Consider the following 72,089-nt stretch of genomic DNA (forward strand, 5'->3'; position numbering starts at 1 on the left):
CCATATTATCAAGAGTGATCAATGAGAGGTTTATATTATGCCGGATGCTGTGCAATAAGGGGAATATTATGGAACCATACGGTATACTTCCAAACTGGATGAAGCCTACCAACCAGACCCTTAGAGCAGATCCTCAAAGCAGTCTTTAGGGCATACTGTACACTGCTCGTATTGTCAATTCTTATATAATGTAAGAATAGACAATACTATTTGCTACTGTGTTCGGCAAACAGAAACTCTTCTCTGCTAGTCTCCTGAGCGGCAGAGAGACATCCTGGGGAGCGGTTTAATTAAATCTGTGCCACACACTTCAGTCTCTCATTCTTCATCATCTGTCATGTTGGCCAGGGAGACTTAGTGGGCTTAGGCCATGTGTGCAAACATGACCCAGACCATCATTTGAAGAATACCCATGAAAACTTCTGACTTCCCACAATTTCTGAGCCTAATGGATTCTAAAACACAGAGAAATGCATTGTCATGTTAAGTTTAACTTAAATGTAATTAGAGCTTTTAGATGACACATGTAGTCATTTGTTAATTTATTGATTGATTTTTGAAGAGTAAGGATGTCAATGGGAGGTCATTCATGCTGTGCTGTTAAAAAGGCCTAACATGACTTGACAGACAACAAATCTTCAGTGCTTCAGTTAATAGAATCAATGAGCTCTTTCTAATGATGCTTTTGCTCTGCCGTCCACAATAGGACAGCTCCCATCAGTGCTAAAAGCACCTCAACAAAGGGATTGTACAAGCCTAAGATAGGCCTACATGATTGAAGAAAGTAAAAAGCAATCACAACTTATGAGATCATCATTTTATTTTATTTTCACAGCTGCCAAATATGCAATCACTCTACTTGCAAAATAGTATCAAATCTCCAGATTTACTTTCAGTGTTTTTATTTCAACAAGAACTGAGTTATACCATGACAGCTAATTTCTCTAAATACAACCGTGAATACTGAATTTCACATTTCATTTCTGTAAAGTCTTGTAAATATCTATGAAGGGCTCAAACATGCCCAGCCGTCAGTCATTCCCTAATGTGATATGTCAGCTGATGAGCTGTGCTGTTTGAGGTTGTCATTTTCCATTCTTATCATGTGAATCCTGCTAATTATTGTGTCTGTCTGGGTTTCAGAAACAGTCAGAACCAGATGCACCTGTGGTCACAGCATCTCAGGGCTGTTTAAGTAGGTCAGCTCTAGAAATATCTCTGTTCAGTGAGAGAAAGAGACATCACGGACCCCATCTCTGCCATCTCCCTCGCTCCCAGTCGGTGACAATGCAAGGCTAATGTTATCACAAAGATGCCTCAATCCTTTATTCATCTCCAGCAAGATAATGAGAGCTGAACTCATTAAGGACATTTCCCTCGATACTGCATGGCAGACTAACAGTACCAGTCAGGGCTTGTGTGGAGCTGTAGACCTGAACTACTTCCGAAAAGCTTTTAAATATGTTTTCTGTATTTGCTCCTTGAACTAATACACAAAGTTGCACTGGAATGTATGTTATTTTGTCATATTAAAACACTTTTCTTCCTTCTGACAGATTGACAACATCTCATATGTCACTGTCATCATGGGGTTGTCAGTGGCTGTCAGTGCGATTCTCATGTCATATCAACTCGTGACGTGGCTAGGTAGCAGTGAATGACACTAAGCCATTTGTATGCCAGGAGATCAGAGAGTGATTTTGTGCAAGTACATCACTGTCTAGAAGGTCTCTATTGGTCATCAGATATTATTGAAGATTTATGGTCAGGTTGGAAACAGCTGCACTCTTAGTATGTAGATAAGAAATGCAGGCAGACATAACTTTAAAATCAAGTGTGACCTTTCAGAACATTTAGCAGCTTTGAAACCATATAACATCCTGTGCAAATTGGATTGTGCACTCCAGACACAGTAGAGTATAACAAAAACGTTCTGGGGAAACTGGGAAAGTGATCGACTGCAAATAAAATATCGAACTCTTCTCCCTCCCTCATCCTTCGCTAAGTATGTCCTTCTGCTGCATTGGCCAACTATGGAGTTTTGACAGAGCTCAGGGACTTTTCTTTTACAAGACAGCAGTGCAACACATCCATGACTTGATCTTTAAGATCAAGTCACGGCTCAGTGCAGTCAAATACGTGATTTTCCTGTGTTTTATATACACTGAGTGTACAATACATTATGAACACCTGCTCTTTCCATGACATAGACTGACCAGGTGAATCCAGTTTCCACCTCCCCACTCAGACTCCCAGACAGTTCTGGGAAGCAACATTCTTGCTTGAGAAGTGTCTCTTTGCTAAGAAACTATTTCTTTTCACCATTTTAATTGAAAACAATCACAGTAAGGTACTTAATTGTTACCCATAAATAATTTGATATTGAGATAAAAACAGCTGCATTGGACCTTTAACAACCTTTTCTCCAGGCCAAGTCACAGCAAGAGAACTCTAGGGAGGCAGCAGATATTTGGGTGCAAAACCAATACTGGCACTCTTTGTGTTAGTTTATATTCTCAGAGAGCATACTTAGATTATTCATATACAAAATAAAGCTAAAAACAAACAAGCAAACAAAAAAAATGTTGGGCTATGAAGCAAATCCTTTGACGAAAGTAAAGAGACCAAGATGGGGAAGGAGTAATAACAGTCTCCTCTGTATCTCTTTGGCTGGATGGGGTAGATGCTGCCTTTGTCTGGTACAATAGTTCCAACAGTGACAAGTAGTTTCTATTAACTTTACAGAGCTCGTGTGTTTGGCTGTTGTACTGTATATAAACCTTGAATGAACACATTTGTTGCACAAAAAATAAGATTAAAAAAAGGCTTGATCATCTTTGGATATGTTCTATGCATGCTCTGTTTAAATTAATGGGATTACTTCAACATTGGCATTTGTGTGTAGTATTTTGTAGTAATGCTGACAGTAAATCTTATTCACCAGATTTTTCCACCTCATGCCATGTTCATTATCCCTTTTGCATAGCTGGCATATTATGCATGAAAGTAGGGTACAATCTTAAAAGATTACCAGACATTTATAATCTACTCTGTAGCACTTTGTTACTGCCACGGCTCACTTGAAAAATAATGTAAATCTCAATGTGACTACTCTGACTTCTCATTCCTTTTAAGGTTCTTCACACCTGTTGTATAATTAGGGCCCTGTGTTCTGTAGAATCATGTGACTTAACACAATTTTATCCTGTTTAAGCCTTACACAGAAACAAGAATTATACAAAACAGTTAAGCAATTGTCTGAGGATGGTGCTGGACCATCTGACATAAAATGAAAAGGGAACAGTTTGATGAAAAACTTTTAATAAAAAGGTTCAAATCCAGTCATGTCACATGATCACGCAAAACACCGGGCCCTAGGTATAATATGCTGTATCTCTGTAGCTCTTATTACATGTTCTCCAAGCATTAAAACATTATATCTGTCCTTACAACAATATGATAAGAAAGACATCAGAAAATACACCAATAATTTAGGTCACTCCCCTCTACAGTATCCCAAGTTAGGATCTCATGTTGGTGCATTGGTTGCTAGATCGAATCCCGAGCTGACAAGGTAAAAATCTGTCGTTCTGCACCTGAACAAGGCAGTTAACCCACTGTTCCTAGGCCGACATTGAAAATAAGAATTTGTTCTTAACTGACTTGCCTAGTTAAATAAAGGTTAAATAAAATAAAAAGAATTGGTGGTTGTGATGTGATAAAGTTCACAGTAAAGTATACTGTAGAGGCCTTTGAGTCTCCAACTAGTTGGTCAGTCAGACTGTAACCCTGCACCACCTTGTGGTCACATTGGTAGAGCTAAACCTTATTACACCAATAAAGCATAATATGACAGTTGTTCGACTGAAAAGCTCTTCTACAACTCCACAGAGGAAATGAGCCATTGGCCATTCACAGTTTTCCACTGGGCTTGCTGTCATCATGTATGCTCAGAATGTTATTTTTGATCATCATTTGAACATTATGAAGAAAATGGTTCCTCATTGTTACTAATGGTCTTGAACTTTATTGAATATGTGCACATGTTGATAGCATAATTATTTAGGTACATTGCAAATAACATCAGAATAACATCACATATACTTTTCTACATTTATTTGAATACTCCACGATGATTTACAATATATGTCATGTCATTTTGTCTATTTTAGATACATATAGATTTCTTGTTTTATACATCTGGCAGGCATCAATATTGACCATCAATTTCACAGAAATTCATAGTGCAGATAACAAAATAAAATATACTTACATCTGCATTTAGGAAAACTACTTAAGCAAAGAAAAAAGGCATACAAATTGTAAACATACATTCAAATCTATCCATCAAAAAGAATGTAAACTAAATAAACATTTCAACCCATGTCTATGAATATCAACACACAGGATTCATATAGATTGTTTCAATTATCATGACACTCCAATGTATAATCCCCCGGAGGACTATAACTCCAAACACAGCTAAGATGTTCTCTGATGGATGTTCTCTGTTACAGGCAGTAGCAGAGAGCTGAGTAAAACAATACAAATGTATAACAATCACGTGTTCATCCAGACAAGTCATTTTTTTGTAGCAGGTATCATTTGAGGCTTCTCTGACCCATTCTTTCAACGGTATACCCTGACAATTCTGTTTGCTGAGTTATGATTTCCATTGAGGCCCATGATAAGATGTGTAATACACATTTTCAAACATAGACATGTAATCCTGAATACAAGAGAAACTAAGATAAAAAAGCTTTTTCAAAAAGTAGAAATAATGCATAATTCATGATAGTGAATGCCAGTACAGAAAAAGGGCTTAAAAATGATATAAATGCCAAAAATCCAAAACCAAAATCCACAAGTATTCATTGCACAAAATATCAACAAGCACAGCCAGCAACAGGGGGGAAACGTGACAAATCTGCATCATTCATAGGTCACGATCTGTACAACACTTCTATTTGGTTTTACAAAACAACATTTACACGTTTATGCACCACTTATCACAAGGGTTCACTGTGGATACACCAAGGGTCGATGCGTAGAGGAAGCAGAGGGGTTCTGCAGGGAGATTGGGACTTTCCGAATTAGCTCCAAAAAACAGATTGCCTGGAACACACTCTTTTTGGAAGACATATTCAGTGCCCTAGAAACAGAAGGTTTCAGCTTTGGGCTCAGGGAATATCTAGGGATTGTTTTCTGACCAATGATCAAAGGGGTCATTAATGTTTTGGGGAGAAAGTATTACGTGTAGAGAATCAAACAGAAGTATACTGCAGTGGTACTGTATATCCCACAGGGGACATACCAGTACATTTATTTTACACTGCCTACATGACCCATGGTACATTCCTTGGCTGAGCATTTATTTGGACTAGGTCCCTTGCTCACAAGCTGTGACCCTGCTGGGAGCCAGGGGACAGACAGGACAGGCACCAAAACTCTCCACTCACAGAAACAGCAGCATCCCAGGCCCTTGTGATGGCTGGTAAAATAGAGCACTGAGCTGGCTGTGTCTCTACAATCTGACATTAAAATCTCAAAAATATCACTTGACTCATGTCTTCAAGTATGATTTTGTTATATTTCATGTGCAAATACATTTGAAAGAACAAATACATTCTACCTCAATAAACACACATGCTTTCATTTGCAGTAGCTCATCATCCTCATTTCAGTGCAACGTTTGGAAGACCTGACCCCTGACACCAGTGTGTCACTTACCAGGACATCCCTGAGACAATACTATCTGACTGAACTTTGTGCCTGTCTAAGGCATGTTTCCAAATTGAGAGCTATTGAGATTTTGTCTTAATCTAACAGAAGAAGGGAGAGGGAGGCAGCAACGGCATTCTCACAAAAACAACACATACTTTTGTTATGCTAATTACGCTAGCTAATTACATGTGACAACACAGTTACAAGCGGCGATGTGAGTGATTGAAATTGCAACCATATCTCCTTTATTGACATGCATCTAAAAAATCATACCTTAGAATGAATGAGCAACTCAAACAGCTGTAGTGTTGCTTTACTGTAACACTGAACTGACCTACTGTAGTGTGAACAACACTGTGCCGACAAGTTTAATTCAATTTAACTGGGAACACTATCATGACGATTACCAGTGTATCGTTTCCAGTATACTAGCATAAAAACAATTCCAAATGATCAAATCGTGACCAAGTAAATATCTCCCAATACATAAAAACTGTGGCAACATAGGCCACCTACTGAAATGTAATATATAACAACACCATTTAAAAAGGGACTGATGATTGATGGGGTAAGAATCTTCACCCTTACTTTTATCTGAAATTTAAACACACGTGCAACAACAAGAGAAGTGGATGTGTACTGTATGTGTGTGTGTTTGTAGGAATCATTTGGAATGTGAAGGTGATAGGGAATGTTTCAGACTGAGAGCAACAAACCTCCCACTGGGCACAGATGTCAGTTCAACATCTAGTTTTGATTTACATTTGGTCGAGTAAAAAAAAAAAAATGTAATTGGATTTAAGTTGAAAGTTGGGTGAAAAAAAACAAAATGCCCTTACATTGATGACTTTTTTGCAAATCCAATCAGTTTTCCACGTTGATTCAACGACATCTCGTAGATTTTTCTGGTTGAAATAAAGTGGAAACAACATGATTTTACCATGGGCTATCTGTATTATATTCTATGTGTGGTCTTCAAATGTACAGATGTAGGATCTTAATTTGATCACTCTTTTGTTGTGGAGATTTTTCCTGCACCACAGGAAATGCAGATGAGCTTTGTGATTTACATAAATGCACTGAAAACCCACACTAACACACGGTTTTAAATATTTTTTATTTATTTAACCTTTATTTAACTAGGCATGTCAGTTAAGAACAAATTCTTATTTACAATGACGGCCTACACCGGCCAAACCCGGATGACGCTGGGCCAATTGTGCGCCGCCCTATGGGACTCCCAATCATGGCCGGTTGTGATACAGCCTGGGTTATATTAACCTCTTGGCGTATTGTACTTTTCACATAGCCAAATTAAAATCCTTTTGCTGCAGGATTATTTTGCTGCGACAATACTGGTCAAATTAAGATCCTATGTCTGTATAGGCAGTGGATGTTTTATATGTGCATTTTCACATCAATGTACATCAATGTCCATGATAGGGAGGTGTTAGTCCTATTGGTCCATTGTGTGTTGGGGAGGGGAAGGGGGAGGGTCTGCCTTTCAGTCTGTCTGTCGGCGTAGGAGGGGGCTTACTCCATCTCTCAGTCTGAGAAGAGACTAGCAAAAGACTTGCGTAGGTTGCGTATGGTCTCAGCCTTCACCTCATCCTGGCTAAGGCTGGCCCGTGGCGTTGGGGTTTCTGGAATGTTGAAGGCATTGATAAGAGACTGGGATTTGCTATAAAGAGAGGAAATGGCAATAGAGGAGAGGAAGAGGCTATTAAAGTCATGCAGCAAACCCATGTAATGGTAAGAAGTGTAGGGTGTAATGGTAATAAGTGTAGAGCATGGCTGGAGAAAGAAAGAGAGAGACCATACATAGGGGATAGACAGAGTTCCTTCAGTATGTATGGACATTCCTTACATAACTGATTCAGTGCACTGATCAGCTCAACTTTATATGTATACTGAATGATTGATCTGGATGCAAAGGCATGCTTTTTTAATCATCCCCCATCCCCCCTCCCCTTGACCAGTGTTCCTAGTTCCATGTTCTGGACTCGACGCCACAAACATAAATTAATTGAAGAAATTGCTTGCAGTTGTCTTTCAGTCAGTCAACTTTGGTACAACATACTATGGGGAGTCGCACTCTCACGACTTCGGTTGGAGGAGCTACAATCACGCCTGACAAGGCCAATGAAATCCACGCCACACTAGAAGCCCTGTCTTCCACAGGTGATAAGTGTGAGGTTCGGATTCATTCCCTCAATTATTCCACTATTTACCTCGGTGTGAACAGGAACAATTCACGCTACTAAAACAAACAATTGGAAAACGAGACTGTCTTAAGTCACGTCAACTAAACTGTCTGTTAATAGTAGAGCGTGCTCACCCCCTGGACGTTGTGTGCTTGTCACACCCTGACCTTAGAGATCCTTTTTATGTCTCTTTTTGGTTTGGTCAGGGTGTGATTTGGGGTGGGCATTCTATGTTTTGTTTTTCTATGATTTTCTATTTCTATGTTTTGGCCGGGTATGGTTCTCAATCAGGAACAGCTGTCTATCGTTGTCTCTGATTGGGAACCATACTTAGGTAGCCCTTTTTCCCCAACTGGTTTTGTGGGAAGATGACTTTGTTTAGGGCACTTTGCTTTTGAGCTTCACGGTTTGTTTTTGTAGTGTTTATTGTTTTGTTTGGCGTCATTTTGATTAAAAAAAAGAAAATGTACGCTCACCACGCTGCACCTTGGTCCTCTCCTTTCAACAGCCGTGACAGTGCTGAAGTTTGTACTTTGTTCTCATAAGTTTCCTAATCACAAACAATGAATTATTCTTCAAATGGCTTGGCCTGGCTATAGCAATAACTAAGACAAAACTACTAACAAGCCGGATTCGCGACCATGCCCCAGTATATTAAAAGATAATGTTTGTTGTCTTGTATGTCTCGGCTCGGTGCATGCTCAGGATGCTCTCGCTCAAATCAGTTTGTGTGCGAGACTAAGAGACGGCTTGCACTGTTCCCCAACTAGTCCACGGCTCAGGTTCTCTTGACAATCATGTAGCATTTCCAATAGTGACTTCCTCTCCTGGGTACCCGTACCTTGGCTGAGTCGGAGTTGCGGAACGCAGAGATGGATCGGGTGCTTGGTCGACTAGAATGTCTACCGGCTCCTGTGCGCTCTGTCGACAGTTATGGGAGTCTACTCAAAGAGAGAGGGCAACCAGGTTATGTGAATATCCCCCTACCGCCTGTGTCTGCCTTGGTTAAGCACCGCTTGCCTCTCATCGCAGAAGGGTCTGGGTCCCACCTCTGTGATCCGGTTCTACGTAGACTTTTGAGACCAGGCCAGCTAACAAGCGCTGCATAGCGTGCTAGCCAGGTTAGCTAAATTGCAGAGGTGAGCTAGCTACTGCTAGCTATTCCGGCTTCCTAACGGTGGAATTGCTTGGGTAACTCTCTTGTTTAGTATACCTATCTACCATTAAGTCGCTTGGTTATTCTAAATGGGCGGTGCTACCGCAGCCATTGCCGGAGCCCCCTGTGTCTATAAGGGACTGGGCTTCATCCAAGACAATACAGTCACGGAATCACAACTACATTTGGAAGCTTGTCAATGTTTAAAGGGACATTTAAAAAAGGTTCTACTTCATATTCAGCATCTCCAGCACCACATGTGAAAATGGCACGTTTCTATGCTTTGTAGTAAACAAGAAAGAGGAAGATAAGTGTTTCCAATGACATCATCAACCAATTAGTAGACAATTAGTTAGCAATGCCTACGCATAATTGGTTAAAAAGCACACAATACACACCAATGATGTCATTGGAAACACGTATCTTCCTCTATCTTTTTTACTACATACATTACCGGTCAAAAGTTTTAGAACACCTACTCAATCAAGGGTTTTTCTTAATTTTTACTATTTTCATCAAAACTATGAAATAAGACATATGGAATCATGTAGTAACCAAAAAAGTGTTAAACAAATCAAAATACACTTTATATTTGAGATTCTTCAAATAGCCACCCTTTGGCAAACTACCTGCCCTCCAGGACATCTACACCACTCGATGTCACAGGAAGGCCAAAAAGATCATCAAGGACAACAACCACCCGAGCCATTGCCTGTTCACCCCGCTATCATCCAGAAGGCGAGGTCAGTACAGGTGCATCAAAGCTGGGACCGAGAGACTGAAAAACAGCTTCTACCGCAAGGCCATCAGACTGTTAAACAGCCATCACTAACATTGAGTGGCTGCTGCCAACATACTGACTTAAATCTCTAGCCACTTTAATAATTAAAAATTGGATGTAATAAATGTATCACTAGTCACTTTAAACAATGCCACTTTTTATAATGTTTACATACCCTACATTACTCATCTCATATGTATATACCGTACTCTATACGATCTACTGCATCTTTGCCTATGCCGTTCGGCCATCGCTCATCCATATATTTATATTTATATGTACATATTCTTATTCTTATTCATTCCTTTACACTTGTGTGTAAAAGGTAGTTGTGAAATTGTTAGATTACTTGTTAGATATTACTACATGGTCGGAACTAGAAGCACAAGCATTTCGCTACACTCACATTAACATCTGCTAACCAAGTGTATGTGACCAATAAAATTTGATTTGATTTGCCTTGATGACAGCTTTGCACACTCTTGGCATTCTCTCAACCAGCTTCATGAGGTAGTCACCTGGAATGCATTTCAATTAACAGGTGTGCCTTGTTAAAAGTTAATTTCTGGAATTTCTTTCCTTCTTAATGCGTTTGAGCCAATCAGTTGTGTTGTGACAAGGTAGGGGTGGTATACAGAAGATAGCCCTATTTGGTAAAAGACCATACTATGGCAAGAACAGCTCAAACAAGCAGAGAGAAATGACAGTCCATCATTACTTTAAGACTTGAAGGTCAGTCAATCCGTAAAATTTCAAGAACTCTGAAAGTTTCTTCAAGTGCAGTCGTAAAAACCATCAAGCACTATGATGAAACTGGCTGTCATGAGGACCACCACAGGAATGGAAGACCTAGAGTTACCAGCCTCAGAAATGCGCAGTGATGTCTATTGTTCTCGATGAGGGACCCGTGACCTGTTGGGAATGGACGCTCTGGCGCAACAGTGTCTTCGGACCCTCCTTTACACGTTCTGCCAGTGGTTCTGATTCAGCTCATGCTGGAGAGGGTGTGCCGGGAGGGCTTACTATTGGTTCTTGTGGCTCCTCGTTGGCCCAAGCAGTCTTTGTTCGTGGAGATCATTTGCCTTTTAGGCAGGGACCCGTGGCAACTCCCGTTGCGTAGCAACCTGTTGTCCCAGGCACACGGGCAGGTTTGGAATGCAAGGACGGAGATTTGATTCCTATGGGCCTGGCCCCTGAGAGGGCCAATCTGATGGCTAGAGGTTTACCTCTGAATGTTATTTCTACCATTCAGTCCGCAAGGGCGCCCTCCACAAGAGGGCTGTATGCGTATAAGTGGTTGAGCTCTGGTGCCAAGATAAAGGGCTGGTTCCTTTTCAGTCCGGGCATTCTCCACTTTAAACGTGTACATGGCTGCTATCACTGATTGTGCGGTTCCTGAAAAGTGCACTTTTATGGGGCTTGATGATGGTTTTGGAGGCAACCCCTTTGAGCCTCTGGAGTTGATGGATCTGAAGATCCTCTCCCACAAAACCTCCCTGCTCATGGCTTTGGCATCAGCTAAACATGTTGGGGACCTCCACGCGTTATCCGTACACCCTTCCTGTACTCAATTCGCCCCGGGCGACTCTACGGTGATGTTATGTCCAAATACGGCCTTCGCCCTGAAAGTCATGACTGTGTCCTACAGGTCCTTAGCTTTGAGCAATTTCCATTTTCGCCTCCTCCTTTTGCTTCTGAAGAGCAACAGTGTTACATGCCCTGTGTCCGGTGCAAGCTTTTCGCAAGTACATTGAACTGACCTGGGATATCCGGTTATGTGACCAGCTTTTTGTCTGTTTGCTAATCCAGCTTGCAGCAGGACGCTCTCTAAGCAGTGTCTCTTCCAATGGATTGCGGAGGCTATCACGCTGGCATATAGCAGAAAGTGGCAAGGGTTACCTACCAGGGGTGTGGCTGCATCTTGGCCGTTGTTTAAAGGGTTGACCGTAGGAGATATTTGTCCTGCGGCAAGTTGGGCATCACCACACACTTTTGTGAGGTTTTATCGCTTGGATGTCACTGCTCCCAATAAAGCCCATAGGGTGCTTACCGCTGGAACAGGGGAAAGTCACTATGCAGCTCGCCGTTTGCACAATACCCAGACTGCCGCATCTGGCGGGGTCAGGTCTGGGTGGTCTGCCATGGACCATTTAATTTAGTATCAATCAGGATCAACTTAGGGCGTGATTATATTTCCACATAGTATGTTGAACCGAAGTTGACTGATTGAAAGGGAACATAACGTTAGGATTATAACTAATGTTCCCTGAAGGAGGGAAACGAGGTACAACACCTGTTTGGCCCCGTGCCACCCGTTCCTGGGCTCAGTGAAGAGTAGTATTAAATTGAAGGAATTAATCCTTTGCCTCACGCTTATCACCTGTGGAGGCGGTGCTTCCAGCGAGGCGCGAATTTCATTGTCAGGCGTGATTGTAGATCCGCGAAAGTGCAACTCCCCATAGTATGTTGTACCTCGTTTCCTTCCTTCAGGGAACAGTAGTTAAATTCATAACATTACATTTTGACTGTTAATAGCTTGTTAAAGCCATATTTTCTATGCAATATACACTAGAAGCGTACATCATTTACTACATAATGAAACCTGCATAACCCTTTTCTTGACCCTTTCCACATTGCCCTCTATCACATGTTTTAAGGAACACTGCTTTAGTTGTAAATTATGTAGTGTTATTTAAACTCTCCTTTCCATGAGTCACTAGAGAATTACCAGGACATTAAACATGGTCAATGGTACTTAATAAAATGTCAACCAGCCTTTTGGTGGCCCTAAACGAAAAGTTGTTGGAAAATTGCACCTTGTGTATTCTACTATTCTGATGCTCATCAGTAAGTTGAGACCCTGACTGAGTTACAAAACTATATATTATAATTAGTATTTTTGGGTGGTTGGGACACCCTAGCAGCCGTGGGGCCCTAAGTGGTTGTTTATGTCGCATATGCCTAGGGTCGGCCCTGACCAACCTCTCATCCATAAAATTTAGCATTATCCAAAATAAGTCCTTGTAATTTCAAGTGCAACATGAAAATGAATAATGAGCAGGAAAAGTGTGAACATTCCATTGGAATCGTCTTGAAAAGACTTGTTCATGCACACTCAGTCCAAACATTTGGATCAAATAACAAATCGCACTGTAAACATCTGATAACATATCCCATGACAAACTATAGCTACATTGATTTGCAAACTCAATATCTAGCCTACAGTACAGATATAACACCATCATGCACATCAATCCCCTTGATGAGATAAAAATAAATGAAAGCTAAATCTAGAACACAGAATCCTCTCGTCAGTTAATTACTCATCCTTATCTAGAATGAGATAGACAGAGCATCCTGTGTGGCTCACAAAAACAGCCAAAAACAATAGGAGGATGTTACATCCAATATTGAGCTATTGAGTAATACAGTTGGGATACACTGAGCAAAAAGTATATTGGCATTGAATGTTTTGGAAAGCTTTATGAAAGTTTTGCTTACTTCAGTGGAGGGGTGGCTCCCATAGCAGGAGGGTCCTGGTTAGGCTTCTGTGGGGGATGAGGCTTCTGCTGCAGAGGAGGTTTCCCTCCCGGGTCTCCCTGGCCCTGGGCACTAAGGCGGGGCTGCTGAGTGGTGGGGGCCCCAGTGCGACCTTGCTGGGCTGGAGCCCTCTGCTGCTGGGGGCCCTGGGGGCCTCCTCCCTGGGACTGCTGCCTGGCAGGCTGGCCTGGCTTCTGCTGGGGCCTCTGCTGGGGCTGGCCCCCTGTGGACTTCTGGCCCATGCCTCCAAGGGGGGGGCTCTGCTGCAGCTGGGGACCTGACTGCTGTGGCCTCTGGTTTTGAGGGGAGCCCCCCAGGCTCATGGATCGCTGGGGGGATCCCTGACCAGGGGGCTGGGCTTTTGCAGGGGCCTGGCCTTGGGGAGAGGGGCGCTGCTGGGAGGGGGCTCCTTGGCGAGGGGTGGCAGTGCCGGTGGGTGTCTGTTGTGGGCCACCTGAAGGAGACAGAGCACTGTTTATCCTGTACCTATTAAGCAATCTTTTTTTTTTTTACAATTTAGCTATCATGTTACCAGCTAAAGAACAAAAGCAAGTGTCCATTGGAATTTTTGGGCCTTAATATTACAGAGCCATCTTCTTACCTTGTGGAGAAGGGCGTTGCTGAGCCTGTGGCACTTTGGGTTGTGAGATAGGCTGAGAGGATGCAGCTTTCTGCATGGCCAACATGTTACAATGAGACACAAAGTTAATGGGTTACACATACAAACCAAATATACTGTCCAATTAACAATAAAGACCACTCATCTAAACATACTCCTTTTGACAAATATTGACTCATTTTAAGTCTATTAGACTGAGTGGTGGTTAGCAATAGTGTAACCTGTGCAGGCTGTGCAGCTGTGGGACGGACAGGAGAGGGACTTGCAGTGCGTGGGACTGTCTGGTTCATTTTGGAGATGACCAGGTCTGCAATTTGAGCACGGTCTTCATCCTGCTGGTCTCCAATCAGAGGCATGGAGCAACCCACCACCTGAGAGAACGAGATGGGGAAACACAAATCAAATTGTATTAGTCACATGCGGCGATTACATCAGCTGTAGACCTTACAGTGAAATGCTTACTTACAAGCCCATAACCAACAATGCAGTTTAAAAAATACGAATAAGAAATAAAAGTAACAAGTAGTTAAAGAGCAGCAGTAAAATAACAATAGCGAGACTATATACAAGGGGTACCGGTACAGAGTCAATGTGCGGGGGCACTGATTAGTCGAGGTAACTGAGGTAATATGTACATGTAGGTAGAGTTATTAAAGGGACTATGCATAGATAATAAAAGTGTAGCAGCGGCGTAAAAGAGAGAGGGGGGGGGGCAATGCAAATAGTCTAGGTAGCCACAAGGTATTACAATGTTGTTACCAGTGTAATTACAGTGTTACTACACAGTTTAAGAATGCTTAAATTGCGAGCCTTTCCCAATAATGCAGTATTCAATATCAAAATAGTACGGAAGCCATGAAGCCCAAGGCAAAAAAATACAACTTAACCTCTTGGAATTATCTCATTTGAATGACTTAGTATCTTGTTTGAACAACTTAGTATCCCGTTTGAATTACTTCATTGTTATTTTGCCTAATTAGACCTCTTTTGTTATGCAGCTTGTTGCACCATGTAATGGTTGGTGCAGCCATTCATTCATGATTCTATTCATTGATATGATTATTCATTGACAGTTCTTTGATAGCCTAAAGCAGGGCTGCTTTTGAATGCAAGAGCATGTAAGTGGGCGTGTGTTGAGTGTGGAGCAGCGAGAAACAAATGGTGCCTTCTTCTCCCGCTCCAATTTTGCTCTGGTACTGCTCAGCCACAAGCTCTGGGCCTGCTCTGCTTAGCATTTTTTATTTCCTTTATCACTAGTCTTTTAATTATGCCTATTCGGTTATAATTATTTAGCCCCCCCCCCCATCCACACTAGCCTATATCTAGTTTATATTCTACTTTCTAACGTTAGGAAATGTAATTTCTATTTTGAAGGACTTCAAATGTATTCACGCATGTTTTTAGGTAGGCAATACATAGGCTACTGTGAAATCTATTTGAGATTTTCTTGGAATAGAATCAATTTAATTAAGCTAAAATATCTTAAATAAATCGTAAATAATAAAGGCCAGTATCAACTTCTTTTCATGAATAAAAGGGAAGAAATAAACTCAAGCAAACACCAATAAGCTTCACATGTGGATTGAAAGTGGGAAAGTCGCTCTACAAATGAAATATTATTATTATAAAGACAAACAAATACACATGTAAAAGCTTATTTACATAAAGGACTATTAGTGGGAATATAGCCATAATATAAACAAGAGAAAGGAGAATGGAATACATTTGAAAATCCTAAAATGTACAAATACAATGAGACAATGTGCTTTGTGCTATTTTTTTTAACTTTTTTTTGATTGGAGAAAGAAAATAAGCAGAACGCCAGTATGGTGCAATAAACTTTAGTGAACTATTTACAGAAAAGATATACAAAATAATACATAGGGGCAAATCAGCCTGAATAGCAGGACGCACAACAGCAATGCGTTTTGACTACTAATTCATATGCACATTGCATCTGAAACTGTTCTTTTTAGGGGTCCATCTAAGTTCATTCCACCTGGGCCTATTGACCCAGCTTTGGATATGTACTACAGACTGGTGCATAAAGACATATCCAAGCTACAGGTCTTAAATGTCCAGAATGCCCCCTCTATAGTCATCCGCCTAGTGGACAAGGGAGGCGCTGTTACTGTACAAGACTACACTGTCTAAAAGACTGAAGTACTCAGGCAACTGAATGATCAGACGTTCTATAAAAGATTCACTACAAAACCCCACAAAAAAGCTTCTGTCATTGAGGGCATGCACAATGGTCATATCACCAAAAGAGAACACAGATTGGTGTGTAAAAAACAGCTCCACGCTGTCAATCGGCAGTCCCTAAAATACTCTTTAATTATCTTAATCCCCAAAGGGACAGGACGAATCTTCTTTGCAATGTCAGACCAGATTTGGCAGCAGGCATGAAGATCTCTACTCAATGTCAAATTCCCTGATTGATAAATATGCCCCTATGTATTGTGACACTTTCATTTACCAAATACTCCACAATTAGACATTAGTTAAACTTCTTCCTGCTAATAAAAACACCAAATCCATCTATTACGCACAGATCTCCCTCTCAAGCGCTCCTTCTTAGGAGCTTTGCCTTATCACCAAATGAATAGGTTGTTGTCATCGGTGCTATTGAAAATTGGATAGCTTATTTATGTTTCAGTAAACCATTAGCCAACAATTCAAAGATTAAATTAATTGTCATCATGAAAGTTTATTATCGCTTCATTTTATTTTGGTGATAAAATGTATTTTTTTTTTGTTATTTTGAACTGTAGTCTATAAAAAGTTACCCCTTTCAATTGAAGCCCTATCAGAGGAGATTCTGATAGGCTAATAAAAGCATGTTGTTCGCAGCATATACCAGCCTATAATTTCTGAAGTTTATTCATTTATTGGTGATGGATACTTTAACTGTAAGTTTAGTAATTCTATTGATGGAAAACTTGTTTACCTCTTGTGTCGCACACATTTAGTTCAACATTTGATTATAGCTCACAATCAAGCATAGCCGCAGGAAATAGGGTGCTGAAGGTGCTGCATCACCCCCTGCAAAATCAGAATCAAAAATATTTATTAATAAAAATATACAGTTGAAGTTGGAAGTTTACATACACTTAGGTTGGAGTCATTAAAACTTGTTTTTCAACCACTCCACAAATGTATTGTTAACAAACAATACATTTGTGCATGACACAAGTCCTTTTCCCAACAATTATTTACAGACAGATTATTTAACTTATAATTCACTGTATCACAATTCCAGTGGGTCAGAAGTTTACATGCACTAAGTTGACTGTGCCTTTAAACAGCTTGGAAAATTCCAGAAAATGATGTCATGGCTTTAGAAGCTTCTGATAGGCTAATTGACATAAGTTGAGTCAATTGGAGGTGTACCTGTGGATACATTTCAAGGCCTACCTTCAAACTCAGTGCCTCTTTGCTTGACATCATGGGAAAATCAAAATAACTCAGCCAAGACCTCAGAAAAAATTGTAGACCTCCACAAGTCTGGTTCATCCTTGAGAGCAATTTCCAAACACCTGAAGGTACCACGTTCATCTGTACAAACAATAGTATGCAAGTATAAACACCATGGGACCACGCAGCCTTCATACTGCTCAGGAAGTAGACGCGTTCTGTCTCCTAGAGATTAACGTACTTTGGTGCAAAAAGTGGAAATCAATCCCAGAACAACAGCAAAGGACCTTGTGAAGATGCTGGAGGAAACGGGTACAAAAGTAACTATATCCACAGTAAAACGTGTCCTATATCGACATGACCGCTCAGCAAGGAAGAAGCCACTGCTCCAAAACCTTCATAAAAAAGCCAGACTACGGTTTGCAACTGCACACGGGGACAAAGATCGTACTTTTTGGAGAAATGTCCTCTGGTTTGATGAAACAAAAATGCATGAGGGCCTAGTGCACTTCACAAAATATATGGCATCATGAGGAAAGGAAATGATGTGGATATATTGAAGCAACATCTCAAGATATCGGTCAGGAAGTTAAAGCTTGGTCGCAAATGGGTCTTCCAAATGGACAATGACCCCAAACATACTTCCAAAGTTGTGGCAAAATGGCTTAAGGACAACAAAGTCAAGGTATTGGCGTGGCCATCAGAAAGCCCTGACCTCAACCCTATAGAAAATGTGTGGGCAGAACTGAAAAAGCGTGTGCGAGCAAGGAGGCCTACAAACCTGACTCAGTTACACCAGCTCCGTCAGGAGGAATGGGCCAAAATTCACCCAACTTATTGTGGGAAGCTTGTGGAAGGCTACTCGAAACGTTTGACCCAAGTTAAACAATTTAAAGGCAATGCTACCAAATACTAATTGAGTGTATGTAAACTTCTGACACACTGGGAATGTGATGAAGGAAATAAAAGCTGAAATGAATCGGTCTCTCTACTATTATTCTGACATTTCACATTATTAAAATAAAGTGGTGATCCTAACTGACCTAAGACAGGGAACTTTTACTCGGATTAAAATTCAGGAATTGTGAAAAACTGAGTTTAAATGTATTTTGCTAAGGTGTATGTAAACTTCCGACTTCAACTGTATATAAATATTTGACTACAAAATAAGTGCATTGGGCCTTTTACTATTATTAGTGGAGCAATATAGTAGATATAGTTGTTGCCTGTCCCTTTCCCTGCGATTGTCATTCTAATGGTATCCAGAAAGAATAAAACCCTTTCCTCAAACATTTACATCAAAAGGTGAAAAGTTATGGGCAATGCCACAAAATATCCAAATTAAATATTTTTCTTGATCAAATAACAGGGAAAACAACCACTTTTTGTGCAGTATTAATTGTTTTCTTTCTCCAGTCAAACCTAATTCTAACCTTTTAAAATATATTCCATTCTTCCTCTTGTTTATATTGTGGCTTTATTCCCACTAACATTTATTTATGTAATTAAGCTTTCACATGCATATTTTTCTGTCTTTATAATAATAATAATTCATTTGTAGAGTTTATTGGTGTTTGAGATTATTTAGCCCCTTTATTTAATGAAAATAAACTGATACTGGCCTTTATTATTTATTTTAGCTTAACTAAATGGATTTATATTGTGGTGTTTCTATTCCAAGAAAAATGTAAATACATTGTACAGTAGCCTATGTATTGCCCACCTAAAACATCTGTTAATACATTAGAAGTTCTTCAAAATAGAAACTACATATCCTAATGTTAGAAAGTAGAATATAAACTAGATATAGGCTACTCTGGGCGGGGTAGGCTAAATAATTACATCCAAATAGGCCTAATTAAAATAATACTGATAAAGGAAACAAAAATGCTAGACAGAGCACGCCCAGAGCTTGTGGCTGAGCAGTACCAGAGTGAAATTGGAGCGGGAGAGAAGCTGCTCAATTACTCTCTGCTCCTTGCTCCACACTCACCCACTTACATGCTCTGGCCTTCAGTCCTGCTTTAGGCTATCAAAAAACTGTCAATTCATAATCATATCAGTGGATGGAATCAGTGAATGAATGGCTGCAGCAACCATTACACGGTCTGACAAGCTGCATAACAAATTAGGCCTAATTAGACAAAGGAACAATGAAGTTGTTTCGAACGAGATACTAAGATGTTCAAATAAGATATTCTCCCATTCAAACGAGATAATTCCAAGAGTCTACGTATTATTATTTTTGGGGGTCTTGGGCTTCAGGGCTTCCGTAAAATACTATAAATATTTTTTTTAAATAAAAAAACATGCGAAATAAGAAAGACAACTGGAGAGTGTAAGCTATATAATAAGTATAAGAGCAAAATTGTTAACAATACTTTTAATCCTTTTACCTCTATAATGTAATCCTTGCCATCTTTTCCATGCAGAGCCTCCACAGCGCACATATCCAAACCGCCAAACACCTCAGAGCAGGAGTCCACCCACATCCGATACCTACGATGTTGGAGAACACTGCTAGTAACTACTAAACGCACTGCTGTCTGTCAGATGCACAAAAGCCCAGTCTGTGTTAACACTCACCTGTCTGACATGGCTATCTGTTCCAGCATAGCTGAACCAGTGTTTGTTTTCCAGTTCCCTGAAATTGATGTCCGCCTGATAAACAGACAAGATCTACCGTTTAGCATGTTCTCTGTTGATCATATTATTCACATCAATGTTGGGATATGCAGAATACATTATCTGTAGCCTGTGCTGAATAGCTTGGGGATTTGTAGAATGGATTGACCTCAGTCACTACAACAAGGAGCTTATTTTTTTCACTCACATGTAGGCCTTGTAATTGTCTCCGATCTTCTGGATGCGGACATCGTACTTTGCGTCGATGAAAGGTTCAGATGTGGCATAGGTCTTGGTCAGGGCAACAACACTGGCAATATCTTGGAAGTCATATTGATTGTCCACTTTCACCTGCAGGGTAGAGTCATGGTTGAATAAGATTATGTCAATAGTATTGATTTGTGAAGCATAAACACTAATCCAGGCCTACTTTGTATCATTTAAAATCAGAAACAAGAGCAGTCCAGTCCTACCTTCCCTATCCCTGAGTGGGCGTGGCCCATTTTCACCACCACAGGGAAACCAGGAGTGGTAATCTGCAGCAAAAGACAACACAACATCCCCATTGGAAAACATCATACTACACAGGCTCCAGACATGCAGGTAGGTTTGTGGCCAGGTAGGTTTGTTTGACTAAAGAGAATGTATAGCACAGCATTTATTAGTAAATTGCTAATTGAGTAAACTGTAAACTCAAATTGAGCTGCTGTTATTTGTTAAATGTGCCAGGATGCAGTTAAATAACAAAGTATCATCACGTTTTAATGTGCATTCGGAAAGCATTAAGATCCCTTCCCTTTTTTCCACATTGTGTTACGTTACACCCTTATTCTAAAAAGGATTAAATTACTTATTTTTCTCATCAATCTACACACAACACCCAATAATCACAAAATGAAAGCAGTTTTTCGCAAAATGTTGCAAATTATTACAAATAAAAAACAGAAATACCGTATTTACATAAGTATTCAGACCCTTTGCTATGAGACTCGAAATTGAGCTCAGTTGCATCCTGTTTCCATTGATCATCCTTGAGATGTTTCTAAAACTTGATTGGAGTCCACCTGTGGTAAATTCAATTGATTGGGCATGATTTGGAAAGGCACACACCTGTCTATATAAGGTCAAACAGTTGACAGTGCATGTAAGAGCAAGAACCAAGCCATGAGGTCGTAGGAATTGTTCGTAGAGCTCTGAGACAGGATTTTGTCGATGCACAGATCTGGGGAAGGGTACCAAAAAAATGTTTGCAGTAAAATGTTTGCAGTTCCCATTCTTAAATGGAAGAAGTTAAGAACCACCAAGACTCTTCCTAGAGCTGGCCACCAGGACAAACTGAGCAAACGGGGGAGAAGGGCTTTGGTCAGGGAGGTGACTAAGAACCTGATTGTGACTCTAACAGAGCTCCAGAGTTCCTCTGTGGCAGGAGAACCGTCCAGAAGGACAACCATCTCTGCAGCACTCCACCAATCAGGCCTTTATGGTAGAGTGCCCAGACTGAAGCCACTCCTCAGTAAAAGGCACATGACAGCCCGCTTGGAGTACTCTCAGATCATGAGAAACATGAGAAACAAAATTCTCTGGTCTGATGAAACCAAGATTGAACTCTTTGGCCCTGAATGCCAAGTGTCACGTCTGGAGGAAACCTGGCACCATCCCTAGGGTGAAGCATGGTGGTGGCAACATCATGCTGTGGGGATGTTTTTCAGCTACAGGGACTAGGAGACTAGTCAGGATCGAGGGAAAGATGAACGGAGCAAAGTACAGCGAGATCCTTGATGAAAACCTGCTCCAGAGCACTCAGGACCTCAGACTGGGGGTAAGCATTCACCTTCCAACAGGACAACAACCTTAAGCACACAGCCAAGACAACACAGGAGTGGCTTCGGGACTAGTCTCTGAATGTTCTTGAGTGGCCCAGCCAGAGCCCGGACATGAACCCGATCGAACTTCTCTGGAGAGACCAGAAAATCGCTGTGCAGCGATGCTCCCCATCCAACCTGACAGTGCTTAAGAGGATCTTTAGAGAATGGGATAAACTCCCCAAATACAGGTGTGCCAGGCTTGTAGCATCATACCCGAGGCTGTAATCGCTGCAAAAGGTGCTTCAACAAAGTACTGCGTAAAGGGTATGAATACCTATGTAAATGTTAGAATATGTGTGAATATGCTGAGGGCATCATGAGCCCAAACAGCAGCAGTAAAACTTTCAGAGTTATGGAGCGATTCATGTTGATCATTGAGGCGAGCTGCGCCGAGAGCAGACCAGCGACTGCGGGTGTGGAGGGGGGCAACACTGCGGCAGCACAGACACTGATCTCATTGCAGTGCTACTGAGGGGATCCATAGGGCGCAGGAATAATCAAACCCACTCTGGCTCTACTGCGACCTGTACACATGAACCCTCAGTCTAATCAGAGACAATATTAAGATTGATTGTTGTGATAGATCTGAGATGGATTACTGATGTGTGCTAGCTTTGTCCTTTTCTTACTGGACACAGAAATGTGTTATTCTAACAGAAGGGCCACCTAATAGTCTTTGCTTAGGTCTGTTTAGTGTGAAGACATGGCCATGTCGTGGTGGGGGGAGGAGTAGAGGGAAGCAGATGGCAAAACACCCACCATTTCTCTGTGGTTGGGATAGTAAACCTGCTCGATCAGTGGGAATTCCTCTGGTCCCAGTTGCTTGTACAATCTCACCATATTAGCAAACTGAAACGAGACGCGATAATACACAAGAGGTGACTTTTTCAGTTAAATCAAAAGTCATGATCTGTCTAGCAGTCATGGCTGTTTACTTGAATTAGATTAGGCTCAGAAAGCAAACAACAAACAATTGAATCTGCTTTAAATTGCCACGCTTACCACCCATGGTTTGTCACAGAAGTTGTAGACAGAGTGTAGAGAGTTTACACCCGTGAGACCAGCATACTGTAACCCAATCACTATGTGTCGGTGGTCTCCATTCTTGGCCATACTGAAGGCATGCTGCCTAACCAGCACAAAGTCTGGCCTGAAACACCTTGGAAAATTTAAAAATCACCCATTACCAATACATTATATTCAAACAGACATGTCAACATTTTATTCTGCCTTTTGCACTTGAAAATAACAAGAAACCATGCATATCTTGTAACATAAGCAATCAGGACACACTTATAATATTGTCGCGCCCTGATCTGTTTCACCTGTTCCTGTGATTGTCTCCACCCCCTCCAGGTGTCGCTTATTTTCCCCAGTGTATTTATCCCTGTGTTTCCTGTCTCTCTGTGCCAGTTCGTCTTGTATGTTAGTCAAGTCAACCAGTGTTTTTTTCCCATTCTCCTTTTGCTATTCTCTATTTGATAGTCTTCCCGGTTTTGACCCCTGCCGGACTCTGGACTACTTTCCCACCTGCTTGATCATCCTGCCTGCCCTGACCTTGATTCTGCCTGCCCTCTGGTACCTGCCTGCCCTCTGGTACTCTGAACTGGTTTTGACCCATTTGCCTGTCCACGACCATTCTCTTGCCTTACCCTTTTGGATTAATAAATATTGTAAGACTCCAACAATCTGCCTCCTGTGTCTGATCTGGGTCTCGCCTTGTGTCATGATACATATTTGTGTCTGATTATCTTAAACATCATGTAGAACACTGTATTCAAAGGATGTACAGTAGACTTACTTGGTCACCATGGTTCCATTCCGGATTGCTTCGATATCAACACTATAGCCCCCTGTAGCATGCGCTATTAGGTTGATTTCAGAGAAGTCAGCCTGAGTGGACAACATCCGTGTTAATCCAAGTCAAACCTCAATGTGATCATAACAGGGACATGTTACGGTTATAGTTCACTGCAAAAATCAACGTTTTCCAGGCGTGATGAAATTAGATTTTTTTCCATTTCTTTGGAGTTGAGACAGGTGGCTCTACAAAATAGATGGTGTGGAACATTGATTCATCTTCACATTAGCCCACTTAAGAGATCAGAATTGTCTGACAGACTTTGATTTTGGAGTGAACTACTGTATTACTTCAATGGCTTTGTCCCCAAAAACTGAGGCAGAAGGTAGCCATTATCACCTCCACAGATAATGAGACATGCTGAGACTCATGGGGTGCATAGTGGAAACACTCTAATGCAACATAAAAGGAGCAGACAGAAATAGGAGACATTGAAAATGCCGGTAGAGAAAATAATCATTAAGTGTCATTAATCATTAATCATTAATAATCATAAGCATTTTCAAGTCTTCATTTACAAAGCACAGAGGGTAGCATTAACTTCATTGTTCTATAAAGCCACCACCGGGTATAAATGTTTTGGGGTCCATGAGATCATTTTATTTTCCATGGATATTGTTAGCAGATTCAGAGTGACCTATTTCCTTAATATATTTGACAAATATGACAACATTATTATCACACTTGATAATTATCCAACTGTCAGTCCGCTTAACATAGTTCAACTATACAGTATGTGCATGTCTTGGGATTTCTTTGATTCATTGTTTATTGCATACAGTAAGTGCAGGTCTGCAGCACCCATGTACACTCCTAGAAAAAACGGTTTCAAAAGAGTTCTTCAGCTGTTCCCTTTGAAAAACCCTTTTTGGTTCCGGGTATAACTATTTTGGGTTCCATGTAAAACCCTCTGTGTAAAGGGTTTTTACATGGAACCCAAAAGGGTTCTACCTGGAACCAAAAATGATTTTTAAAAGGGTTCCCCTATGGCGACAGCTGAAGAAGCATTTTAGGTTCTAGATAGTACTTTTTTTTCTAAGAGTGTAGATGCAGGGGTTGTCTATCTGTGTGCTTCAAGCCCTGTACTCAATAACACCCATCATGAGGTGACCTGTGAGTTTCATTGGCTGTTCTATAACCTCAAATCTCCTCTCTCCATCTCTGATATAAAATAGACAATTAAAATAACAAAGGTGAACAAGCAACCCACCTGTTCCACCTTAATGTCAAATTCACCATGAATCTTTTTACCTTTGAAGACCTTTACCCTAGAGAAGAAAGGCAAGAGAAAATATTTGAATTGCATAAAAACTAGGACTACTTTGGAGAGTAGTTTTGTAATGCTATCTCACAAGCATAGTTGATGTACAGTGCCTTCAGAAAGTATTCACACCCCTTGACCTTTTTTCACATTTTGTTGTGTTACAGCCTGTTTACAAATTAATACAAAAATGACAAGCTGAAATGTCTTGAGTCAATAAGTATTCAACCCAATTTTTATGGCAAGCCTAAATAAATTCTGGAGTAAAAATGTGCTTATCAAGTCACATAATAAGTTGCATGGACTCACTCTGTATGCAATAATAAAGTTTGACATGATTTTTTAATGACTACCTCTTCTCTGTACCCTACACATACAATTACAGTACGTTCGGAAAGTATTCAGACCCCTTGACTTTTTCCACATTTTGTTACGTTACTGCCTTATTCTAAAATAGATAAAATAAAAGATTTTCCTCATCAATCCACACACATTATCCCACAATGACAAAGCGAAAACAGGTTTTTAGAAATGTTTGCAAATGTATTTACATTTTTGAAAAACAGTGGCCTCCACCCTGACCAAGGCCCTTCTCCTCCAATTGCTCAGTTTGGCCGGGCGACCAGCTCTAGGAAGAGTCTTGGTGGTTTGAAACTTCTTCCATTTAAGAATCCTGTGAATCAAAGAACTGTCTTCTTTGGGACCTTCAACGCTGCAGACATTTTTTGGTACCCTTCCCCAGATCTGTGACTCGACACAATCCTGTCTCGGAGCTCTACGGACAAGTCCTTCTAACTCATGCTTTGGTTTTTGCTCTGACATGCACTGCCAACTGTTGGAACTTATATAGACAGGTGTGCATCTTTTCAAATCATGTCCAATCAATTGAATTTACCACAGGTGGACTCCAATCAAGTTGTATAAACATCTCAAGGATGATACATTTGAACAGAATTCACCTGAGCTCAATTTCGAGTCTCATCGCAAAGGGTCTGAATAATTATATACATAAGGTATTTTTACATTTTTAATTTCTAAATTTCTAAAAACCTGTTTTCGCTTTGTCATTATGAATGTTGTGTATAGATTGATGAGGAAAAAACAATTTAATACATTTTAGAATAAGGCTGTAATGTAACAAAATGTGGATAAAGTTAAGGGGTCTGAATAGTTTCCGACGGCACTGATACTGTAAGGTCCCTCAGTCGAGCAGTGAATTTCAAACATCGATTCAACCACAAAGACCAAGGAGGTTTTCCAATGCCTCGCAAAGAAGGGCACCTATTGGTAGATGGGTAAAAAAGCAGACCTTGAATATCCCTTTGTACATGGTGAAGTTATTAATTACACTTTGGATGGTGTATCAATGCACGCTGTCACTACAAAGATACATGCGTCCTTCCTAACTCAATTTCTGGAGAGGAAGGAAACCGCTCAGGGACGTCGCCATGAGACCAATGGCGACTGTAAAACAGTTACAGCGTTTAATGGCTGTGATAGGAAAAAACTGAGGATGGATCAACAACATTGTAGTTACTCTATACTAACCTAAATTACAGAGTGAAAAGAAGGAAGTCTGTACAGAATACAAATATTTTAAAACAAGCATCCTGTTGCAATAGGCACTAAAGTAAAACAGCAAAAAATGTGGCAAAGAAACTAACTTGAATACAAAGTGTTCTAAGCACAGGCAGAATCCTAGAGGAGAACCTGGTTCAGTCTGCTTTCCAACAGACACTGGGAGACAAATTCACATTTCAGCAAGAAAATAACCTAAAACACAAGCCCAAATATACAATGGAGTTGTTTACCAAGATATCATTGAATGTTCCGGAGTGGCCTAGTCATAGTTTTGACTTAAATCGTCTTGAAAATCTATGGCAAGACTTGAAAATGGCTGTCTAGCAATGATCAACAACCAACTGAACAGAATTTGAAGAATTTTTAAAAGAATAATGAACAAATATTGTACAATCCAGGTGTGCAAAGCTCTTAGAGACTTACCTAGAAAAACTCACAGCTGTAATCTCCGCCAAAGATGATTCTAACATGTATTGAGTCAGGGGTGTGAATACTTTTGTAAATTAGATATTTCTGTATTTCATTTTCAATATATTTGCTAAAATTTCTAATAACATGTTTTCACTTTGTCATTATGGTGTATTGTGTGTAGATGGGTGAAAATCGACTTAATCGATTTTGAATTCAGGCTGTAACACAACAAGATGTAAAATAAGTCAAGGGGTATGAATACTTTCTGAAGTAACTGTAGATATACATGTATTATCAAAAAAAACGAACCCAGTTTAACACACTGGAAAGGAACATGAACTATCATGGACCAAGAAATCATCATGGTATCTTACACATTTGGCCTAAGGTAAATACTGAATCATTTGGGGCTCTCATATGGGCTGATAAGCAGACCAAAAAAATTTACATTCTGAATGTGCCCTTATTTGGCCTGACAGAACCATTTGAATATGTAGCCTAGTCTAGTTACCATGCCTGGCACAAGTGAGGCTATCTGGAATGTGCTGGTGGTACAAAAGTGCAATTGCACCATTTGCATTGCCCAAGACATCTTCATTATATCAGTGGCCTATGTAGGTATGATAATAACTGTGGATAACATTGATCAACACTGATTGTACAAAACATCAGGATCATCTGCTCTTTCCATGACATAGACTGACCAGGTGAATCAGGGGAATCCTGGTGAAGCTATGATCCCTTATTGATGTCATTCGTTAAATCCACTTCAATCATTGTAGACGAAGGGGAGGAGACAGGTTAAAGAATGATTTTTAAGCCTTGAGACAGTTGCAACATGGATTGTGTATGTGTGCTATTCAGACGGTGAATGGGCAAGACAAAATATTTAAGTGCCTTTGAATGGGGTATGGTAGTAGGTGCCAGGCGCACCGGTTGAAGTGTGTCAAGAACTGCAACCCTGCTGGATTTTCACGCTCAACAGTTTCCCGTGTGTATCAAAAATGGTCTACCACCCAAAGGACATCCACAACTGTGGGAAGCATTGGAGTCAACATGGGCCAGCATCCCTGTGGAATGCTTTCGACGCCTTGTAGAGACCATCCCCCAACAAATTGAGGCTATTCTGATTGCAAAAGGGGGTGCAACTCAATATTAGGAAGGTGTTCCTAATGTTTTATTCACTCGGTGTACACTGTAGTCTGCAGCAGTTGGGCGGCAGGTAGCCTGGCGGTTAAGAGCGTTGGGACAGTAACCGAAAGGCCGCTGGTTTGAATCCCTGAGCCGACTAGGCGAAAGGCCCTTAACCCTAATTGCTCCTGTAAATTGCTCTGGATAAGAGTCTGCTAAATTAGTAAAATGTGGTCTCGTTGTGTGTGTGTGTGTGTGTGTTACTATCCTTGTGGGGACCAAACAATTGATTCGCATTCAAAATCCTAACCCTTAACCCCTAACCCAACCATAACGCCTAACCTAACCCCACATTCTAACCCTAACCCTAATTGTAACCCTATCCCTAAAATTAACCCCTAAGCCTAAAATAACCTTTTTCCTTGTGGGGACTGGCGAAAAGTCCCCACTTGTCAGAATATTCCTTGTTTTACTATACTTGTGAGGATATGTGTGCGTGTGTGTTATGACCATAGCAAAGATGAATTATATCCTAATGACGTTGTGTTTCTTGGTAGCATACTGACACCCATTTGAGTCTAGACAGGGGCCATAACGTGTAACCTTACACAGCACTCTCCTTACCAGTCTGTTTGTTGCTCATCAATTACCAGGAGTATCTTGGCACCAGAGGCAACGCCTGCTTTGTCTGCTACCTCGGTGACTTTCTCAGCAACAGCAGCAGTGGTTTGTTTGACAGCTTTAGTAAAGGAAGATAAAAATCCAGCTCCGGCTCCGCTGCCAGTGCCCTCCGACTGCTGGCTGGTAGACAGACGCCTCTCCGGTGGTTCAGGCGACACTACTGCAGGGTCTTGCTGCGGCGGGTCAGGGCGTTGTAGATCAGTCATGTACCCATCGGGCAAATTGGACATAAAATTGCTGTCCGACAGCCGACGACGCAGGTAATTCATGTTGAAATTTTTTGGCTACGAAAAGGTGTATGGTGAATCCTCCTCTCTGATGCAAATGTATGAATTAGCCTACCAATAGCCTATAACACTATTTTGACATTTGAATCGAAGGATCAGTGGGAAATGTATCAACCCTGAGTCGCAGAAGAAAAAACAAGTTAAGTCGTTAAAATAGGTATCTCCATAAAATTATTTTATTTCCAAATCTATAGATTGGTTGGCCTGTATCCCCTTCAAGGTTTAGACCTCTTCAATTGACTCGAAGAAGGATTATCGGTCACGATGAGAAAACACAGTCAACACGAATATCTAAGCTTCGCCTACCTCAACCAATTGTCCAAATTCGAGCCGCATCCATCAAAACATTAGTGAGTGGCTGCGTAAAATAGATAACATGTGAGTCTGGCATCCACGTCCACTGACCATACAGGCCGTGCTTCGGTCTCTTTTCTAGGGAACGGAGGTTCCGTGATTTACACTTGGGTTTCCAGAATTTGTCTTATTGCATCACCCCTATCCAATCTTTCCTTCGAGGTTCGGCGCAGTTTTCCCGTCTATCCTGCGTCACTCCCTTGCATCCCTTTGAGAGGAGAGGGGCAGGTTGGGATGAGGGGTGGTGCTGAGGAGAGACGACTGAGGGGCGTTGCTCTCCTGTGGGGAGAATGACTGCGGGCACCCCCCACACAGGAAATACGCCATATGTTGCCTATGCTCGTGATGAATTAAAAAAAGTTAATGAATAAGTAATAGCCTAATAGCCATAGGTTTAGGCAGCTGTTCAGATTTTGATATTCAAGGATAGTAGTGGATTTAAAAAAATTGTGTGATGCATTATCATAGGCTGCACATTTATAGACAAAGCAAAGAGTGATTGTTGCTGAGAGCTGGACTTCTCTAAGCAGCCTGGTACCATAGACTAGACGTAACATAGTAAACGTAATTCCCGGGACTACCATATTAGTATGTCATGTTACTATTGGTAATGTTAATTAAGCCAGTAGGGTGGTTGGTCTGGGTGGATGGGTAGGCGTATAATGTGAATGTCTAGCAACCCAATTTCGAATTTCATCACAGACAACTTTAGCATTTTATTTAATTAGCAACTTTTCAACTACTTACTACATTTGAGATACTTTTTAACTACTTAGCGTGTTAGCTAACCCTTCCCCTAAACCTAACCTTAACCCCTTTAGCTAACCCTTCCCCAACCCTTTAACCTAACTCCTGAACTTAATCCTAACCCCTAGCCTAGCTAACGTTAGCCAGCTAGGTAACATAGCCACCTAGCTAGAATTCGTAACGTATCATACATTTAAAAAATGTTTAACATAGAGTTGAAGTCAGAAGTTTAAATGTATTTGGCTAAGGTGTATGTAAACTCAGTTTTCACAATTCCTGACATTTAATCCTAGTTAAAATTCCCTGTCTTAGGTCAGTTAGGATCGCCACTTTATTTTAAGAATGTGAAATGTCAGAATAATAGTAGAGAGGATGATTTATTTCAGATTTTATTTATTTCATCACATTCCCAGTGGGTCAGAAGTTTACATACACTCAATTAGTATTTGGTAGCCTTGCCTTTAAATTGTTTAACTTGGGTCAAACGTTCCGGGTAGCCTTCCACAAGCTTCCCACAATAAGTTGGGTGAATTTTGGCCCATTCCTCCTGACAGAGCTGGTGTAACTGAGTCAGGTTTGTAGGCCTCCTTGCTCGCACACACCTTTTCAGTTCTGCACACAAATTTTATATAGGATTGAGGTCAGGGCTTTGTGATGGCCACTCCAATACCTTGACTTTGTTGTCCTTTTTTGCCACAACTTTGGAAGTATGCTTGGGGTCATTGTCCATTTGGAAGACCCATTTGCGACCAAGCTTTAACTTCCTGACTGATGTCTTGAGATGTTGCTTCAATATATCCACATAATTTCCTTTCCTCATGATGCCATCCTTTTTGTGAAGTGCACCAGGCCCTCCTGCACAAAGCACCCCCACAACATGATGCTGCCACCCCCGTGCTTCACGGTTGGAATGGTGTTCTTCGGCTTGCAAGCCTCCCCCTTTTTCTTCCAAACATAACGATGGTCATTATCGCCAAACAGTTCTATTTTAGTTTTATCAGGTCAGAGGACAATTCTCCAAAAGGTACGATCTTTGTCCTCATGTGCAGTTGCAAAACGTAGTCTGTCTTTTTTATGGCGGTTTTGGAGCAGTGGCTTCTTCCTTGCTGAGTGGCCTTTCAGGTTATGTCGATATAGGACTCATTTTACTGTGGATATAGTTACTTTTGTACCTGTTTCCTCCAGCATCTTCACAAGGTCCTTTGCTGTTGTTCTGGGATTGATTTTCACTTTTCGCACCAAAGTACGTTAATCTCTAGGAGACAGAACGCGTCTCCTTCCTGAGCGTTATGACGGCTGCGTGGTCCCATGGGGTTTATATTTGCGTACTATTGTTTGTACAGATGAACGTGGTACCTTCAGGCATTTGGAAATTGCTCCCAAGGATGAACCAGACTTGTGGAGGTCTACAAATGTTTTTCTGAGGTCTTGGCTGATTTCTTTTGATTTCCCCATGATGTCAAGCAAAGAGGCACTGAGTTTGAAGGTAGGCCTTGAAATGCATCCACAGGTACACCTCCAATTGACTCAAATTATGTCAATTATGGAATTTTATGGAATTTTCCAAGCTGTTTAAAGGCACAGTCAACTTAGTGTATGTAAACCTCTGACCCACTGGAATTGTGATACAATGAATTATACGTGAAATATTCTGTCTATAAACAATTGTGGGAAAAATTACTTGTGTCATGCACAAACTAGATGTCCTAACCAACTTGCCAAAACTATAGTTTGTTAATAACAAGAAATTTGTGAAGTGGTTGAAAAACTAGTTTTAATGACTCCAACCTAAGTGTATGTAAACTTCTGACTTCAACTGTATTTTACGTTTTGCTAATTCATAACATATAGTACAACTTGTAATTTGTTAAATGTTGTACAAAATGGGTGATGGATAGTCACAAATTAATACATACCATACAAAACGTAACATATCATACTAAATGTGTTGTCACAGATTTACATACAGAATAATACGAAATGCGCTGAGACCATGATGCTCTGAGTTAAATTATTGCCAGCTCAGAACCCTGTACAGCATCCTCACCTCTTCCATTATACTGAGTTCCCTGGTTGAACTTCTTAGTTGTGGATTCATGTTATATAAATACAGGTCCAGCAAAGCACTCATTTCCCTGATGTTGTTACTTTCAATTACAGTATTTACTGCGATGCAGATGTCAGGACTTTCATACTTCTTGCGCCTAGTGGAGCAGAGCAGAGGTGTTGTGAAGGAAGTTGTCAAGGAAGTGAGTTTGTGCTTATACTGGACCTCCCGCCCCCACCTACTGTCAACCAATCATGTCAATGCGGAGCTACATGGAACCCTCCGCATTGTTACAAAATTTGGCAGGCGCAAGCCGTACGGTACATAGCTTAATTTGGCCTTTGCCTGCTTCTGGAGGCTCCGCAATTGCATCACACCATCCATATGACGATTCCGACCACATTTTCGGATCAAGCATACATTGTCTTTTATCCTGTTCTTAGCGTCCCTTACAAAAATGTACCATGGTACTTTAACTTATACCATGGTATAGTCTGAATCATGGAAATGTACCATGGTTTTAGTCTTGAAGTATGATGGTACTGTCATTTACCTAAATTATACCATGGTATTGCCTCATTTTTACCATGGTATAGATGTGGATCACAAAAATACCATGGTTTTGACCTGTATTATACATTCTACCATGGTAACGCACGATTATCTATATTAATTGTGTGTTGCCATAGTACAATGGCAGTATAATGTATTTCATAAATAAATGCCCGTAAGGTCAAAATAGGTTGGTTGGTATTATATTGATTAATTTATTTATAGTTTCTAATAAAGTCAGAGGCAGGCTGCAATTGTTGGTCCTAGTTTGTCCGTAACATCAAAGTTAAAGGGAAATAGTTGCTGTGAAAAGAGATAATACTTTCTGTATTAATAGTACCGTTTTTTGTTCATGTTTAGGTTCCCAGTGTTGCCACCCTGAAATGTGGGGTAATGTGAGATATATGGTAGCCTACTCTTTGGCCTAATCTTTTAATCGTTTATAGTATTTTTAGTAAAGGGGTGTTGTGCTTGTTTCGGCCCGCAGAGGGAGTCGTTGCTCTATTGGTTGCTTCACACTCGATCACTCTACAGTGGCTCTCGCACTAGCCTGCCTAGTCAGTGAGACAGTTGAATGAGAGAGCTAAGCCAACTCAAAACTGAATAGAGAAGCGCCAGATGAACAAAATATTTTAAACGTTATCATCACGGTGAGCGAGTTAAAAAGCATTGGATATGAAACACCAAGTTAAACGGAGTGTAATTATATCATTGTTGTTATGTATTGATGACGTTTTGATAGTTTAATTAATTTATAAATGTCTGTTAGCATAGAAGCTAACATTGGCTAAAGTTAGCTCCAGTCAAGCTAGCTTGTCCTCATGGCGACATGACCAACGAACGTTCACACGGTGTAAACAAAGGGAAACATTGTAACTTGCTGTTTTGAGGGATATGTTGATAATTATATGATGAAAATGTATCTATGCGATATTCATACTTAAAAAAAAAAAAGTGTGGTATGTTGGCTATTTATATAAGAGTGGCCAAGTCAGTTTAATGAGTGAGAGACAGCTAAAAACTGCACTGAAGAGAAAAGCACCACATAAACTAACTATTTGAAATCTTCAAGGTTTCAGACTCCCTTCATTCTTCTCACCATACCCTATCCAGGTCCCAAGGTTTAAGAGGGTACACTACACTACTAGACCATGGACTTGGGGCTCCCGAGTGGCGCAGTGGTCTAGTCCATGGTCTAGTAGTGTAGTGTACCCTCTTAAACCTTGGGACCTGGATAGGGTATGGTGAGAAGAATGAAGGGAGGTTTATCTGAGTGCTAGTGGGGTCACTAAAGACCCAGGTTCAATTCCAGGCTATATTACAACTGGCTGTGATTGGGAGTCCTATAGGGTGGCACACAATTGGACCAGCATCGTCCGGGTTAGGGTTTGGCCGGTGTAGGCCGTCATTGTAAATAAGAATATGTTCTTAATCTCAACTGACATGCCTATATAAATAAAGGTTCATTATAAATAAATATGTATTGTGGTTTTTCACTATGAGCTAAAGGGGTTTAAGAGGATACTAGGCCTCTGCTTTGCCATTGCAGAGCGAGTAGTCAACGTAGTACCATAAATTACTATGCTTTTGGTCACTTTACCTGAAAAACGGTGGGACACAGACCAACATAATACATTGGAAACAACTACCATGCTTTCATGTTTAACTACATGCTGCTAGTACAAAACCAAGGTATTTCTTTCATTGTACTACCATGGTTAATTTTTGTACCATGGTAGCTAGTACAATGAAAAAAACATCATGTTTTTTTGGTCACTACCATGGCAGGAAAACACTATGGTATTTGCACCAGTACCATGGCATTTTCCTGCCATGGTAATTGTATAAACGATATAAGATCATGCCAATCATCATAATTTTATTAGCCAATCAGCAGCCTTTTTTCACGGGACTTAACATATGACCTGATCAGGCAGGGCCTCAGTCAGTCTGTAGTTTCCATTCTGATGACCAACCGTTTTTTCCCTCCTGCTTATTCTAACGTAAACTCACTCACTTTTGTACATCACCTTGGTTCGTACAATTTACCTTATTTTTGCGCCCAAAAAACGTAATACTTCCAGATCAACTGTAATATCAATACCAATGTAAAGCACAATTTCTCCCGTTTCCAACTAAATTAATGACGAGACCTTCATGATGCCCATCTCTGCATAATTCAAGAAGGCAATGAGCTCCGTCGGGTCTTTTTAAAAATGGCGGGTGGGGAGCGAAGGCTATGAAGTGATCTTGAAAGGGGGAAATATGTTGTGTGAAGAAAACAGTTTTTTTCACCCGATTTGTCCAACTAATCAACTTTAAAATGTAAATAAAACGTAAAGAGTTTATGTAATGTCTCATCATATACCTGTTTGAAGGTTTGTGTCGAATTTGAAGAGGGGTTTAGGGCTGCGCTAACGTTAGCCTCACAAGTGAACTGCAGCTGTTCCGGCTTTGAGTGTCATGATGGCTCGCAGTAATGACGTGCAAAAAAATGCAATTGGCACCCTAGTCATGAAATATTATTTTAATATTAGCAATAATTATATTAATTTAGACAAAAATAATGAAGTTTTCTTACAAGTGTATATGGTTAAGCATGATTTTAATCTGCGAGAGAAGGGCTACCCCTGGTGGAAAGAGGCTGTACGGCACAAAATGAGTACATATAACGTACAGCATCAGAGGGGTTCGTTTTTTCATCTTTTCTCCAATACTGTTAGCCCATTACCATGTCAATCAACGCTGAATCAAAACGTAGTTTCACACCCCGGATTTTGATGCAAACACAGTCACTACAGTCCCATTCGTTTTCATTGCAGCCTCGTTTGAATGCCTCGGTTACGCACATTTGTACGGAATGGGGTGAGTTTACGTTACCTCCTTAGAAAAAAATGCCTTTCTTTCTGATGTTAATTGTGTGTGCAGCTAAATGTAAGTGCAAAAATCCTGATGTCTTGTTGTTTGGAGCTAAATACTGTCTCTTGTAAATATGTACCATTTGTGTTAAACTTGCTAGCTAGCTAGTGTACACCCCCGCTAACGTTAGCATTAGCATTGTCATCCGGAATACATTACTAGTTAGCATGATTATTCGTGATTAGCATTTGTTTGCATTTCTCTGTGGCGCTAAGCTATTTTCGGTTGTAGATTGCTCATGCTTATTATCTTTTGTAACATGCATATATTTCTACATTTCTCTATTTTTTTATTTGTGCATCCAGCATGTGTTTGGGTCCACATAGCCTGTTTAGTTTGTTGACATTCAAATAGGTATATTTATGCATATTTTCCCATACTGTGCTATAGCCTAAGTTCTTCCCTTTTATTTACAGAACCACAATTAGTATCAGAGAGAGTAGTGTTGTGTGTGTGGATCTTCATTAAACCCTTGAACTGGAACTACAGCTTCCTCATGTTCTGAACAGACACCCTGTGGTGGTTGCTACCGGCCTAAAATCCAGAACCTACATTTTTTATCCCTTTTCATTGGTCCTTCGAATTCATAAACAACCCATATGTTTCATGGTCCTTTGAGCCGGATGCAGTAACTGCCAGATCCTAAGGATGCCAGTCACCAGAGAGGATCCTCCACAAGTTGTGGTTCGTCCCCGCCATCAGACTCGCCCCCCACATTGTCTGGTCGACTATGAGGTAAGGTACGAGTCAAGGCAGACAACACCACACACAACAACATACCACTCCAACGAGGGACCACAAGCAGAGGGCGCTGAATTAATTCCTCTCACAACAAGGTCAGCAGCAGAACCCTCACAGAACCCTCCTGTACGAGATGAGAGAGAAACCCGTTCTTCTTCCAGAACAGTCGTAATGTGCCTGAAGCTGATAGGAGAGGAAACTGAGAAGTTGACACAGGAGATACTTTAGCTCTCACTATTGATTCTGGAGCCCCGCTATTGTTATTTACGGCTGCTCTTTCATTATTTGCTATTCTTATCCCTTACTTATTGGGGGGATTTTCTTAAAACTGCATTGTTGGTTAAGGGCTTGTAAGTAAGCATTTCGCTGTATTTCACCTGTTGTATTCGGTGCATGTGACTGACAAGATTTAATTTGATTTGAGCTTTCGGAAGAGCTAAATTCATCCGGTTCAATGGGTCTCGTACAGTTCAAGTCACTACCCAGGCTGACTCGCAACTGTGAGGATCGAGCCTCACCTGATCGCCGATGTCAGCCCTCACCTGACCGTTACGGTCAGCCTACACATGATTGCTGTTGTCAGGTCACACCTGACTGGCGCCGCAGCGACTACTCACTTTATCCTCGCCGCCACGACTACTTACCTGACCGTTGTGGTCAGCCTACACCTGATCGCCATCGCCAGCTCGCACCGGACTGTCGCTGCCGCAATTACTCACCTGGCCGTTGTTGTCAGCCCTCACCTGACCATCGCCGCTGCGACTACTCGCCTGACCATCGCCGCCGAGCCTACTCACCTGATCATCGTTGGCACTCACTTGTCCGCTACACAGACCTTCTCCACCCAGCCGGGAGCATTCCTACTGTGGACGAACTCCTACCATCCCCAACTTCAACTGTGGCCCTCGACAATGTGCTGCCTGTAGCTGCAACAGAGTCCTTCAAGTTTCAGATATTGGTGGACAACCTGAAGTTGTAAGAGGCTTTGCTAATTGCTGACTCCTACAGCAACAGCATGTACCCATACAGTGACACCATGCAATCCCTCACAGAACTGTATGGCCAGCCCCAACAGCTTGCCCTCCAACACATTGCAGAATTAATGGATGGCCCCAACATCAAGAGTGGTGACACCAAGTCATTCCGAAGATTCGTTCTGAGGGTGTGTGCCTTGCTTGGCATGTTGGATCAGCTAGGGAGTAATGGACAGACAGAAGTGAGGTGTGCCTCACACGTCTCCCACCTCTTAGCTAAGTTACCACACAACATAAGAGCCAGCTTCATGAGATGTGTGAACCCCATCAAGACACCCATTCCAACCCTCCTTCACCTGGCAGAGTGGCTCGAGTGCAAGGTGAGAGTGCAAGTAGATGGCACGCAATTCAGTAGCGACCAAAGCAGGGAGCACCCTAGCTCACACCGAGATCAGCATAAAGACAATTCATTCCCCAAGACCACCACCATCCTCCATGGAGGTGAGCAGAGAAAGGACAAAGCCAAAATCTCTGCACACAACCAGTCTCGAGAGGAAAGGTCACGGAAGAAGCCAAAGAAATATTGTCCGTTCTGTAACACCACACAGCATTACATGAACCAAAGAACAGAAAGAATCCTGGATCAAGACAAATGAAAGATGTTGGAAGTGTGGACGCGAACACCAAGCAGCTCAGTGTACTCTCAAGCCTAAGTGCGAGAAAAAGCATTATGAGATTCTCCACGAGGTCAACACTAGCCCGACTGCTATGAAGAATGCTAACATAAACGCTATGAAGACCTCCATCACAAAGGTGCCAGTAAAGAGGATTTGCCTGGTGAGCTCCACTGCAGAGACCTTCTATGTTGCTCAACCTTCTGTCAGCAAGGTGTTGTTGAAGATGAGTTGAGTCTTCCTGCGGAGCGGCAACAAGTCGCTTGACATGTACGCCCTGTTCGAAGACGGGTCTGAGAACACTATACTTATACACGAAGCAGCAGAGCAGCGAGTCCTCCTCGGCAATACTGAGGACTTGGCACTTCGTACGGTGCGTCAAGATATCAGATTCATCCATAGAGCTCCTGTGTCATTCTCTGTTGCCCCTGTTACTCAACAGCTCCTTTGACATCCACAGAGCCTTAACAGCTAACGAGTTGGGCCTTGCACCGCATAGCTACCCTGTTGAAGCCCTTCAGAAAAAGTATCGGCACATCAAGGCCTTCCCCTTCAACTGCTGGATCAGACGCAGCCGCTACTGCGCATCAAGTCAGACTATCCCCATCTGATCACCCTGACAGAGCCAATGCATTTGGGTCCCCCTGGCAGACCTGCCGCCATCAAGTCTCAGCTCGGATGGACCCTTCAAGACCGTTCCTACAGCAAAGTCTTGCTCCACAACAGTGCCTTCAAGCATTTCGCTACACCCGCAATAACATCTGCTAAATATGTGTGACCAACAAAATTTGATTTGATTTTGATTTGATTCATACATCCCTCGTCTCTCCATCTGCAGAGCTCTTCAGCCATGTAGAGAAGCTCTGGTGGTTGGATACGCTACCATACAGGATTCAGTAGCTCATCAGACAGTCCAGACAAGATGTAGAAGCCAATGATATACTGGAGGAGAAGACAGCCAGGGTCGAAGTGGGCAGGGTTCAAAGGTACGTCACTCCCCTCTTGTGGAAGAAGAGCATTGCTCTTTTGGAAGCTTCGAAGAGAGTGAGTGAGAGGCAGATAAGCGTCTTTCCAAGGATCCAGAGGAAGCAGCAGTGTACAGCGCAGAGGTTCACAAGTTGGTGGAGTCCGGCCACAACAAGAAGGTACCCCCAGTAGCAGCCGAAGATTACCAAGGTTGGTACATAACCCCATCATATGGTCCATCACAATGGGAAAAACAGAGTTTTCTTCAACTGTTTTTAGTGGAAATTCTAATCAATAATGAGGAGAGACAAGGTCAATCACCAATCAGGATATTACTTTATTCAAACCTTATTAATAAGGGAGCATAGAGTATTTGCTTCTACAATAATGAGGCTGGTCGACTCAACACTCCAAAGGAAGTGCAACTGCCAACACCAGAGTCTGAAGGGATACATTCTAATAACAAGAGTTCAACAGTTGAATCACATAAGCATGTTATGCAGATAAGACATCTTTATTATCTATGTTACCGAGCTAATTCTGATTCTTCCTCCACATTCCCCTCTCAAGGGACTCCGTCCCTTCCAGAGACAGAACAGTAACATGGTATCTTACTAACATTTGTTGCAGAATATATGAATAAAAAAATAGAGAATCAAAACCCTTCAATGTCGTGTACCTCATTTCCATGTAAGCTTTCTCCGTTGGAAAACTGAGTTTACAACCTTTATTCCTCAAGACATACTTGCACATGTTTAATCATACAGAATAATACATTGTTGAGGAAAATACAGAAATTAGAAATGCTCCCTGCCACAGGAGAACCAGTGTCTAAACACTGGCCTCATCACAACAGATAGGACAGTCATCCCTCTGACAGCGGGCACAGTGATACGGATCAACATGGTGGAAATGCCCATCAGTTCCCCTGGCCCACCCCTTCCCACACCAATGACAGAGACCCCCCCTGGGCACTTTGTACACACAGTGTGGAACATGAGCTCCACATCTGGGTTCCCATGGTCAGGATTGGGGTCCCCACCGTCAGAGATGTAGTCAGGAATAGAGAATAGGTCAGGGAAATCATTCATATACTGTGAACCCTCTATCTGCACTGGCCAATGAGGATACTTCACTAGGTTCACCTGATTGTTGTCCATCAATCTCAGATTCTTCATCTACACCTTCTTCATTTGCAAGCAAGGGCATAGTAAGAACAACATCAACCACTTTACTACACAATTTCTTCACACAAGTGATAACCAGCAACTGAGCAATCAGCAAATTAAACCATAGATGAGCCAGTGGAAGACGGTCGCTCCCCAAGCACCAAACAATGACTGAACCCACCCAAATGGATTCCAGTCGTTGTCAGGCTGGTGTTCCCTTTTGAGAACACCGCTAAGCTCCTTCAAATGTTCCACTACAATAGTCAAATGTTTGTCTCCCTGGGTTTAAATGTACAGCAGTGATCTTCTATAATTTGACCACCCCCCTTTAACGTGCTAGCAACATGTCAAGTGCCACCCTATTTTGTGTGGCCATGAGTTGAGTGCCTTGCAACTCTGGTCTTATAATTGAAAACCCTGAAGTGGTTAAATTTACCAGGGATTCCAAATTATATCCGAGCCGATCCAATGCATGGGCATTCTCCGATGCCCCATACCAGGGGATTAACCTGCGCCATTAACTTTTCCAATTTCGAGGATCGTTGCGAGTCACTGGGGACATCATTTGATTGCGAGATGCCCCTCTTAACTCGTCTTAACCTGCTTGGATTAGAGGAGTTTGTTTTATGCATTACCACAAGGGAGATGTTTAGTTTACCAAAAATACAATTTGTTGGTAGGTAGAAATAGGCTTTATCACCACAAATCCAATAATGATCAGTAAACATTGCCTAACCAAATTGATGAGGAGAGCGATTGTCAGTTTTCCCGTCAACAATGGTGTGCCCCACCTTCAGTCTAACGGGTCTCCAGCTGCATGTTCCATTCTTCCAGCTACAGCCTATTGGGAAGACACTATAATTGACACATGTTGACATTCCCAGATAGGATTCATTAAATTGTGGTATGGAAATATTGATTGGGTTCTGACAATGACAGGTTCGGAATGGGGTTCACCGGGGTTGGATTAGAATAGGTTCTGGTACACGGGATCTAGGTTCTAAGATGATTCTACCGCACCAATGTGAACAATCAAATCTGTCATGCCCTGATCTGTTTCACCTGTCTTTGTGATTGTCTCCACCCACCTCCAGGTGTCTCCTGTTTTCCCCATTAGTCCCCGGTGTATTTATCCCTGTGTTTCCTGTCTCTCTGTGCCAATTCGTCTTGTTTTGCCAAGTCAACCAGCATTTATCCTAGCTCTTATTTTTCCCAGTCTCTGTTTTTCCTAGCCCTCCTGGTTTTGACCTTTGCCTGCCCTGACGCCGAATCCGCCTGCCTGACCACTCTGCCTGTCCTGACCTCGAGCCTGCCTATCCCCTGGTACTGTTTGGACTCTGACCTGGTTTATGAACTCTCGCCTGTTCCCGACCTGCCTTTTGCCTACCCCTTTTGGTACAATAAATATCGGAACTCAACCATCTGCCTCCTGTGTCTGCATTTGGGTCTCGCCCTTATAAAATCCCCCTCGTAAATTCTTTGTTGATGACAAAGTACCATTAATGCATTCCTCGGGTAGGCAACAAAGTAGCAGGATTTAACACAGTGCACATCTTCAGGGTCACATGAGACATTGTCAGAAGAACATTCTGATAATGGAGCAGTTGAGCTGGTGTTAGATGGGCCGTCTTTGCCTGTGAAATAAGAGCATGTACAGCATGAGGCACGTGTACAGTGAGTTCACACATGGCAACAATGTCTGCACAAGCCAGCACAGCTTCAGTAGCAGCAGCCACAGCTCTCAAACAAAAAAACAGGCCTCTTGACACACTGTCCAGCTGTTTGGAAAAATACCCAACAGGGCGCTGCTTTACTCCATGATCCTGTAAGAACAGATGACATAAAGCCATTTCTTCTCACAAACAAAGAGGTTAACTTCTCTAGGGTAGGGGGCAGCATTAGGAATTTTAGATGAAAAGCATGCCCAAATTAAACTGCCTGCTTCTCGAGCCCAGAAGATATGATATGCATATAACTGGTAGATTTGGATAGAAAACACTCTAAAGTTTCCAAAACTGTTAAAATACTGTCTGAGTATAACAGAACTGATTTGGCAGGCGAAAACCTGAGAAAAATCCATTCGGTTAGGTGTTGTTTTTTTTGGTTTTGTAGTTTTCTATTCAATGCCATTACAGTATCCATTGACTTAGGACTCAAATTGCAGTTCCTATGCCTTCCACTAGATGTCAACAGTCTTTAGAAATTGTTTCAGGCTTGTATTCTGAAAAATGAGGAAGTAAGAGCAGTCTGAATGAGTGGACCCTAAAGTGTCACAGAGCTTTTTCATGCGCGAGACCGAGAGAGTGCCTTTCTTGTTTACCTTTTATATTGACAACGTTATTGTCCGGTTGAAATATTACCAATTATTTAGGCTAAAAACAACCTGAGGATTGAATATAAACATCATTTGACATGTTTCTATGAACTTTACAGATACAATTTGGATTTTTTGTCTGCCTGTTTTGACTGCGTTTGAGCCTGTGGATTACTGAAGAAAATGCGAACAAAACGGAGGTTTTTGGATATAAAGAGACTTTATCGAACAAAAGGAACATTTATTGAGTAAATGAATGTCTGCTGAGTGCAACCATATGAAGATCATCAAAGGTAAGGGATTAATTTTATCTCTATTTCTGACTTGTGTAACTCTTCTACTTGGCTGGTTACTATTTGTAATGATTTGTCTGCTGGGCTATGTTCTCAAATAATCGTAAGGTATGCTTTCGCTGTAAAGCATTTTTTAAAATCTGACACCGTGTTTGGATTCACAAGAAGTTAATCTTTAAACCTATGTAAAATATGTTTTGTTTTCAGAATTTTTATAATGAGTATTTCTGTATTTCAATTTGGCGGCCAGCAGTTTCACTGGCTGTTGAAGACGTCTCACGTACCCAAGAGAGGTTAAAAGGTTTAGAATGGTCAAGGAGCCCCAAACAGGGAGAGGTAGTCATGAGTTGTTTTAGTAAGGTCAGAGCAGTCAGTCCCTCTGGTGTCCACTTAATTGTGTCATTCATAGCCATTTTGTGGCCATAAATAAGGTCAGAAAGCGGCTGCACCACCTCAGCATAGTTAGGTAACCACGTCCTACAATACCCTATCATATCAGTCAATGACATCATGTGTTGTTTAGTAACCAGCTGTGCGACGGAGAGAATAGCCTGTATCCTCTCTGTACCCAGCTGCCTGCCATTGGGAGTGATGTCATGACCTAGATACTTGACTGTCTGTGAAACCAACTGTAACTTCTTTGAAACTTTGTGACGATTCTCAGCGAGAAATATCAACAGAGCACGAGTATCAGTTTCACAAGCTTCCATTGAGCTGGAGCACAACAACTAATCATCCACATACTGAATCAGAGTGCTGCCCTCAGGGGCTATAAAACCCTCCAGATTTTGCACTAAAGCCGCTGAAAACATTGGGGGGGATAGCACATAGGCGCCACCGTCCACGTAAATCTCTTACTAAGAAACGTGAAGGCGAACCAGAACTGAGATTCTGGTGCCACAGGAATACTGAAAAAACGCATTAGCCAAATCAATCACAGAGAACCACTCTGCTGTGGGTGGTAACACCCCAACAGAGTAATAACATTGGGAACCACAGGGGCACGGGCAAAAACTGCATCGTTCACAAGCCTTAAATCCTGGACAAATCTCCAATCACCTGAAAGCTTTTTAACAGGCAAGATAGGGGTGTTACAGGGTGATTCTGGACAGGGAATTAAAGCGCCATTAGCTAACAGGGATGCATGAACAGGAGTAATACCTGCTGTTGCCTCCCTACTGAGTGGATACTGTGCTCTAGATGGGCGCCTGGTATCTTTAGGAGTGACCACCATTGGCCCTGCTCCCTTCATTCTCCCAAAATCATACTTGTCCATTGCCCATAAGCATTCAGGGACCTGTCTCAGGAGGGGTGAGTCTTCACTCAACAAAATATTGGTAGAAAAATAAACATGATCAACACCATGTACACCCCTCTCAGTTGGTGTTTCCCAACTGAATGGGTAACAACTTGTCAGTGTGCTGTGTGAATAAGTTGACCCATCAAGGCGCATCTCCCAGTCAATAGCATCAATATCCGCCCATTCTACTCAATCTGATTTTGCCAGGGACACATGTGGTGTGCTTTCCTCAAACAGGTAGCACTCTTTCTGTGCAGGGGTTAGATTAACTCCTAAAGCACAGAAATCACGGCTACAGTATAAACCCTCACACTGCACTGACTCATCCTGTAATGTAGCACACAGCCATTGCTTCTCATAATGGAGATCTCTTGTCAATGGTGAAAAATGGGAGGTGCAATGTAAGCCTGCTTCAGACATGAAACTGCCCTCGTGGCCCCAATGGGTTTTAGTCATTGAGAAAACACTAACAATATTGGGCACCTCATTATCAATGTCCCATGTGAAATACCAGTCACAAAACTCAGACATTAACATCAATTGCTCCCCCTCTTCCTCCTCATGAATAACGGTTAAACCGGTTTGGCCACATGTTATGTTGATGCCCAGTTTACGCAGGATGTCCCTGCCCATCAGTTTGACAGGACAGTGGCCAGAGTAGAGAAATTGATGTTGACACTTCTCCTCACAAAAGGAGACAGGCAGAGGCATAGTTACATGCTCTGTGAATGGGAGGCCTGAAGCCCCTACAGTTTTGACTGTTTCACTAGACATGGGAGGTTTTGTCATAGCCTTGCAGTTAATGACAGACATGGCAGCCCCAGTATCAACAAGAAATATTATTGACTCACCATTGACGCAAGCCTCCACGGTTGGCTCTACTCTGGTAAGGGTGTGACTCTTTAAACAAAAGCTCGGGTTGCTCTGACGATTCTACCTCATCTGTCCCTGTCTCTTCATCATGTCAATATTCTTCCTCCTGTTCTTGTCCTGGATTGTACAGGCACTCCTTGGGGCTCCTCTGCCTCTTGGTTCACCCCTGGCTCTTCCCCTCGGCTGCTGGGCTTGATTGCATTTTGCAGCGAAATGGCCTGCCTTGCCACAGGGGAAGCAACTTCCAAGTTTGGGGTTTCCTCCACTTCCACCACCTCCAACTCCAGCAGGCACCTGCCACTGGTAGAATGTTAACTGGGCAGCTTGCAATTTCTGAGGCTTCACTTTATTTTTATTTTTTTTCTTCCTTCTGAGCACGTTGCTGTCGCTCAGCATGTTTGCAAAGTTGTACCACAGTGGCCAGGGGTTCAGTTTCCCAACTGATACAGGTGGTTCTCACTGCTTTCTCCAGGTCTGGTGTCAGGCCCCTCACCAGGACGTCCTTCAACAGAGCTCCATATTTCAATTCATTAGGTCTGATGCCGCTGTGCAGCCTGAAACAGGTTTCCAGTCTCCTTCGATACGCTTCCAGGCTCTCATCCTTCATCATGGTGCATTCTCTGATGGTCGTCCAGTCAGTCTTGGTGGGATATAGTGCTCCTATTCTTCCCAACACGACCACCGCAGCCACAGGCACCGGCAGCACTGGATAGACATTGTGAGGAGAAGAATAAGGAGGGGGAAATCTCTCTCATCGTCTTTCATATTCTTCCTTACTGTCTCATCTTTGTCTGTTTTCCCTTCTTCCTCAGTCTGTACCCAACATTCCGCTGAAAAGGCAGCGCGCAAAATTCATTTTTTTTTTAGAAATATGTAACTTTCACACATTAACAAGTCCAATACAGCAAATGAAAGATAAACATCTTGTTAATCTACCCATCGTGTTCGATTTTTAAAATGTTTTACAGCGAAAACACAACATATATTTATGTTAGATCACCACCAAATCCAAAAAACACTCAGCCATTTTTCCCAGCCAAAGATAGTCACACAAAAGCAGAAATAGAGATAAAATGAATCACTAATCTTTGATAATCTTCATCAGATGACACTCATAGGACATCATGTTACACAATACATTTATGTTTTGTTCGATAATGTGCATATTTATATCCACAAATCTCGGTTTACATTGGCGCCATGTTCAGAAATGCCTCCAAAATATCCGGAGTAATTACAGAGAGCCACGTCAAATAACAGAAATACTCATCATAAACTTTGATGAAAGATACATGTTTTACGTATAATTAAAGATACACTTGTTCTTAATGCAACCGCTGTGTCAGATTTTTTTTTAACTTTAGTAAAAAGCACACCATGCAATAATCTGAGACGGCGCTCAGATTTAACAAAATTTCTCCGCCATGTTGGAGCAACAGAAATACGAAATTACATCATAAATATTCCCTTACCTTTGATTATCTTCATCAGAATGCAATGCCAGGAATCCTATTTCCACAATAAATCGTTTTTTTTGTTCGATAATGTCCATTACTTATGTCAAATTAGCAACTTTAGCTAGCATGTGTAGTACACTTGTCCAAACACTGGCGCAGATGAAGGCAAACGTCGGACGAAAACTTCAAAAAGTTATATTACAAGTTGAATAAACTGGTCAAACTTAGTAGAGAATCAATCTTCAGGATGTTGTTATCATATATATCCAATAACGTTCCAACCGGAGCATTTCTTCATGTCTGTATAAGTAATGGCACTCATGGCCATTCCATGACTGGCGCGCGTGACCAGGAACTAGCATTCTGCCAGACCACTGACTCAAATAGCTCCCATCCGGCCCCACATGACACTAGAGGCTTCATGCCACGTTCTACTGACTGTTGACATCTAGTGGAAGGCGTAGGAAGTGCAAACAGATCCATATATTACAGGGAATTGAATAGGCGATGACTTTCACATCGACCCTTCTCAGAATTCTCACTTCCTGTTTGGAAGTTTGCCTGCCATATGAGTTCTGTTATACTCACAGACATAATTCAAACCGTTTTAGAAACTTCAGAGTGTTTTCTATCCAATAGTAATTATAATATGCATATATTATCATCTGGGACAGAGTAGGAGGGAGTTCACTATGGGCACCAATTCATCCAAAAGTGAAAATGCTGCCCCCTATAAAACCTCTCCCTAACCTCATCCAACAGTGTCACACTCAGTGTCCCTGTCAAAGGAAACCTCCTTCGATATGCCAGCCACAATTTCACCTGGTCCGAAATGTCCCCCCCACTTATCAGCCATAACCTTCAGGGCCCGTGTTGGGGGATCTGGAATGCCGTGTCCTTTGCTCCCGTGTGGTCCCATGGTTCCTGCTCCTTCACTCATACACACTCACAGAAAACACAAACACGGACACACAGGGGATGAGACAGACAAGAGGGAAAACCGTTTGGCTCTGTTTTTAGATTTCAAACCCTGTCTATATGAACAGGGTAACCCATACCATTATCAAAATGATTGCCTAATTAGTGGTCTCAAAACAGGGTGTTGTCTCCACACTGGGATATTGCCTACTGGGATTACTGTGGTATAGATTCTCTTATGTCTATCCAAATGTGCAAAACTACCTACAGAGTACCTGCTTCTTCTATCTAATTGTGTAATACAATCCTCAAATCCAATCTTACCTCGTATATTCTAACCTCCCCCTCCGGTGAAGTGCCGGGAATAACAAACACTCACAATAATATCTAACAATAGTAACCCAGGGCATACCTGTTAACTTCGTTCATCAAAACATTTCATAATGTAACGCTCGTCTTTATGTGGAAGGGAGGAGGACCAAGGCGCAGCGTGGTGAATGTTCATAATGTTGAATTTTAATGAATTATCCAACTAAACAGAACACTGACAAAATACAAAATAACAAAACGACGTGAACAGACCTGAACTTGAGAACATAAAACATGAACGCACGAACAGGAACAAACGAACGAACGAACGAATGAACGAAACGAAACGAAACAGTACCGTGTGGCGAACAAACACAGACACAGCAACAATCACCCACAAACAAACAGTGAGAACAGCCTACCTTAATATGGTTCTCAATCAGAGGAAACGTCAAACACCTGCCCCTGATTGAGAACCATATCAGGCTAATGCAATGAACCCAACATAGAAACACATAACATAGAATGCCCACCCAGCTCACGTCCTGACCAACTAAACAAGGCTAAACAAAGGAAATAAGGTCAGGAACGTGACACATAAAAACATTGCACGTTATTATTTGAACTTCACCAAGCTAGATGCCCTCACAAGGCGTCACCTGCACTCTAGTTCCTCTTTCAATACATTAACCTCACCAGTCCTACTGTGATCAACCCAGTACCATGGATCTGGACTTTTAGTAGCCCGCAACTGGCTAATTAACAATCATGTCGAAGGATACCTCACTTAAAAACACTCTTATCAACCCAACTCAGTCCTGCTAGTTACCTCAGCTGTGGCCCTCTTTAGGAAGACCTCGCCCTGAGCATATCCTCAACAGGGGATTTTGTAATTTTATATCTATATATTTTAAAAAATATATTTTTCTTATCTTTCATCACTTATTGATAGATTGTCCAAGCTCACCTCTCTCAGTACTAAGTTCGGGATCTGGTATCCAACCGTGCACGCTTCCTCTCAGATCTTAGGCGGGTACAGCTGCTCCTTCGGAGTGTGGTTTCCCTGTGATCCCAATTTCAGATCCCCTGTGCACAATTTACCCAGGTCTTCAGGAGCGATCAACAGGTGAAGTTGCAGATCACCTCCTCGTCGCCAAAATTGTTGTGGAAATTCTAATGAACAATGAGGAGAGGCCAGGTCAATCACCAATCAGGATATTACTTTATTCAAACCTTATTAATAAGGGAGCATAGAGTAAATGCTTCTACAATAATGAGGCTGGTTGACTCAACACTTCCAAGTGTTGTGGCGAGCAGCTCTGACATACAAAGTATACAAAATATATTTTATAGCAAAGATACACCCTCGTAGTCTACATGACAAACAACAGATGTATGGAATGGGTCACAAGGTGACACATGAGAAAGGAGTATCTCCCAGCCAGATAGCATTTGTTATGAAGACTGTTCTTATTGTACAGAGTTTGGCCCCTAAGAAGAGGCTCTGATCTCATCCCTAACCCTTCAGAGTACAGAAATACCAACTCATTCTATGGCATAAATCAATTGTAAAGTCCTGAAGGGAATGAGCCTCTGGGTCATACACTATCCCAGGATAGGTGCAACATCAGTACAATGGTTCGAGACATTTTGTCTCAGACCTTATCTCCCCCAAGGCCAAAGGAGGGAGTGACTGGCGCACAGACATTGTGGAGACAAATAATTGGTTCCCCATTAATCACGCCATCCATTCACATGCTTTAAAATGGGTAAAGACACATATTCACATATGAAGACAATGTCCCCTGCTGTCCTCTTCTCTTTCTGATATTCTGCATAGCACCAGGGACATGTGATAGACAAGCCTGACTTCTCCCCTCTCTGGGCCCCAGGTGACTGAGGCCAATATGAGGGAGGAAATGCATCTGCCAACACCAGAGTCCGAAGGGATACATTCTAATAACAAGAGTTCAACAGTTCAATCATATAAGCATATTATGCAGATAAGACATCTTAATTATCTATGTTACCGAGCTAATTCTGATTCTTCCGCCATGCTGTTCCTTCAACTACAGGGGCTTGAGCTTGAACGAACAAGGGTGGCGTGGAACCCCAAGAGTGCACACTTGGATTATGATAGCAATGTCTGTCTGACACTCTCGGCTACAAGCACGGTCAAATTAAGAACGTTTATCCCATCATGCGCAACGTATGTTGGATTCTTGCCAGCCAGTACGATCCACTCGGCTTCATCGTCTCATACCTAGCTGAATATCTTCTCCAAGCGTGGCTTACTTGGGAGAAAGTACTTCTACAGCTATCTCAGGTCACACTGCCAAGGTGTTATGTCAGCACCGACATGGATCTCTCAACCAGCACAAGAAGTGTTCACATCTTCAGTGATGCCTCAGAACATGCGTGCGGTGCCGTCGTGTACCTCCATACTGAAGACACCAATGGACAGATCCAAGTAGCATTCCTTGCAGCTAGATCAAGAGTGGCCCCGAAACGACAACAATTGATGCCAAGACTTGAGCTCTGCGCTACACTCACCAGTGCCCAGCTGGCTGTGGTCATCAGAAGAGAACTCACCCTGGAAATCCATGAGGTCACATACTGGTCGGATTCTACAACAGTATTAACCTGGTTCCAGTCAGACTCCTGCAGGTACAAAGTATTTGTAGGCACAAGAGTCACAGAAATAAAGGAGCTCATGCACCCCCAGGCCTGACGTTACGTGGACACAGAGAGAAATCCGGTTGACGATATCACACACGTCAAGACACTGTCTCAGCTTTCAGAACACAACCGTTGGAGTCAAGGTCCTCCATTCCTGTGGCAAGCCTAGTCATCCTGGTCGAGAAGACCAGACAATGTACTTCCTGATGAAGCACAGGAGCTGCGGAAGCCTACCTTCTGTGGACCCCTGTCAGTGGACACCAAGTTGTCTCTCCCTGATGTTACCCAGTTCAACACTTTCCAGGAGCTGGTGGAAGCTACAGTGCAGTTGTTACAAGGGGCTGCCAGTAGTGCCGAAAGGTTCTGGATTCTGAGAGGGAGGGCAGCTATTCGTAATCTTCAGCTTGGTTGCGCCGAATGCAGGAAGTGGTGAGGCCAGCCAGATGTGCCGAGGATGGCTGACCAACCTCCAGCCCAACTGCGGCTCCACAAGCCCACATTCTATTCTACATGCATGGACTGCTTTGGACCATATTTCATCAAGATTGGCCAAAGAAATGAAAAGAGATGGGGCATCATCTTTAAGTGCATGATCACCCGGGTTGTACACGTGGATCTACTGACGAACATGGATTCTGATTCATTCCTAATGGCATTGAGACGCTTCATCTCCTGAAGATAAAATCCCTTTGAGATCCTGTCCGATCAAGGAACAAATTTCAAGGGAGGGGAGCGAGAGCTACAGGCGGCCTTCATGGCTCTCCAGCCACAGCTCCAGGAACAGTTAGCCAGCCCGAAGATTCACTTCATCTTCAACCCACCAAGTCCACCACACTTTGGAGGATGCTGGGAGAGCGAGATCAGATCCATCGAGACTGCCCTGCAAACCATCCTTGGCACGCAGACCATTTCCGAAGAGGTGCTGAGGACTGTCCTAATCGAAATAGAAGGGACCTTGAACTACAAACCCTTGGGATATGTGTCGTCGGACATCATGGATCCGAATCCAATCCCTCCTAACTCTCTTCTCATGGGGTGGCCAGACTCGTTACTACCACAGGTGGTCTACCCAGAGTCTGATCTGTTCAGTCGCAAAATATGGAGACACAGCCAGGTTCTAGTCGACCATTTCTGGCACTGCTTCACTCGGAACTACTTACCTGCACTTCAAGGCCGCCAGAAGTGACACAAGGATAAGGAAGACGTTGTAGTTGGGACTGTTGTGATGATCGTGGACGATCAGGCTCCTACGGCACTCTGGCAAGTTGGAACTGTCAAGTCAGTTATCCCTGGAGCAGACAGGAAAGTGAGGACAACAGAGATGCAAGTCAAGGACAGAACCTATGTCAGGTCTGTTGCTCGACTCATACAGCTGCCAGACCTTCCTCCTACTGACCCTTAGCTGGCTTGTCAGTTGGAACAAATATGCACAACACATTTGGGGGCGACTGTAAAAACGGCCAGCTCAACTCCTTTCCAAGACCCCAGCTTTCTTTTGGTTTTCTTATTGAAATAAGGTCATAATAATTTTATCAGCAGCCTTTTTTCCCGGGCCAGTGTAGGAACCGACCCAGGCAGGTCCTCAGTCAGTCTGTAGTTTCCATTCTCAAATAAATTGGTCACATACACATATTTAGCAGATGTTATTGCGGGTGTAGCGAAATGCTTGCGGTGTAGCGAAATGCTTATAATGATGACCAACCGCTTTTTTCCCTCCTGCTTATTCTACCTCAGAAGAATTTGCTTTTTTTCTGATGTTTATTGTGCATGCAGCTAAATGAAATTGCCAAAATCCTGATGTCTTGTTGTTTGGAGGTAAATAGTGTCTGTTGTAAATACGTACCATTTGTGTTAAACTTGCGACCTAGCTAGCTTGCGTACTCTCGCTAGCATTAGTATTGTCATCTGGAATGTATAACTACAGAGCATTCAGAAAGTATTCAGACCCCTTCCCTTTTTCTACGTTTTGTTACGTTACAGCCTTATTCTAATATTGATTCAATTAATTGCTTTCCTCATCAATACCCCATATTGACAAAGCAAAATAGGTTTTTAGTTTTTTTTGCCGATGTATTAAAAATAAAAACAGAAATAGCTTATTTACATAAGTATTCAGACCCTTTGCTATGAGACTCTAAATTGAGCTCAGATGCATCCTGTTTCCATTGATCATCCTTGAGAGGTTTCTACATCTTGATTGGAGTCTACCTGTGGAAAATTCAATTGATTGGACATGATTTGGAAAGGCGCACACCTGTCTACATAAGGTCTCACAATTGACAGTGCATGTCAGAGCAAAAACCAAGCCATGAGGTCGTAGGAATTGTCTGTAGAGCTCTGAGATAGGATTGTGTCGAGGCACAGATCTGGGGAAGGGTACCAAAACATTTCTGCAGCATTGAATGTCCCCAAGAACACAGTGGCCTCCATCATTCTTAAATGGAAGAAGTTTGGAACCACCAAGACTCTTTCTAGAGTTGGCCGCCTGGCCAAACTGAGCAATCGGGGGAGAAGGGCCTTGGTCAGGGAGGTGACCAAGAACCTGATGGTCACTCTGACAGAGCTCCAGAGTTCCTCTGTGGAGATGGGAGCACCTTTCAGAAATACAACCATCTCTGCAGCACTCCACCAATCAGGACTTCATGGTAAAGTTTGTAGATGGAAGCCCCTCCTCAGTAAAAGGCACATGACAGCCCTCTTGGACTCTCTTGGACTTCTACTCTCAGACCATGAGAAACAAGATTCTCTGGTCTGATGAAACCAAGATTGAACTCTTTGGCTGAAATGCCAAGCATCATGTCTTGAGGAAACCTGGCACCATCCCTTCAGTAAATATGGTGGTGGCAGCATCATGCTGTGGGGATGTTTTCAGTGGCAGAGACTGGATTGATGGAAAGATTAACGGAGCAAAGTACAAAGAGATCCTTGATGAAAACCTGCTCCACAGCTCTCAGGACCTCAGACTGGGGCAACGGTTCACCTTCCAACAGGATAATGACCCTAAGCACACAGCCAAGACAATGCAGGAGTGGCTTTGGGACAAGTCTCTGAGTGTCCTTGTGTGGCCCAGCCAGAGCCCAGACTTGAACCTGACCGAACATCTCTGGAGAGACCTGAAAATAGCGGTGTAGCGACGCTCCCCATCCAACCTGACAGAGATTGAGAGGATCTGCAGAGAAGAATAGGAGAAACTCCCCAAATACAGGTGTGCCAAGCTTGTAGCATCATACCCAAGAAAAGTTGAGGCTGTAATCACTGCCAAAGGTGCTTCAACAAAGTACTGAGTAAAGGGTCTGAATACTTACACTACCGTTCAAAAGTTTGGGGTCACTTAGAAATGTCCTTGTTTTTTAAAGAAAAGCAATTTCTTTCTTCATATTGAAGCTTATAAATACCCCAACTGATGTTTAGAACAATCTTAAAATTAGCGACTTTGGTTTAGATACAAGCATCATGAAACTTGTAACACAATAAATTAATTAGACTTTGTGAAAATCATTTTATTTTTTTCTTCCTTCACAGACTCCATGAAATTATAACCTCTTCCTAAATATTTCAAAATATGTCAAATTATTAATTGTTTGTATGGTTTCCCAGAAACGACGGTGGCTCAACTTACCCTTTTGGCTCAAATTACCCCACTCTCCCCTATTCATGAAGTTTAGATAAATCATAATCAACTAAATCCAAGGAATAAAATGTTAGAAATGCCAGTGTGTGCCCCAAGGGGTCACTGTTGAGCTTGACTTGCTTCAAAGTGGCACCTATCCTATTTTGACAGGAGTAGTCTCCATATTTGTTGAGCGCTTTCACAGAGCTGGGTCACACACACACAAAAAAAAAATATATATATATATATTCAACAGGTATATACAACAGAATATAGGCCTATCAATAACTCCAGAGGGCATTCTTAAAACATAAACCAGATAAGATATTTAAATCATTTATTTTACCCTTTAATCATGTTACAAAAGGAACATAAAAAAGTAGGCAATAACCAAATTTTTAAGAACAGTAAGCAACTAATAATAAGTCCCTCTCGTCCTTCAGTCCTTCAAAAGCATATCAGTCACCACACATTCTAAATGTTGTAATTTTTTTATGTATTTTATAAGTGCCTGTAAATGTGTCAGGTCCTGAGTGTTGTTGTGGTCACATGTGTGCTGAGAGTATGCTCATGTGTGTCCAGACTCTTCAGCATGCTCAGACAAGATTGTTTCTCAGTGCAGAAGTTTTTCCAGGATTTAGGGGCCTTTGTCTGGCCATCAACAATAGCCTTTTTCATTAATGGTTAGGCTGGCTCACAGTACAGCTGTGTACGTGTATGGGCAGGTCAGTGGAATGACTGGAGCTCTGGTGGGCTAAGCACTCGAAGAAATGCAGTTTGGTGAGATTGTAGATTAGGATCGAGGGAAGGGCAGAGGACAGGTGCTGACTTCCAGAATGGAGACAAAAGATACACCTGAAGTTCCCATTGGATTCTGAGAGAAGTACAAAACATGGAAAAAAGTGCTTTGTGACATTATCAGTGTTTTCTTGTTTTGAGTCTCCGTTGAATTGAATGTAAAGTAATCTATGTTACATTCATGTTTATGCCTGAAAGTGAAGTAAACGTATGGTTGGGTGGTGCAGGGACAGTCAGGGAACAGTTTAATATAATTTTTCCTATTTGAGGTATCTACCTGTGAACCCACTCTTCCTGCAACAATAACATAAACATCTAAAAGGGAGGAGGTTGTGATTGGCTTGAGAGCGACCAATGACATTGCAGCAATAGGGTTTCCTGGAAGACACAGCAGCTCTGCGCAGCCTCCTGATACGTTACCTGGCCAAGATCAAGCCCAGCATCTCATTGACTTTCCATTTCCAACCAGAATTTAGGCTCATTGTGTCCTTTTAGCTCGAACAGTCAAGGTGGTCCTCTGCAGTTTGCTTTATTCACAGACAAAGACAAGGAAACATGGCTGTTGCAAACTTGCAATACATAACTCGGATGAGCAGTGGCTTCAAAGTCTACATCTTGGAAGGTAATATATCTTATTTATTTTCTTATAGGCCTACTATTGTTTCACAAAATAGAATTGTGCTGCTGTGATCCCTGCTACTTTAAATAGTAGTATTTATTGCTGCAACATGCATTGTTATCATGTATGATGACACAGTTGTTATTAGATCATTATTACTTCGTAATTAGCTTAGCTAGTTCAACTAAAGTCATTAGAAATGCAAATGTTTAGGGTCATTATAAAATAACTTTTACTAAGTCCGAGTAAATGTCATTGAGTACATTGTAGCTAACTGTTTGAATTGTATAAAAACAATATGTAATCCAGCAACTTTAACAATATCATTTAAGAAACCAATACATATTTTAACTTCTTTTTTTTTTATTTAAGGTTTTGAGTTTAAGATAACGTTGACGAATGTGATAATAATGCCTCACTATATCCACTTAAGGCTATAACAACATTTAAGAATAGTCAGCAACTATAAATGAGTCCCTCCATTGGTAAAATGTCAACTTGCTTCTAAATGTCTTGCTCTCAAGCATTACTTCAGATAGGTTTATGTCAGATGATGGGAATAACTGTGGCAGATGGAGAGGATCTGAAGATACTGCCCTTTTGTTTCCTCTACTGATAGGGAACAAATAACCATGCCTCAGGCATCATAACGTCAGTCAGGCAAGGTGTGGTTTTCTCCCAGTCACCCTCCACAGGCATCCACTGTGACATTATGCTGTCTGAGAGACAGAATGGGAGGTCATAGGTGAGAGGTTGGGGTTGAGGGACATGACTGTTTGAGATGTGGATTGGACTGACGATTGTGGAATGGGGGAGTATTTGAGATTAAGGGGACCATTCATGTACAGTACTAACATGACCTAATCATTCAGCATTGTATCTCAATGTGGTAGTGGAGCATTGCATGCTAATGTGGTGCATTTCTTTAGGTATATTGACAATGCCAATTTGAATATAGTTCAAGGAATTTAGCTTTAAAGAAACAACATAATGTGAAGAGGACTGGTGTCAGCTTTATAAAAAACAAATGCCAGTGTACTGACATTGGTAAACGTCACATTCTGCCACCTCTGGTCTCTTGGCCCTCCCACCTCTACGGGAGGGCAGCTCCTGCTCAGCCCAGTCCAAGCTCTTCTCTCTCCTGGCAACCCAATGGTGGAACCAGCTTACATCTGAACATACCTAGGACAGTCCATCTTCCGAAAACATCTTGACCCTTCCTCTTCAAATAGTATCTTAAATAATTCCACAGCACCCCCCCTTGCACCTCCTCCTCACCTCCTCCCCATTTCCCCCCCTTACTAGCTCTGATAGTTACTTTATTGAGGAAAAATGTACTTACTATGAGTGTGATATGTGGTTGTCCCACCTAGCTATCTTAAGATGACTGCACTACCTGTAAGTCGATATGGATAAGAGTGTCTGCTAAATGACTCAAATGTCATGTGAATAACACAAAGGATATTAGCACCTGTTGATGTTTCTGTTAGTTTCTCACAATGAAGAGAATGCTTCTGTGTGATGTGTGTATTGTAATGATGGTGAGACATTAGTTATCTTAAGTTTGTCCAGCTCAATCCACCTTTTGAATATAAACTAATCTTCCTCTCTTAGATATGTAAATAAGATAGGTGTCATCATCACTGTATGTTGAAATACAACGTTTACAGTTAACATTGAATCAAGAAGATTTGTAACACTCACCAATCTGGTATGTCTAGTTCCACAGCTTAACAGAGTTTACAATTAACGGTGGCATGAAAGCTTTCCCACGGCCACAAACTACTCATACAGGTGATGAACCGTATGTCACAGTTCCACGGATCAAAACAACCCGTCACCTATTTACTCATTGCCACACCTAATGTCTGTTCAGTAGGTTAGTTAGGTGTAAGCCATCCTTATCTGTGCCAAAATCTTTGCCAATAAGTATAGTGTATATTATTTCAAATAGTAACCATTAGCTTTATGTGTGCTTGATCTTTCCTCTTGTAGGTCAGCCCAACCTAAGAGGTGAAGATAGATACAGGCATATGACAAATGAGAGAGTTCGAGTACCACCAGTGCATCCAGTCAAGCGCAAACACAGCTCTGAGCGTGGCCTAACATTGGAAGAAAGGTTTGTGAAACCTGCACATGCCTTAATCCCCCTCTATAACTTCATAATTGACAACCATTGGTTTCATAACGCCATGTGCAGTGTGTGATTCCATGTTTCAGCATGTGATTTTGTGTTTCAGGCGAGAGAGGGCACAGAGCAAAAGCAACATGAGAAGTGCTCAGAGGCCAGCTGTGTTTAGTGTTCCCCAGAGCCCCACATCCTCCTGGAGCCCAACCCCAAGCCCCACATCCTCCTGGAGCCCAACCCCCAGCCCCACAGGTCATCTTCCCCATCATGTGTATCCCACACCACCTATGGATGAACCACTGGACCTAATTAAGAAACCAAGGAAAGAGCCTGAGAGGACAGAGAAGGAAACCAAAAGCACTACATCCACCGATCAGATACAGGTAATTTCAAGAGGAACAATTATAATAGTGGGTCCAGGTGCTAACAACATGAAGGATGGGTTTTCTGGTTTGTCTCAGTCATGAGTGCCTCAGTAATCTTCCAGTGTAGCCCTAGGCAGTCAGAGCCTACGTACACTACATGACCAAAAGTAAGTGGATACCTGTCGAACATCTCATTCCAAAATCATGGGCATTAATATGGAGTTGGTCCCCCCTTTGCTTCTATAACAGCCTCCACTCTTCTGGGAAGGTGTTCCACTAGATGTTGGAACATTGCTGCGGGGACTTGCTTCCATTCAGCCACAAGATCATTAGTGAGGTCTGGCATTAAGGTTGGGCGATTAGGCCTGGCTTGCAGTCGGCGTTCCAATTCATCCCAAAGGTGTTTGATGGTGTTGAGGTCAGGGCTCTGTGCAGGCCAGTCAATTTCTTCCACACTGATCTCAACAAACCATTTCTGTATGGACCTCGCTTTGTGCAAGGGGGCCTTGTCATGCTGAAACAGGAAAGGGCTTTCCCCAAACTGTTGCCACAAAGTTGGAAGCACAGAATCGTCTAGAATGTAATTGTATGCTGTAGCGTAAACATTTTCCTTCACTGCAATTAAGTGGCCTAGCCCAAACCATGATAAACAGCCCCAGACCCTCCTCCACCAAACTTTACCGTTGGCAGGTAGTGTTCTCTTGGCATCCGCCAAACCCAGATTTGTCCATCAGACTGCCAGATGGTGAAGCGTGATTCATCACTCTAGAGAACATGTTTCCACTGCTCCAGAGTCCAATGGCAGCAAGCTTTTCACTACTCCAGCCGAAGCTTGGCATTGCGCATAGCATGGTGATCTTAGGCTTGCTTGGCCATGGAAACCCAGTTCATTAAGCTCCAGATGAACAGTTATTGTGCTGACGTTGCTTCCAGAGGCAGTTTGGAACTCGGTAGTGAGTGTTGCAACCGAGGACAGATGATTTTTACATGGTATGCACTTCAGCACTTGGCGGTCCCATTCTGTGATCTTGTGTGGCCTACCATTTCGCGGCTGAGCCATTGTTGCTCCTAGACATTCCCACTTCACAATAACAGCACTTACAGTGGACCAGGGCAGCTCTAGCAGGGCAGACATTAGACTAACTGACTTGTTGGAAAGGTGGCATCCTATGAAGGTGCCACGTTGAAAGTCACTGAGCTCATCAGTAAGGCCATTCTACTGCCAATGTATGTCTATGGAGATTGCATGGCTATGTGTTCAATTTTATACACCTGTCAGCTACGCGTGTGGCTGAAATAGCCGAATCCACTCATTTGAATGCGTGTCCACATACTTTTGTATATATAGTGTATCTCTGCGATCTCTGTAGTGATTATAAACGCTCAGGCGCATTCTATTCCCAAGAGCCTTTACAGGCTTCTGCTTGTCCAAGATATGCAATCCAGCCGGATTCGGGAGAAAATGTGAGCAATGGTGGGAGGAATGTCCTCAACATGACTAAACAGACATCTCTTTCTTTGACCTGTTTGTGCCAACCTGATGAGGGTGAACAGCTTTCAGGCCCCATCCTTAACCAAATAAATGTTCTATCCTAAAGTCAAACTGAGCCTTCAACAAAAAGTTAGTGATGGCTTAATGTGCTATGTTTACATTGACATGTTCATCCTATTGTTCTGGGGGGAATTAGGTTTTCGAAAACATTGTTCTGTACGGAATCTTATAATGTTTAAACACTTTTTAAAATGTAACAATTGTTTTGCCTCTTTCAGATGCGTCCTTCTGTGATCACCTGTGTCTCCTCCACAAGAAAGCCCACCTGCAGATCTGAGATCCGCAGCAGCAGCCACTCCTCCACAGGTCAGTATCATTCTCCTTTATCTCAATAAAAACTGTAGTGCTACAATGCTGTTGTTGTATTGCAGACTTGTTAAGAATTATGCCTCTGACCTTTGTTTGGTATTCTCTCCATTGCAGTGCTATATAAGCACAGCTATGACCATGTGGTGGAGGAGCATTTCAAGAGAAGCCTGGGGATGGACTACCAAAGGGCCAGCTCCCGCCAGCTCTCCATCAGCGTTTCTGTGGATGACCACTTTGCCAAAGCCTTGGGAGGGAAGTGGCTTGAGATCAAATCTAAATCCTCCTCGTGCTCCTCGTCTACATCCTCACCACCCAGCAGCCCAAGTGTCACTCACTCCCCCAGCTACAGCCACAGCCCAAGCCAAGCTCCCAAAGAGTCTCAAAGTACCACTACTCCCACCTCCAGCTTCTGGTCAGTCAAATAAAACTACAGAGACCTTTCCTGGAGAAAGAATGAACTTTGAGTAGCTTTTTATGCAATACAACAGCAGGTCCATGCTTTTCAACGAATGAAAGCACAAAGGAAACAGTTATTGAGCAAGGGTAGACTAGAGAACGGGAATGCAGGAATACTTACCTACTCTATGGTTGAACCATTGAGAGCATCTCTATGAGTCTATGCCCTGTTTGTGGAAAGGGGGTTTATTGGTCTAATTTCAAGGGACAAGCAAATGTTACAGTGATGTGATGTCTTTATTTCTCTTAATTTCTGTCCCAGACTTTTTAATAACATATCTATCTCTGAAATAGATGGCCATTATATTTCAGTAAATGTGTCATATTTCATGCGGTGAAGATGCCACAACTTTCATGATTGTGTATTTATACTGTATGTTTTTAACGAACCTGGATCCTATTTTCAGTCTACTAAACTACTGTGCTAATCTACTGTACAAAAAAATTCACCAAACCTGTTCAATACAGTAACTTTGTGTTTTTGTATAAAATCAACTTAAAAATGACAATTCAAAAATAAAAACCTATTTGTGACTGGATATTACAAGTTGAGGCTTTTTTAAATAAAACATACTTAACTTAAATTAACAATATTCTTGTATGAAAAGCAACCTGGTGATTTACGAAAACATTTTGAATGTGCAATTTTTATATGATGTACTTTGAAAAATATGGAGTGCTTTGAACACTGATAAAATGCATTATATAAATTCAATTCAATATAATTACCTCCCTGGAGCCTATGACTGTGATTGTTGTACATACTTTAAAAAATGCAAGTGCCACTGACTTACAATTACAAATACTGGTATGCTTTATGACCTTACGTTAAAGACAAGGTCAGAAAGGTTGGTTATGTGTCACTTACACGTCTCAGTAAAGAAGTCAGATTCTCATGTGAATACTACTCCTGTAGACATTCAAGGTAGCGTTCCAGACAGCTTAATTTCAGTAGTGAGTCACTGTGTCTGGGGTACATCCTTTATAGTGTGCACGTACACCACGTCACAAGATGGAAGCATTATGGCATTCAGCACTTGATTCTTTGCGGAAAGGGAGATGTTTATATACCTTTTGGTGATTGAGTCATGGCAGCATTTAGGGGGGTTTGAATCCCTATTCCTCCTGGGTTTAAAACTAAAGAAAGGTGAATACTCATCCTCAATAGGGGCTTTTTTCTGGGAGATTTTGGGAATGTCAGGAGCATGTCCCAGCAGGCTTGTGTTCAAGCATTCCTGTCTCCTGAGAAAATTATTCACAAAGATCCTACAGATCCTGTTTGGCAAGGGAATGTAGAAAGTGAGGGAGGGAGGGAGGGAGAGAAGGTGGGAGGGAAATGGGGTAGGAAGCCAGGGCTAATATAGGCCCTGGCTTCCTTTTTTTCTTCAGTTGCTTATTTGCATGTTCTATCTTGTCTAACAAGTGAAATGATATGATGCTCTGAATCATTTTCCAGAAATGAAGCCTTTGAACTGTATAGCTACATGTCTTGCAGTGTTTTATTGTAAAATAATTTGTTAGATTAATGTAAAAAGAGAATCACTCTAAAATTACCATATTAACTGCATTTCAGAATGGATTGTAATGTGGGATCATCTATAAAAACGTTGTTTGTGGCAATACGATATAATATCAATCCAATGCAAAAGTACTCATGAATCAGCTGTCTAGAATCAGGAGTTGCTCTGATCTGCTTTTATTCTGCACCAAAGTTTTTATATCAATATAAAATCATGCAATTACAATAAAATTGGCAAAAATTGATTTTTAGCAAAAAACTATTTCTCAGGCAAGAATTTTGCTAGGACTGTTTGAGAGTGGTCTGAGTGGGGAGGGTACAACTGAAAACTAGCTGTTATTTGCATAAAGGTTTGGAATTCTCTATCTTATTGATCTATTTGCACATTTACCGCGCATGGTGATGTCACCACGTAAAGCCGAAACTCTGGCCCATGCATAGTGATGGCAAGTTCGGCTCTTTTTACTGACTTAGATATTTTCGAGTCATTCAGTCAAAAGAACGAATCGTTCGAATAATTTCGTTAATTTGAGTCAGTAATACCCAGAGCACGCATAACATTCAATATTTCAATCAATTGCATTAATTTTTGCACCATGTGATCAATTATCAGTTATAAACATGTATTTTTCTTCTCTACACTGACTTCAGCGTGATCTATTTTCCCTCGCGCACATGATAGACAGTTGCTGGTCGGAGCACATCCCCGCTGAGCTGGAGGAGCGCGTATTAAAACTTCTTGTCAATAGGGGGGCGCTGTTTTCACTTTGGAAAAAATCGTGCCCAAATTAAACTGCCTCGTACTCTATTCTAGATCATACAATATGCATAGTATTATTACTATTGGATAGAAAACACTGTGAAGTTTCTAAAACTGTTTGAATTATATCTGTGAGTAAAACAGAACTCATTTGGCAGCAAACTTCCATATAGGAAGTGAAAAATCTGAAAACGAGGCTCTGTTTCAGGGCCTGCCTATTCAACTGGCTTTTATTTATCGATATGTATGCACTTCATACGCCTTCCACTAGATGTCAACAGGCAGTGGAAGGTGGAATGAGGTGTCTAGCTTGATCTGAGGTCGAATAAGAGCTTTTGGAGTGACAGGTCCGGTATTTTCTTTGTCTTCGAAGTCGCGCGGGGGAGCTCGACATTGTCTTCTGAAAAGCGTTCGGTATACACGGCGAATATCTCCGGCTCTGATTTTATTTGATTCATATGATAATAACATCATAAAGTAGGTTTTTTCAACCGAGTTTTATCAGTTTATTCAACGTTTATTGGGACTTTTGGAGTTTTCCGTTCTTTGCGCCAAGAGAGGATGGGAATGTTAGCAACCTTGGCTAGCATTGTGGCGCGAATTCGACAGAAGAAATGGACACTCTAAAACCAAACAACGATTTATTCTGGACCAAGGACTCCTTGTACAACATTCTGATGGAAGCTCAGCAAAAGTAAGAAAACATTTATGATGTTATTTCGTATTTCTGTGTAAAATGTTGACTCCTATTCTCCGCCGTGTTGGTGAGCACTGTCTCACAATAGCGCAAGCTGTATGTTATGGTAAAGTTATTTTAAAAAATCTAACACAGCGGTTGCATTAAGAACCAGTGTATCTTTCATTTGCCATACAACAAGTATTTTTATGTAAAGTTTATGATGAGTTCTTTGGTCAGATTAGGTGAGTGTCCAAAATATCTCAGGAGATTCTGGTGAATCGTTGCTACGTATTCACAATGTATAACCAGGATTTGTAGCTATAAATATGCACATTTTCGAACAAAACATAAATGTATTGTATAACATGATGTTATTAGACTGTCATCTGATGAAGTTGTCCAAAGGTTAGTGATTAATTTGATATCTTTTGCTGGTTTTTGCGAAAGCTACCTTTGCGGTGAATAAATGCATTTGTGTGTTTGGCTATTGTGGTAAGCTAATATAATTCTATATTGTGTTTTCGCTGTAAAACACTTTAAAAAATCGGAAATATTGGCTGGATTCACAAGATGTTTATCTTTCATTTGCTGTACACCATGTATTTTTCATAAATGTTTTATGATGAGTATTTATGTATTTCACGTTGCTCTCTGTAATTATTCTGGCTGCTTTGGTGCTATTTTTGATGGTGGCTGCAATGTAAAACTATGATTTATACCTCAAATATGCATATTTTCAAACAAAACATAAATGTATTGTATAACATGTTATAAGACTGTCATCTGATGAAGTTGTTTCTTGGTTAGTGACTAATTTTATCTCTATTTTGTCGGTTTTGTGAAAGCTACCTATGCAGTGGAAACATGGTGAAAATGTGCAGTTGTGTGTTTGGCTATTGTGGTTAGCTAATAGAAATACATATTGTGTTTTCGCTGTAAAACATTTTAAAAATCGGAAATGATGGCTGGATTCACAAGATGTTTATCTTTCATTTGCTGTATTGGACTTGTGATTTCATGAAAATTGTATTATATGATATCCCTGTCCCGTTAGGCTAGGCTATGCTAGTCAGCTTTTTTGATGAGGAGGATCCCGGATCCGGGAGAGAGAAGCGGTAGGGTTATTAAAAGCCAATTTATGTGGTCGGAGGCCCGTATGGATGTTGTGACGCAATTGCAGAGCGTCTAGAGGCACCCAGAGTCTAAATTGAACTCTACCACATCATCATGCGTCTCTTAAATTTTGTAACAATGTGGCTCCGTATAGCTCCGCATTGACATGATTGGTTGATGGTAGGTGAGGGCGGGAGGTCCTGTATAAGCACAAACTCACTTCCTTGACAACTTCCTTCACAACAGCTCTGCGCTGCTCAACGAAGCTCAATTGGAATGATGGCCCTGACTTCTGCAGAGGCCGTATCACCCTAAATGCTGCACGGCCAAAACAGACGTCAAATGAACATGTCGCTCCTTTAATCCTTCTGTAGAATTCATTGCGGCCAACAGGTCAAACGAACTACTAAAATGAATGAGTTACTCTGAAAAAATATATAACTCGAGTCAGTAAAAAGAGTCGTTCAAAAAGAACGAATCGTTCGCAAACTGCACATCACTAATTAGAAGGTTCTGTGTAGAGTGTTAGTTTCATCCTCTGTTGTACAATATACACTGCTCAAAAAAATAAAGGGAACACTTAAACAACACAATGTAACTCCAAGTCAATCACACTTCTGTGAAATCAAACTGTCCACTTAGGAAGCAACACTGATTGACAATAAATTTCACATGCTGTTGTGCAAATGGAATAGACAAAAGGTGGAAATTATAGGCAATTAGCAAGACATCCCCCAATAAAGGAGTGATTCTGCAGGTGGTGACCACAGACCACTTCTCAGTTCCTATGCTTCCTGGCTGATGTTTTGGTCACTTTTGAATGCTGGCGGTGCTCTCACTCTAGTGGTAGCATGAGACGGAGTCTACAACCCACACAAGTGGCTCAGGTAGTGCAGTTCATCCAGGATGGCACATCAATGCGAGCTGTGGCAAAAAGGTTTGCTGTGTCTGTCAGCGTAGTGTCCAGAGCATGGAGGCGCTACCAGGAGACAGGCCAGTACATCAGGAGACGTGGAGGAGGCCGTAGGAGGGCAACAACCCAGCAGCAGGACCGCTACCTCCGCCTTTGTGCAAGGAGGTGCACTGCCAGCGCCCCGCAAAATGACCTCCAGCAGGCCACAAATGTGCATGTGTCAGCATATGGTCTCACAAGGGGTCTGAGGATCTCATCTTGGTAGCTATTGGCAGTCAGGCTACCTCTGGCGAGCACATGGAGGGCTGTGCGGCCCCACAAAGAAATGCCACCCCACACCATGACTGACCCATCGCCAAACCGGTCATGTTGGAGGATGTTGCAGGCAGCAGAACGTTCTCCGCGGCGTCTCCAGACTCTGTCACGTCTGTCACATGTGCTCAGTGTGAACCTGCTTTCATCTGTAAAGAGCACAGGGCGCCAGTGGCGAATTTGCCAATCTTGGTGTTCTCTGGCAAATGCCAAACGTCCTGCACGGTGTTGGGCTGTAAGCACAACCCCCACCTGTGGACGTCGGGCCCTCATACCACCCTCATGGAGTCTGTTTCTGACCGTTTGAGCAGACACATGCACATTTGTGGCCTGCTGGAGGTCATTTTGCGGGGCGCTGGCAGTGCACCTCCTTGCACAAAGGCGGAGGTAGCGGTCCTGCTGCTGGGTTGTTGCCCTCCTACGGCCTCCTCCACGTCTCCTGATGTACTGGCCTGTCTCCTGGTAGCGCCTCCATGCTCTGGACACTACGCTGACAGACACAGCAAACCTTTTTGCCACAGCTTGCATTGATGTGCCATCCTGGATGAACTGCACTACCTGAGCCACTTGTGTGGGTTGTAGACTCCGTCTCATGCTACCACTAGAGTGAGAGCACCGCCAGCATTCAAAAGTGACCAAAACATCAGCCAGGAAGCATAGGAACTGAGAAGTGGTCTGTGGTCACCACCTGCAGAATCACTCCTTTTTTGGGGGTGTCTTGCTAATTGCCTATAATTTCCACCTTTTGTCTATTCCATTTGCACAACAGCATGTGAAATTTATTGTCAATCAGTGTTGCTTCCTAAGTGGACAGTTTGATTTCACAGAAGTGTGATTGACTTGGAGTTACATTGTGTTGTTTAAGTGTTCCCTTTATTTTTTTGAGCAGTGTATATGCTGAACAAAAATAGAAACGCAACATGCAACAATTTCAAAGATTTGACTGAGTTACAGTTCATAAAAGGAAATCAGTCAATTGAAATAAAGCCATTAGGCCCTAATCTATGGATTTCACATGACTGGGAATACAGATATGCATCTGTTGGTCACAGATACCTTAAAAAAAAGGTAAGGGCGTGGATTAGAAAACCAGTCAGTATCTGGTGTGACCCGTGGCGACCTGAATGGGGCAGGTGGGGCTGAGGCCCACAAAGCAGGTCTGCTCTGCATAGCTCAGTGCTTTCTGTGGTGGTGAGGCAGGCCAGCAGTAAATAAGAGCATTGCACCGTGATTTGCTCAGTGTTCTGTCACTCATGGGGACACTATATCACCCGCCTTTAGTAAGAGTAGACATCAAGAATGTGAGCCCTTTGGGTGCTGCCATGGAGTTACATTAGAAGTACCCTACCAAGAAGGCTCAAGGTCATTGGCCACAAATAAAATTACGTCAAATCACGTTATATCTACAGTAGTCTTGATTGGACTGATCATGTCAACATCTTACTTTCAAAATCTTAGCTAGCAGTCATCATCATAAATCAAGTAGACAATCTACTGGCAAATCCTTTTTAATCCTTGTCATATGAAAATAAATAATGAAGATAAATTATAGATAAAACGTATCGGTGCTCATCGGCCATTGGACATAAACATTACACAACAAGTTGGAGATGGCAAATTCAAAAATGAGTTGTTTGGAAGGAATCGGTGACAGCGGCTAACCGCAAGCATTGCAACTGGGAAGTCAGACTGGGAAATAAGTTTTGAACAGTCATCCAACTCGGAATTGTAAATATTTTTCTTTGATGACAAAATTTGCCATAGAAGGACCGCCACGCACAAGGTGAGTCCAAAAATGTCTTATATGCTGCTGCATATATTATTGTAATGACCTGACAAGATCATAAAGGAACAATTGTCCAGACAGAGGGTTGAGTTTACGAATTGACGGTTTATTAACCCAACTTTACACAGGCTACTGTTTGGCTGTAGCCCACGCCAAATAAACGAAAGATACCCCACAAGCCAACCGTGACCTTCTCTTGTGAAGCCCAAACGTAAGAGAGAGAACAATGGCTAAACCTGGTCTTAACTTCCAATGCTCCATCCCCCTGCCCAACCCCCCTCCACGCCACTCCGCCAAACACCAGGATGCCCGGCATCAGAACATTCCAGGCATCCCCGTGATTGGCAGATAGCAGGTTGATTGGCATGTCGGACCCTGGTAAGTACAACACAACCCACTAATAGCCTACCACATAACACAGCGCTGTCTGTGCGGGTCGCTACACAGCCCCCCCACCACAAAGTCCCTCGTCCCTGAGGGAACAAACAAAGTCTCTGAAGCGACCCGGAGGTCTCCTTTGCCTGCGTGGCTGTGATGGTCGCGGAGTGTCCAGATGTGAAACAGGGGGCTCCATCCGTGGCAGGGGGCTGCCCCTCTGAGACCCAGGGGATGAAGGAAGGGATATGGGGGACAAGGAAGCGGGAACAGGGAATACAGTCCGTGGCTCCGGGGAACCACGCAGTGACACAGGGAGGGAGACAGGGGGAGTAGGCTGTCTGGAGCCTTGTCTGCGGCACCTGGGGGTGGGTGCCTGGAGAATGTCATTGCCAGAGAGGGGAATTGTGGAGGTCCCTGGGGTTTGGGGAGCAGAGGCCCCTCTGTATGGGGCTAACCTGTCCCGGTGCAGTGCCACCTTTCTCCCCCTGGGAGGAAGCTGCACCCGGTAAACAACCTCCCCTACCCTCTCCAGGACGATGCAGGGTCCCACCCAGTGACTGTCCAACTTGGGGCATCTGCCTTTTTCCCTTAGGGGGCTATAGACCCAGACCAGCTCCCCAGCCACAAAGTGCCTTCCCCGGGTGTGCACGTCATAGTTCCTTTTCTGCCTCACACCTGCATTCACCAGCTGCTCTCTGGCGAAGGTGTGGGCTGTCTCCAGGCAGTTCTGGAGTCTCCGGGCACTCTCCGGGCACACCCTGGCCCCGGGGGAACATGAGGGCTATCCAGGGGCCGACCAAACGCCATCTCCGCAGGGGTGCGGATCTCTCTCCCCAGCATGAGGAGGGCAGGCGTGCAGGAGGTGGAGTCTTGGACGGCGGAGCGGCATTCCATGAGGACCATAGGCAGGTGCTTGTCCCAGTCACGCTGGTGTTTGGCAGAGACGATGGCCAGCTGCTGTCCACGCGTTTTGTTGAAGTGCTCCACAACGCCATCACTTTGAGGATGGAGAGGAGTAGTGCGGGTCTTGCGCATACCCAGCCTCTCACACATGGTGGCGAACACACGGGACTCAAAGTTTCTGCCTTGGTCGCTGTGGATGGACTCCGCAGCTCCAAACCTGCTGAACATCCCCGCTGTCAGGGCGTCGACGATGGTCTCTGACTCCTGGTCAGGCAGAGCATAGGCCTCGGGCCCTTTTGTGAAATAGTCCATGACCGTGAGCACCCAGCGGTTTCCACTGTCTGTGGTGGGGAACGGCCCAACTACATCCACTCCCACCCTCTCCATGGGAGCCCCCACTGGGAACTGTTGGAGCTGAGCATGAGAGTGGCCTGGGGGGCCCTTTCTCGCTGTGCAGTTGTCACAGCGGCGGCAAAAGTCTTCCACGTCCCTCTTGTGCTGCCCCCAGTAAAAGCCCTGACGGAGGCGGCGCAGTGTTTTTGTGACCCCAAAGTGTCCAGTCCCCAGTCCCCACCCATGAGTACTCTGGAGCACAGCCTCCCGCAATGCTTTTGGGACCACCACCTGCCACCTCTCCTCTCCCGTAGCTGACTCCTTCCATGCCCGCTATAGCACGCCATCAGCCAGCCGCAGTCGCTCAAACTTTGACCACAACCCTTTGGTCGCGAGTGAGAGCGCTGTCACCTCTTCCCATGGTGGCCTCACCTGCGTCTCTACCCACTGTAGCACTGGCTGTAGGTCTGTGTCCCGTCCCTGCTGCTGACCCCATTCAGCCACGTCGACAGTCTGCAGCTCACAGCAGACAGGCCCGCTCGCCCGACACACTGTGGCACAGACCCCCTCCTCTGCATACAGCTCTCTCTCCCGTCCTTCTCTCCGCTCACAGTGGCTGCAGCCGTCAGCAGTACAGGGCCGACGGGACATGGCGTCAGCGTTGGAGTGGCGTGCCCCTGCCCTGTGCACCACTGTGAAGTCATACGGCTGAAGCTCCTCCAACCAGCGTGCCACCTGCCCCTCTGGCTCTCTGAAAGATATGAGCCACTAGAGAGCAGAGTGGTCGGTCCTTACAGTAAAGGGCAGGCCACCCAGGTAGTACTTGAAGTGTTTGACGGAAGCCACAACAGCCAAGAGCTCCCGCCGGGTGACACAGTAGCGGCGCTCATGTTTGTTAAATGTTTTGCTGAAGTACGCCACCACTCTCTCCCCCCCTGGCCCCACCTGGGCCAGCACCCCACCCATGCCCACATTGTTCGCGTCTGTGTCGAGGATAAAGGGCAAGGTGAGGTCAGGGGGGGCGAGCACGGGGGCCCCGATCAGTGCACGTTTGAGGGTGTTGAAGGCCTCCTCACACTCCACTGTCCAAGCCTTGTCCTTCGGCAGCAGGTGGTTCAGGGGAGCAGCGACGCTTGAGAAGCCCCGTACAAACCTCCTGTAGTACGAGGCCAGGCCCAGGAAGCTCTTCAGCTGACGCTGGTCGGTGGAGGTGGGCCAGTCTCGGACAGCCCCCACCTTGTCCTCCATGGTGCTGATCGCCCCTCCTTCCCCACTCGGTGGCCCAAGAAGGACAACGCTCTCCTCATGAAGTGGCACTTCTCGGGGTGGAGCTTCAGACCTGCGGCAGCCACCCGCTCCAGCACATGCCGTAGCGCCACCAGGGCTGACTGGAAGGAGCTGCCATGGGCCAGGATGTCATCGAGGTATACCAGACACTGCTGTCGGGGGATGCCATCCAGCACCCTGTCCATCAAACGCTCAAAAGTAGCTGGAGCGTTGCACAGGCTGAAGCACAGGACCTTGAACTGCCAGTGTCCTCTGTTAGTGGAGAACGTAGTTTTGGCTCTGGCCTCTGGGGAGAGGGGCACCTGCCAGTAGCCACTGCAGAGGTCTAGTGAGGAGAACCAGGAGGACCCCCTAACCAGGTCCAGCGACTCATCGATACGTGGTATGGGGTATGAGTCCTTCCTGGTCACCTCATTCAGCCGCCTGTAGTCCGCACAGAACTTCAGCTTGCCCCCCTTCTTCAGAACCATGACGACTGGCCGCCCAGGGGCTGTCTGAGGGCTCGATGAAGTCTGCCCGCTGAATCTCCAACACAGCCATGTCTGCCGCTGGCGTGCCAGCGGGATACGGCGGGGACGCATCTTGATGGGTCGAGCATCACCTGTGTCGATCTCATGCTGCACCAGATGAGTCTGACCCACCTCTTCCTCACTCAGCGCAAAGCTGTCTCTGAATTCAAACAGCAACTGCCACAACCGTTCCTGCTGCTCGGGGTCAAGACCAACACAGTTCCTCCCCCATATCTCCCTCACTGCAGACAGTGTCCTCTCCTCTCCCATCTGGGGTAGCTGGGCTGGGGGGGTGCGGCCCGGGCTCACAGAGGGCTGTGTCGTGGAGGTAGCTGGGGGAATGTAACACACAGCCGTAGGTGACAGGGGGGCTGGGGAAAAGTCACACACAGATGTGGGGGAGGGGGGCAGCCATGAGTCTCTGCTGCTTTAACTGTTGGAGTAAAGGGTTTGTTGGGTTGAGTGAATGTGACATTAGGGGGGGCCATCGTGACTGCCGGCCCTCCCTGGAAGATCAGTGTGCCCCCATTTAGGTCTAACTGGCAGCCTGTGCTCCTAAGAAAGTCCAACCCCAGTATACAAGGGTCCTGCACAGCCGCCACCCACACAGGATGACGCACAGACCTGCCCCCTACTGTCAGAGTCATTATTCCCTTCCCTTTCATGGGTGCCAGCTCACCTGTGACTGTGCGGAGCAGCACAGTTGTGGGCTCACAGAGTCCAACCTGGCACAATATCTGACCTCACCAGGGTTACTGTGGACCCAGTGTCCACCAGGGCAGAGCAGGGCACCCCCTCCACAGTGACAGGGACATGACAAAAGTCCCCAACACAGGTCCGGCCCACCACAACAACAGGCTCCATCCGCTTGCCCTCGTCTGCTTCTGGGGGAAGTGGAGCCTTGCTTCCCCGTCTGTGCCGGTGGGCTCCTCCTGAAGAAGATGGTGGTTGGGATAGAAAGCCAGGGGTCCGCACTATCCGGTCTATGCGGACCCCGAGCCGTTTCCCTGAGCTCTGGGGGACATGGGGCAATCTCGGCGCAGATGGCCTGGCTGGCCACAACCCCAGCAGACCCTGGGACCAGGGCGTGTGTTTCGTGCCGCCTGTAGCAACACAGCACGAATGAGTTCTGTAATTTCAGTCACCCATGCAGGCTTTTCCGGCTCCGAGCTGCTCTGCCCCTCAGCTCGCACAGAGGGTCTGTCTCCCTGCACCCCCACCAAAGTCCCAGGTGAAGCCCCATCCCACACCAGCTCCCTCTCCAAAGCCATCTCCAAGGCTATCTGCAATGACTCAGGATGAGCCAGCTGGGTCTGTATGCGCAGCTCCG

The 72,089-nt window shown here is 43.1% G+C and overlaps 2 protein-coding genes across 2 annotated transcripts; one reads left to right on the forward strand and one right to left on the reverse strand.

Annotated features, from left to right (window-relative positions):
- Positions 1–7,269: 7,269 nt before the first annotated feature.
- LOC120051066 (synapsin-1-like) lies at positions 7,270–29,126 on the reverse strand. Its single transcript, XM_038997691.1, has 13 exons — positions 28,801–29,126; positions 25,003–25,060; positions 23,733–23,824; positions 22,934–23,090; positions 22,691–22,780; positions 20,540–20,602; positions 20,275–20,417; positions 20,028–20,102; positions 19,838–19,940; positions 14,261–14,395; positions 14,007–14,076; positions 13,367–13,859; positions 7,270–7,405 (listed from the first exon to the last, which is right to left on the reverse strand). The coding sequence occupies exons 1-13, from the start codon at positions 29,124–29,126 to the stop codon at positions 7,270–7,272; spliced, it is 1,941 nt and encodes a 646-aa protein (XP_038853619.1).
- A 26,267-nt stretch (positions 29,127–55,393) lies between these two features.
- On the forward strand, positions 55,394–60,236 carry LOC120054593 (transcription cofactor vestigial-like protein 4). The gene is made up of 5 exons (XM_039002055.1): positions 55,394–55,460; positions 57,453–57,576; positions 57,698–57,968; positions 59,721–59,808; positions 59,926–60,236. The coding sequence occupies exons 1-5, from the start codon at positions 55,394–55,396 to the stop codon at positions 60,234–60,236; spliced, it is 861 nt and encodes a 286-aa protein (XP_038857983.1).
- Positions 60,237–72,089: the final 11,853 nt, after the last annotated feature.

Source organism: Salvelinus namaycush, chromosome 1, assembly GCF_016432855.1.
Source record: "Salvelinus namaycush isolate Seneca chromosome 1, SaNama_1.0, whole genome shotgun sequence".
NCBI classification, from domain to species: domain Eukaryota; kingdom Metazoa; phylum Chordata; class Actinopteri; order Salmoniformes; family Salmonidae; genus Salvelinus; species Salvelinus namaycush.

What these genes read in the sequence shown, in the direction of transcription:
- LOC120051066 (XM_038997691.1), bottom strand. Translation starts at nt 29,126, where the DNA reads ATGAATTACCTGCGTCGTCGGCTGTCGGACAGCAATTTTATGTCCAAT. An exon ending in CCCACTCAGGGATAGGGAAG is followed by an intron (nt 20,418 to 20,539) that starts GTAGGACTGGAC and finishes TCTACCCTGCAG; the next exon opens with GTGAAAGTGGACAATCAATA. An exon ending in GCAACGCCCTTCTCCACAAG is followed by an intron (nt 13,860 to 14,006) that starts GTAAGAAGATGG and finishes TGTCTCCTTCAG; the next exon opens with GTGGCCCACAACAGACACCC.
- LOC120054593 (XM_039002055.1), top strand. Translation starts at nt 55,394, where the DNA reads ATGGCTGTTGCAAACTTGCAATACATAACTCGGATGAGCAGTGGCTTC. An exon ending in CAAAGTCTACATCTTGGAAG is followed by an intron (nt 55,461 to 57,452) that starts GTAATATATCTT and finishes TTCCTCTTGTAG; the next exon opens with GTCAGCCCAACCTAAGAGGT. An exon ending in GGCCTAACATTGGAAGAAAG is followed by an intron (nt 57,577 to 57,697) that starts GTTTGTGAAACC and finishes TTTGTGTTTCAG; the next exon opens with GCGAGAGAGGGCACAGAGCA.